This window comes from Camponotus vicinus, unplaced genomic scaffold (genome assembly GCF_025532165.1).
Source record: "Camponotus vicinus isolate PSW18456_S1 unplaced genomic scaffold, iyCamVici1.0 SCAF_3, whole genome shotgun sequence".
Taxonomy (NCBI): domain Eukaryota; kingdom Metazoa; phylum Arthropoda; class Insecta; order Hymenoptera; family Formicidae; genus Camponotus; species Camponotus vicinus.
This window is the reverse complement of record NW_028141967.1, coordinates 6,576,857-6,648,945: the sequence shown is the minus strand read 5'-3', so window position 1 is coordinate 6,648,945 and position 72,089 is coordinate 6,576,857. Positions and strand designations below refer to the sequence as shown.

Below are 72,089 nucleotides of genomic sequence, written 5' to 3'. Positions count from 1 at the left end.
CTACTTGATGACCTATTTTTGTTGAGAATTGTCTGAGTTATGAGCTTTAGAATTTACGGTGCCGATTTAGATTTAAAAGGTATGGATGGATGAATGTTTAGAAATATTGTAATCAAGTCTCTTCTTGGCAATAGCTGAAGAAAGTAAAGAATTAACTAACTACATACATTTTAATATTACGCACCGTTTACTGCGTTCAAATAATTTTGGTCTTTTTTTTACTCTATTGATAAAAATTATCTTTTATTACTTTCTATATTCTCTTAATAGTTCGATTTTAAGTTAGTTTTTCTTTCTCTAATTTAATTTTTTATGCTTGTTTCTCATAATTATTTTCTTTCTCTACATTTATACTTTCAGAGTACTTGCTAATTCAGTCTTTACTTCATCCAATGTTTTCTCTAGATACTGATTGCTATATTTTCTTTTCTTATATATATAATTCGACGATAATGTTTGTATATCGTCTTTATTCTTTAACGAATTTATTTGTTTCAATTTATCTGATTTCTAAGACTTTTAGAGCTATTGATTTCATTTTTCTTCATTAAATACTGGAAATTAAAAACAAATATTTAATCTTTGCGAAATTAATATTTCTTATCGAGCAAAGTAATTGTTACGTTCGATGGACTCCACGATTCTTTTCTTTCTTCGAAACGATATCGTGGAAGAAAAAAATCAGGGATCGACTTGCATTTGAAACACAAAGCGATCCTTCTTAAGAATAATGATAGCGTATAAAAAAACGCAACCTAACCCGCGGAAATATATAATACATACACACACATAATTATAAGCGCTAACATGTATTTTTCATTCTTTCTTTATCTTTTTAAATATATTGTATTTTTAATTTAATATATAATTTAATTATTTAACCCTTCCGTTCTCTTCCCTAAATCCTGAGATCGCACTAGGTCCCATCCCACGTAACAAGGATTAAATTCCTTTACCGAAAAGGGACCATCGAACGAATAGGCTTAAAACCGTAGTGTTAAAGAGACCTTCGGTCGCTGACCTGTGTCAGGCTCTTCACATTCGTTCGACCCGATCCATACACACGCCCGAATAAAGTGTGTCACGGGATAAATAAGTTACGTTCTTCTATACGGCCCATCCATTCCAGGGTCTGGACGTAACACAATCTAATGTAACTTAAATATTACAATAACAAAAAAATATCTTATTGCAAAATATTTTATTTGGATCATTTTCATCATCTTCTTCAAGAATTTCATGTACAATATTTTCTTTGTTATCTATAGCATCAGAAAATCAAAGTGAATTAAAAGGATTCACTAAATCACATATTGATGTCTCACCCATCACTTCTTTTACACGCTTCAGCAAAAGATTTTGCCTTAAATTTGCTATTTCTCCATATTATAAATGTAATAATAATTTAAAACGTTATTTTATTTATATTTTTATATTACTACTCCTATATTATTATTATAAATTATATATTTAATTATAAATTATATATTATAATTATATTATAGTAATAATATAATATAGTAATAATATATTAAGATTGACAGAGGCACTTTTAGAAAAAATGTTTGATACAATAGTTTCTTATTTTTTGATGTTCCGATCCGGATGGCATATTTCCGGTCGGAATCAAAAGTTGAAAATATCACCATTTGATAGAGTGTACCCGATTTACTTAAAAATTGTTCGCAATTTTTAATAAAAGCCATTTATTTTCATTTTGAAAGGGGTGTACGGGTGGTCTGGGACACCCTGTATTTTAACTTTCTATGCAAAGCGAAGTCCAGCCTACACCACCCCTGAGTCAACACAAAACGAGGTTTATTATTGTACGGTTCCACATGGGTTTCCAACACGAAACGAGGTCTACCCCATACCACCCCTGAGTCAGCGCGAAACAAAGTCTATTATTGTACAGTTCCACATGGGTTTGCAACTTTCTATGCAAAGAGGTCCACCCCACGCGACTCCTGAGTCAGTGTAAAATGAGATCTATAATTCTTCACTCAGGAGGGTGATCTTGATAACATATGTCAAGAAGCTCATTGGAGGTGAGTCCCCTAATATCAACCTTTACCCTTTGTGCTTTTTCGTTCTGTCAGGAAATATAACGGTCAAAATAAGTAATAAATATTAATAATAACAACAGAAATGCAGTTACATGAGAAAGAAAATTATTATTAATACAAAATAATATACAAATAAATCTATATAATATACAGTTGTCTTAGACTTACGGAATCAACCGTTTATGGCATGTTCTTGAAATTATTTAAAGACAAAAATCCTAATGCTAAAATGTTGAGGAAGATAGTAATTTAGCACGAAAGATTAAAGATTTCCAATCGCATTGTGTTTTTCCGCTCTCAAAGACTACATAGCGCATCGAGGGGTCCGCACAGCGGGATCTTTAATTTTTTGTAGTGTCGAAACTGTTTTTTTTAACATTTTCATCTCCAAATGATCTTAGTACTCTGCCATTAACGACTGATTTGGTAAGTCCAGGACACCCTGTATGATATAAATAATAATAAAAATATAAATATAAATAATTTAATAATTAATAGTAATAATTAATAGTAATAATTTATTATTTTTTGTGTTATTTGTGTTATTTTAATATTGTTTATTTATGTATATGTATTCCTTTTCCTCTCAACATCGTTTTTCATTTATTTATTTATTTTTCTAGAAATCATTTTTTTGAAGTGCAAAACTAAAAATTATATTGTAAAAATTTGAGATTTAGAGATTTATAGTAAAATAAATCTATATGTTCTATATACATTTTTGTACATAATATAATTTATATAATGATACAAAAAATATATTTTATTAGAGTAATAAGAAATAGGAAAAGAAAAGTATTTTCTTTTGCAGATTTCTTAAAATTTTAATTGTATTTTTAATAATTGTATAATGATTTTATATTACTTTATATTTAATCTTTTTTATTAAGATTTTAAGTGAATTAATTCATAAGCCTTTGTAGATTATATTGAAGAAAAATCAAAATTACTTTTTGGATATAAAATTGAATATTTTAGTGTTAGATTTGGACATTAATTTCATTAGCCGAGAAAAAATCATTCTTTATTTAAATAAGTGTACGATAATCTACTTAATACAACAATCATTTAATAAATAATAAATTTGTGTTTTAAAAAAATTCTCTCTATAATTAAATTATTCCGTGATAATGTATATGTAATACATTTATATTGTCGTGTATACATATATAATATACGTATATATACGTATGCGAGATGAGTTAAAAGTATGTTTTAAAAATTTGTGATCGTATTTCTGGACAAAAAAGAAGAACAAATATTCATATGAACATATGGTAGCAAATATTTCGTTCGAAATATGGATCGAAATGGAGATAAATCAATAATATCAGTAATGATTTATTTGAACTTTACAATTTTATTGTTCTTTGCAAAAGATACTCTACATATCCTCATTTTCAATACATGTCTGAGCACGACATGACTGGCGCATTCGTTCAAAAACAACAGGATTTTCATGGGCTGTCTTGCAAGCATTTTGGACACGTGGTTCATAGGTCCTCTTTATTGTTAACTGGCGTTTGATAAATGACATTCTTCAAATAACCCCACAGATAAAAATAGTAAAGTCAGGTCCGATGATTTATGTCCATTCGATAACGGAGCATTTGCGTCCATATGTTCATGAAAATTTATTCTTCTTTTTTATCCAAGAACACGCTCACAAATTTTTAAAATACTTTTACTTTTGACTCACCTTGTACGTATATCGTCGTATAGTATACTATATCATCAAGTAAAATATTTCGACAACAAATTAATAATAACATAGTTTATTCCTTGCAATATGTAATGTGCTAATGTTTGTGTGCTTCGGCTCTGTTATCATATGCGCGATGACAGGAAAGTAATAGTACTAAAAAGTAATAGACGTTACCTTATATCCTTTTTTTTTTAACGCAATCGTGACCATAGGAAAATTATTTGCTACGATAATATGATTAATAAGAAATTGATTTTTATAATTATTATGTAACATATATATGCGACGATAGATCTCCAAGCGCCTATTTCACGTAATTTATTCATTTAATCAAATAAGAAGTACAGAAATCATAAGAAGTAACAGAAATCCAAAATAGTATAGGTAAAAATACATAAAAGGTACATATCATCGAACGCAATACTGGGTGACGGAACTTTGATGGCAAGGATATAAAATATATATAATGTATTAATGTGTGTGTGTGTGTGATATGTATATAATATATATGTAATATATATTAATAACCTACACATATTACACATATATAAACATTTAATATATTTTGTAAGTGTAAGGAAACTTTTCCTGTATCATTAGGTGCTTTCCATTTACATCAAAACTCAGATAAATCTCACTTCTGTCTTTCTTCAACATTCATATTAAAGAAAAACAGAAGTGAGATTTATCTGAGTTTTGATGTAAATGGAAAGCACCTATTAATCGCATACATACGAAGGTAATGTTCTACATACATATAAGGCTGAATAGCGCCGAAACTATCTTTTTCAAAAGTTGTGCCCATTAAGACTCTTGATTAGAATATCTTAAATTAAAACATATCAAAAATCTAGCCAATTCGATAGATAGCCATTTTCCATTAAATTAATCAGATGTCCTTTATAATGTAAATAACCAAATGTTATTTATATAACTATATGCAACTTATTTTATAATGTATATTAGAAAATTAAAAGTATTAAAATACAGAATGTTAAAATGTTTTATAATGAAAAATATTTTGATTTTTTCCGTAAGATTAAAAAAGAAATCTTTTTATAAACAGAAATTGTTAGTTGTATAGAGGAAAAGTCCTATAAATATAAAATTTTAACATGCCTGACAAATTTTAAAAAGTTTCTTAGGAGAAGACAAGAGAGATACTGAAAACGAAAATATTTGGAAAAAGAGAAAAGTAAAAACTAACAAAGTTTGTAAGAGCTCAATTAAATAATCTCTTTACGACTAGACTTTAAAATAATCGTTTTAGTCCCAGGTAAAGAAAGTTTATTGTACGTTTATACCTTATATCCTCCTAATATGTTTAGACATAGAGAAGAATAGATCAACGGAAAAAATTTTCCAAAGATTTTCGAAAATCAGGTAGAGAAAGTATGAAGATAAAAGCTGCAATTTCTAAATCTATGTAAATGTGTATTATTGTCGGGAACAAAAATTCACAAGTCATTAGTCCGAACAATAAAAGAGGAATTTTCTTATGCTAAAAATTTAAGTTCTGATTATAATATATGATCAATTATTATAATATAAAATTAATAGGATAAAGTAAATAAAATAAAATCTTTCAAAATCTGTAAATAAACAATGTATGTTTGTATTTAAAAGAGATCAAATTTTATCTCTATTGAAATAAATGAATGATGAGAAGATCGAAAATATAATTCGAAATGTTCGAATATATATTATTAAATTAAAATTGAAAATTTAAATCGTAAAGTTTATGCAAAATTAAATTGATGAACATAAAATAAATAAATACTAACATTCGTCTCCGACATTCATCTCACATATTTAGCGATTATATATGATTTATTTCTAAGTTATTTTAATTTTCCTTAAATGAATAAATATAATAAAATATCAAAAAATAGTAAAATGAAAAGAAAAAAAAAATTCCGATAAGAAAAATATGATAAAGATTTGATAAGGAATTGATAAGAATTTGATAAGAATTTGATTGAATTTGATAAGGATTTGATAAGAAATTTTGATAAGGAAAAAAGAAATTCCGATAAGAAAAATATGATAAAGATTTACGAGAAATCTAGAGGTATAAGATTTGTTTACATTATCGAAAAAAAAACGTAAAAAGAGAAGAATATTATTCAATTGAGCTCACTATTTATAGAAACGACACACGTGAACGCGGTATAAATAAAAAATGGCAACAAATGCCAGTTTGCAATCATTGCGTGAGGAACTTTCCCGTAAATATCTGTAAAAATTAAAATGTCTACTAATAATGCACGATTAAGTTTTTGAAATATAAATTTCTGATGAATAGCGCAACCACATGCAGCAAATAATAATTCTCGAGGCAGAGTGTATATTAAATCAAATCGTGTGTATGTATCTGTGTTGTATAAAGCTCAACATCAAAATATAATGGCTATACTGCTATGTTAATAGATATAATTCTTTTTTTTTATTATATAAAATAAGATGTTATTGTCTATATCCTCGATTTTGGTTTACATTCTCCTTTGACAAATTATGTAAAAAAAATATAATAAATCTGAAATTTACTGAAGGTTTCCCGTAAATCAAAAAGCATTTTTTAAAAATGGGAATTTTAGGAATTTTTATACACACAAAATTTTTATTTAATTCAAATTATGATTTACAGAGAGCTCAACGCTGGGCTTGACACTAATGGTATAGCTTTTACTATCTTCTTCGAGATATCGCAGTGCATGTATAATTGATAGTCAAAAAGCTGAAAAATTCCACTAAAATAGCATTGGAACAAAGTTATAAAGCCATAAATCTTAAGAACAATAAAGAGACAAATGGTCTAGGAATTTTTTTTTGAAAGAATTTGTCATTTGTTAAAATTTGTCCTATTGGCTAGTTTCTTTGACCAATCAGAACAGATGGATCTGTGTCCCTTTTATCCAGATTGACAAACACTTTGAATCATTTCTAGACGAAATACAAGTTTAGTCACATCACAGAAAGTGCACGGACGCATTGCAACCAGTACTAGAAGCTACAGTAAATTTTGTGCGCTTACATTTGTGTGTGATTAGTTCATCAGCATATAATCGAAATTAATATAATTGAATATTAATACGAAACCATTAAATAATCGGTTGCGATCATTTTTTTCAATGGCTACAATAATAGATTTGCCGGTAGAAGTGATCACTATCATATTGGAAAACAAGAATATCAGCGTTGAGGATATATTGAGTTTTGAATCCACGTGTAATAGATTACAGCAAATAACATTCAGCACGAAATTTTGGGAAAAAAAATTTTATCAAAGGTACTTTTTCTATTTAGTTTTTTTTTATATATTTTTTTATTTAAGTTTTCTTTCATATGCGGTTGATTGTTGTTGCTTAACGAAGCTCAATCTCCGCTAAAACAATAATGAAATAATAAAAGAATTATTATGTTATTATCTTATTAATTCATATTGCGTCTGTTGCTTCATAGCATATTGAGCTTCTGACGTTACAATTTAATACAATCGTAATAAAGAAAATTCAAAATCTGTTAAAGTTGAAATCTTAATTCGTCTTAAGACTCGACAAGTTATAATAAGTTTCATCAATGAATTTTTAAAAAAAGCTATGCGCTATTTAATAAAGACAGATTTGCTTTATTTCGCGGCTCATTGTTATCGTAATAATATCTTTTCTGAATTTTGTTATTAAATTATTAGCATAAGAATTATCTTGTATTTATTATTGTTTTTACTAAATAGAAATATGTAGTTATTTTACATTACTCAATGTTAGAAATATGTAATTATTTTACATAAATTGTTTTAAATTGTTTTAAATTATTAAAAATGAGGAATTGGAAAAATTATTGTTGATGTATAATAGAATTTTTATGTTTAAAAATTATTTTAATTTTATAATTGCAAAAAATTTTATTTTATATAATAAACATAATAAACCATTAGATTAAAGTTGTTGCGATTTTTCATATTATATTTTTAAAATTTGGAATATGGTTATGTATAAGTGTATATATTTATAGTAGTTTATATTTTTCATATTTTATTTTTAAAATTTGCAATATGGTTATGTATAAGTGTATATATTTATAGTAGTTTATATTCTCAAATAAATATTTGTTCCATGGTTTATATAATATTATTTTTAAGTTTTATAAATAATTTTATCTTCTAAATTTATGATATAAACGTACTTTTTCCACTAAGCTAAATATTTTCTTTCGTTCAAACCTTATATTTTCTACAATTTTATAAAACATTACATTTTCAATCAATTATATAAATATATGTGTATATAATATATATATATATATATATATATATATATATATATTATATACACATATATTTATATATATATATAATTAAGAAAATTATGTGTTTTAGAAAGTACATTGATTATAATTTATTGTTGTTTAATATAATTTTTAAGAATTTTCTGTCTTAATTTTAGGTTTTCTTCTTCGAAAAAAAATTATGAAAAGAATACAAAGAAACTAAAAAATATTTTTAATCATGCAGAAACTAGTACAGAATGTATTAAAAGGCTAGAGTACTATGTATCTCTAATGCCTTATAACAATTTATGTGATATTCAAGAAGGATTTATTCGTTTCCTCTGCTTTATATCGAAATATTCTATGATTTGTTGTTTTGTTCTGGACGATATAAGCAGAATTATGTCTACACCACGGTAGAATTTAATGAATTAAATTACAATTAACATTATAAATTAAAGTAATTATTGTACAAGTAAATTTTTTTCAGGCACGATTCCAATTTGACAACCAAATATAACTTCGGTCTAATTTTTCAATGGATAAGACAATATCGTTTAATAAATGAGCAAAATGAATTTATAAATTTATCGAAAGAAAAATTACTTTTAGAAAGGCAAATTGCCATTATAATTCAATATTTTCTACCATGTGTGTCTTACTCAGACATTGATGCGTGGTTAGATAATATTACACAAGAAGTATTATGCCGTCTTAAAAATAAACATCCTACACATTCTGTATTCTCGATATCTTCTGAGGAATTTATTTTCTGGAGATATAACAATATTGATGACAATTTCTGGAATCCAAGAGAAGGAAGGCAAATAATATGTATCCTGGAAGAATATATATTTTCTGAATTAGAGTTTCAGAAATTATTTGAATTATTCACAACATTAGATGTCGACTCGAAGTATATAAATTATGTAAGTTAATTTATATTATATTAAATTGTAATAATACTTTGTTATGCACTACGGAAGCATATCTGTCACATGTTTTATATCTTATAAATATTCAATATAATTTTTCTAATAAAATATGATATAGATTTTAAAGCATTACCGAGAATGTATATTACCTATTGTACATCACAGCGTAGCCAGAAGACTTGGTATACGCTGCTTTTTGTATAGGCGATTTGGTTCTGACGATTCTGCAAAATATATTCTGGAAATTCTATGGGGTCCAAAATAGTTAGTACAATTTGTAGTTTGAGAGCTAACCTAAAGTCTGATGTTATGTGTCTATGGTGTGTGTGTGTGTGTGTGTGTGTGTGTGTGTGTGTGTGTGTGTGTGTATGTATGTGTGCGTGCGTGTGTGCGCATGCGCGTGCATGTTTTTATATGTATTTGTGCATATGTACATATAATTATTTTTCTATTATTTTCAGTAATACGGAAAAACAAAGGATAGATTGTCTTTATATGAAAGAATCTAATCTACAATACCCTGCAAACATTGGTAGAGACGAACATCTCATTCATTATATCGATCTTTTACAGAATCCAGTACATGATATATTAGTAAGCAATCCTTTATATGTAATTTTTAAATTAAATTTAACAGGATATAGCTAATAAAAATAACAATCAATTATAAGTCTTATAAACAATACGTTGATCAATTAGTCAATTTATTCTAAAAGCAATAAATGATACATAATTTGTTTTATTTTGAGTTTGTAATTGAAATTTTTTTCATATGTCTATTTTTTTAAATTAAAGGAGGTGCTTGAAACTTTCAATTACAAACTATCGGATTTGAGTGATCTGAACGATCATTTTAATATATTTTACTCTTGGAAACTCAATAATATGAGGAAGGTCTTATTACAAAATTTATATACGTTAAATATTGAACAAACGGATGAGTACAGTATTATTGCACGCTCAATAAAGGTAGTGTATTTTACACACACATATATATATATACACACATATATATATATATATATACACACATATATATATATATAGGAATCAATTGGTGTAAAGAAAACACAAAATTGTTTCGAAAAAAAAAATGTAATTTGCAATTAACAATTACATTTTTTTTCTTAAAAATAACTATGTGTTTTCTTTACACCAATCGATTCCTCTCATTATTTTGTACATAAAAGTATTAAGGTAAGATAATCGAAAAATGAATATTTTACTCGATATTTTATGGTTTATGTAAAATTAAGAAATTATTTCAAGCCTTATAACTCGAAAAGTACTTGATGAAAAAATACTTTATTATAGTGTTTTGGAAAGCTCTCGACATAAGCTATAAGAATATGCAATAAAAAATAGGTGGTTCCATTTAAGAAATTAAAGGTGTCCTTGACCTCACCTTAACGATGTCATCCAAGGTCAAACCAATGACACCATCTTATGTTCCCCTCAAAACCATACAATTTTTGTCGAAAACGTTTTTCTCTAAAATGCTTAGTTTTTGATAGAAAAGGGGTGTACGGGTGGTCTAGGACACCCTGTATATATATATATATATATATATATATATATATATATATATATATATATATATAGGGTGAGCCATTTTAATTAACGCACGCAATTATTTCGGAAACAAAGCATTTTAGAGAAAAATGTTTCAGACAAAAGTTTTATGGTTTCGAGGGGGCCATAAGATGGTATCATTGGTTTGACCTTGAAGAGTTATTTGAAGGTCACATGAAGATCACCTTCAATTTCTTAAATGGAACCTACTATTTGTCATTGCATATTCTTGTAGCTTATCTCGAGAGCTTTCCAAAACACTATAATTAAGTACCTTTTCGTTAAGTACTTTTTGAGTTATAAGGCTTGAAATAATTTCTTAATTTTACATAAACCGTAAAATATCTTGTAAAATATTCATTTTTCGATTATTTTACCTTAATACTTTTACGTACAAAATAATGAGAGGAATCAACTGGTGTAAAGAAAACACATAGTTGTTTTGAAGAAAAAATATATAATTTGCAATTAACAATTCCATATTTTTTCTTAAAAAACAACTATGTGTTTTCTTTACACCAATCGATTCCTCTCATTATTTTGTACATAAAAGTATTAAGGTAAGATAATCGAAAAATGAATATTTTACTCGATATTTTATGGTTTATGTAAAATTAAGAAATTATTTCAAGCCTTATAACTCGAAAAGTACTTGATGAAAAAATACTTTATTATAGTGTTTTGGAAAGCTCTCGACATAAGCTATAAGAATATGCAATAAAAAATAGGTGGTTCCATTTAAGAAATTAAAGGTGTCCTTGACCTCACCTTAACGATGCCATCCAAGGTCAAACCAATGACACCATCTTATGTTCCCCTCAAAACCATACAATTTTTGTCGAAAACGTTTTTCTCTAAAATGCTTAGTTTTTGATAGAAAAGGGGTGTACGGGTGGTCTAGGACACCCTGTATATATATATATATATACAGGGTGAGCCATTTTAATTAACGCACGCAATTATTTCGGAAACAAAGCATTTTAGAGAAAAATGTTTCAGACAAAAGTTTTATGGTTTCGAGGGGGCCATAAGATGGTATCATTGGTTTGACCTTGAAGAGTTATTTGAAGGTCACATGAAGATCACCTTCAATTTCTTAAATGGAACCTACTATTTGTCATTGCATATTCTTGTAGCTTATCTCGAGAGCTTTCCAAAACACTATAATTAAGTACCTTTTCGTTAAGTACTTTTTGAGTTATGAGGCTTGAAATAATTTCTTAATTTTACATAAACCGTAAAATATCTTGTAAAATATTCATTTTTCGATTATCTTACCTTAATACTTTTACGTACAAAATAATGAGAGGAATCAACTGGTGTAAAGAAAACACATAGTTGTTTTGAAGAAAAAATATATAATTTGCAATTAACAATTCCATATTTTTTCTTAAAAACAACTATGTGTTTTCTTTACACCAATTGATTCCTCTCATTATTTTGTACATAAAAGTATTAAGGTAAGATAATCGAAAAATGAATATTTTACAAGATATTTTACGGTTTATGTAAAATTAAGAAATTATTTCAAGCCTCATAACTCAAAAAGTACTTAACGAAAAGGTACTTAATTATAGTGTTTTGGAAAGCTCTCGAGATAAGCTACAAGAATATGCAATGACAAATAGTAGGTTCCATTTAAGAAATTGAAGGTGACCTTCATGTGACCTTCAAATAACTCTTTAAGGTCAAACCAATGATACCATCTTATGGCCCCCTCGAAACCATAAAACTTTTGTCTGAAACATTTTTCTCTAAAATGCTTTGTTTCCGAAATAATTGCGTGCGTTAATTAAAATGGCTCACCCTGTATATATATATATATATATATATATATATATATATATATATATATATAAATATAATATACTTATATTTATTATAGGTATAGATTACACACACACACACAGAGTGTTATATGTATGTACAGGATAGGGAATTTAAAGACTTAAAGCTATTATCTCTAAGTACACATTATAATAAAAAATGTTTCAGACAAAAGTTATTTGACTCGTAAGGGGATATAAGATGGTGGAATTGGTTTGACCTTGAGTGAACCTGCCAAGATTACATAGGTCACCTTCAATTTCTTAAACAGAATTCCCTATTTTTCATTGCATATTCTTGTAACTTATCTCAAAAGCTTTCCATAACACTATAATAAAATATCTTTTCATTGAATACTTTTCGAGTTATGAGGCTTAAAATAACTTCTTAATTTTACACAAACTAAAATATCCCGTAAAATATTCATTTTTCGATTATCTAAATTTCAATACTTTTATGCTCAAAATAATGAGAGGAATCAATTGGTATAAAAAACACACAGTTGTTTTTAAGAAAAAAATATGTAATTTGCAATTGACAGTTACATGAAAGTATTGAGGTAAGATAATCGAAAAATGAATATTTTACGAGATATTTTATAATTTATGGAAAATTAAGTAATTATCTTAAGCTTCATAATTCGAAAAGAACTCAATCAAAAAATATTTTATTATAGTGTTTTAAAAAGCTCCGAGATAAGCTACATGAAAGTGTAATAGAAAATGAGGGTTTCTATTCAAGAAATTAAAGGTGACCTTTATGTGTCTTTCAAACGACTATCCAAGATCAAACCAATGGTATCATTTTATGTCTCCCTTCGAGTCAAATAACTTTTGTCTGAAACATTTTTTACTATAATGTATATTTTCAGAGATAGCTTATAACACTTTAAATGCCCCCCTCCCGTGTATATGTGTGTGTGTGTGTGTGTATAAAAATAAAATTAATTATATAATTATCTATATAATTTAAAGCATTACAATAATTACTTTGTAAATTATTTGACAAAATATCAGTTAAATAAATTAGTTATTACTACTTTTGTTATGTACACATACAGGATAGAATCAAAATCGTGAGAAAAAAACGACCAGAAAGAAGAAATAAAAAAATTAAATTTGCAATTGGTATCGTTGTACGTATTCATAGACATTTAGCGGAACGGTTGGGTTTTTTGCTTAGAGAAATTGATTCTCATACTGGCGTGATAATTGGTTGGCATTATACATGCAAAGCTTCGTTTCTAAAAAAAAATTTTGACTCTTTTGCCCCACATCTGAGCGAATGTGGCCATAGAGATAATAATAGGGAGCACTATTGTATATGTAGATGTGAAAAGAACTATTATAATATACACAAAAGAATTCAATTTGAACCGCATTATATAATTCTCGCCGGAAATAACATGTTATATTATTTGCCACAAGGTATAAAAATATTAGTATTAGTAACATTATAAATTATATATCTTCTATGAGTTTTCATCTACGCAATAAAATATATCTTTTTTTTTATTTCAGATACTCTATCAATATGTTCACCTAGATGGATCGATAACGTTGAAATAGGACGATATTTTTCTAAATTCGAAGGTACTCATTACGTACCAAATGAAAGCCTGGCAAAAGAATATCCAACTGATATGGCTGCTATTCATGAAATACTTCCCAGTGTCCCTCAGCAGTGTGCATAATAAATTTTATAATTTGTGTAACATAAATATATTAAAATTATGTAGAAATAATATTTTAGCTTTTCTCTACGAAGATTTTGTGACATTCTAAACATTATAAGATTAAAAATACAATGTTAATATTATATTATAAAAACAGTATATTGAGAATATATATATATATATATAGAATTGTGTGTCGAAATTATGTACCAATAAATGCTTATAATCCATCATAACTATTCAAACTCTTTTATTGGTGAATTGGCTTGAGTTTTCACAACATCGAATAATTTCCAATTAAACTCTCATTATGTGCAACGTGTTATACAATTCTATAAATTTTATGGACCTTATGTTATATCAAATTAAGTCTATGTGTATTTTACGCATCTCGTAAATTTTCATCCGACCGATCAATCATAAGTCAAATGAAACGCATCGTTATAGCATCATTAATAGAGATGTTTTATATAATGAAAGTGTATTTTGCGTAAATGTTTACTTTAGGTTACACAGCACAAAAAATTTTATTTTGACATATATTGTAGAGAATATATTGTAGAGAATACATTCTCCTAAGTAATACACCGTTTGAATTTTGCGGCGGTCTCTCTTCATTTCTAAGATATACGATTTTGAAATTTCATACTCATTTGTATCATCTTTTCATCATATCCTATTTATGTGTTTATATTTTTTTAACATTATGGCAGAATTAATCTTCTACACGATCTATAAGATAAATATAAATTAATAAAGTATAAAAATATTGCACTTTTTATTTTACCTAAACTTTTTTAATAAGTTTTAATACGTTTTTTGTTATTATAATGTGTTTTTTAATAAACTAATATTGAAAAAAAAAAGAAGTGTTGTTGCTTCTCTGCGCTTCAACTACCGCGCGTTGGTTCTTATGCCATTTTCTTTTTAATCTTTTAATAAGTGTTTGTATATACCCACATAGCAAAAGTTGATCATAGGTACGACCACCGGATATACTTCAAAAACCTTTAATTATCCGAAGGATATCTGTGTAAAACCATAAGACATACTGAAGATATATTGAGTCTATCTGAATGTCCGCTTTCATGTTATCCTTAGAAAATCCAAAAATAGATATCCCTGGAATGACAACTTACATAACAAAATTAAATCCCAACAATATCTACTGAAGGTTTAAAATGTCTTTCTCATTGTCTGATCCAGAGGAAATCATTAAATATACGAATCTATTTTAAATGTCTATTTAAAATATTTCGAACGAAATACTTTTTTTTAAAAAATATTTTATGCAAAAACAATATAGTTTAAAAAAAGCAATAAAACAGTAATCTTAAATAATGTCGCCAAAATAAAATCAATGACATTACAATTTTTTAAAATGGAAATTTATATACTTGATAGCGCTATCTATAAAAATAATACTGCTTTATTGCTTCTTTAAAACTGAATTATTTTTATCTGAAACTCTGAAGATGATCAATGGATCATTTTTTTATTATTTATTTGCCGGACATTTTTTTTATTCGTCCGATTTATAAAATCAATTTAATATCTGAAGTTCCTTCATTGAGGTTGCGGCGGACATTAAATTGAAGCAAGATACTTTTAATCATATTTGTCGCCTCTTGCAAGTATTATATAATTCTCATGATTAAATTTAAATACGAGAGAGAAGCGTCGCGTAGCGATAAATGAACAAACTAATGATCATATATGTATATGACAATCAGAAATATATTCTCAGGAAATTCTACGGATGATTTTTTATCGTTTGTATCGTTTAGATCAGTGCTGGGATTTACTTGCAACTTTCGGCCAGATTTCTTAGCTTACGCCTACTATTCCCCTCCTACCGCTCGCGCCTTAGCGCCGCCGGTCGCTCGTAACTAAGGAGCGCTCAGGAACGTGGGCGTCACAAATGTAATGTGACAATCTATCTGCGTGTGTGTACACATACATTTGTGATATTTTTTAATTGTATTAAATTGTATTAAATTCTATATAAATTTAAATTGGTTACCTTTTTTTATTTACCTTTAATTTACCTTTTTTTGCGTTTTTCTTCGACTTGCGAGTTCGACCGCCATTTTTAAGTTTCATATTCGTGTTCAGGAGGTAAAAATACGTAGGAATTGGTTATTCTTACCCATTATTTCATATAGGTGGGTTTTCCGAAGATTTACCTTATTTTTGTATTTATTATTTTTATCCTTTTCCAGCCTATATCTCCAAAGCTATTTGAGTCCGACCCTTATATATATATACGAAATTACTCGGGAAGATCTCCCCTATAACATATTTAAAAATAAAGCAAATCGGAGAGGGGGCCCCCCCTCTGATTTTATGCATAAATACTTTAATAACTTTTGAATAAAGACCGCCGGCTAAAACCTTCAGAATATTAATTAGAGATATGACCTTGACAACATATGTCAATGACACATTTGTGCGAGGGTGGGCCCTTTTTATGCATAATTACCGTTTTTTCTTATCTCTTATAACTTTACAATCTATTACTTCGATAGAATTTCTGAATAATGCATCTGCATTTACGTTGGTTTTCCCCACTTTATATATGATATCGTAATCGTATTCTGCTAATTTTAATCTCCAGCGAAGTATTCGCATATTCGCGTCTTGTGCATTTTGAAACCACATTAAAGGTTTGTGATCTGTGACTAAGATAAATTTCTTCTCATATAAGTATGGTCGAAAATTAACGCAATATACTATTGTTAAAGCTTCCTTTTCGTATGTGTCATATTTTAATTCGTTATCTGTTAAGGTTTGTGAGACGGCTACCGTCGATCTTTATTTATTTCTCCTTGAGACAGTATTCCTTCAACAGCTATTCCTGAAGCGTCAGTAGTTAATATAAATGGTTCAGAAAAATCTGGATATTGCAATACTGGTTCTTCGCATAATTTTTGTTTAAGAGTTTCAAAGATTCTTCCTGAGCAGTTGTCAATTCAAAGCGAGTGTCGTTTTTTAATAAAATTATCAATGATTTTGCCAATTTAGAGAAATTCGGTATAAATCGTCTATAATATCCGGTGAATCCCAAAAATTGTTTAATATTTTTCGGCGTCTTTGGTCTTGAAAAGTGTTGTACTGTTTCTAATTTTTTCGGATCCGGTCCTCCATCTTTGCCGATTACATGTCCCAAATATGTTACTTCAGATTCTAAGAACTCATTTTGTCTGGTTGTAATTTCAAATTAGCTTCGCGGAGTCGTTCTACTAATACATTATATTTCCTTTCATGCTCCTGTAGAGAAGACGCATAGATAACGATATCATCCATATATACGAATAATTCTTCGCCTTGTATTCCTGTTAGCACTAAATCCATTAAACGTTGCCAAGTGGCAGGAACATTTTTTAATCCAAAGGGCATTCGATCAAATTCGTAGTGTCCGAAAGGAGTGGTAAAAGTAGTTTTATGACTATTGGCAAGATCCATTTTTATTTGATGAAATCCGGATACGAGATCACATACGGAAAAATATTACGCTCCCCCTAGTTGATCTAATATATCGACAATATTAGGTAGTGAGTAAGCGTCTCCAATAGTTTCTTTATTTAAAGCTCGAAAATCGAGAACTATTCTCCAGCGTTTGTTTCCTTTAGAATCGTCTTTCTTAGGCACGATCCATATGGGAGTATTGTAAGGCGACTGCGAATGTTTTACTATGCCTCCCTGTAGGAGGTCCTCTACCTGCTTGTTTATTTCTTCTTTATATACGTACTTGTGGAAATCTATATTGTCGGGTATTTATCGGGTGATCATCTGTGGTCGTTATGTTGCAGTACGTATACCAAGCAATTGTGCGAATCGGAGACTGCGACGTCAGTCTTATGTTTAAATTTTCGCTTTCGCATAAATTTATCTATTATTTATTAAGATTTGTTAAATAAAGAGATGTGGAAAGTTTCGAAGATCGATTATTATTGTGATTAAATTTTCGGAAATTTTTAATGTTTAAATTATATTTTTGAGCCTCTCGGAGGAGGTTTTGTTATTGTAATATAAGAGGTTTCTAAATCATTATTGTCATTATTTTCTGCAAATAATCCAACCTTGGAAAATGTAACATTTAGAGAGGATAAAGGACTTCTCTCCTTTTTAGAATAAGATTATGTCGACTTGCGTAGTAAGATTTGGTAACTTCCCTTCTCGCAATCGATGGAATTTTTTGTCGAGGTTTGGAAACCTCCCTCCGAAATTCCAGAATTATTTTCTTTTAAAGAGGTTTGATAATTACCCTTTCCTATAAGAATATATAGATTAATAAAATTTCCAGGAAAAGTTTGGTAGCTTCCCCCTTCAATGACGATTGGATTATTAAAATTTTTGAAAGAGATTTGGTAACTTTCCTCTTCAAGGATTATTGGATTATTGGAATTTTTATTTGAATAATTTTTATTTCCTCTCTTGGTTTTGATTTGAATTTTGTTTCGATCATTCTTTCTTCTTTTTATTTTTTTCAAATGTTTCATCTTCGTCTTCTTTTTGGATTTCCTTAAGAATAATATTATTATTGATTTCAGAAGCATTTTCATCTTCATTTATAACATTAACTTGAGTTTTGCCAATGTCTCCTGTGATTTCGTTGATCCTCCTTGTCGAATATTTCAATGTTCGAATCATGATCGTTAAGCAATTCGTCTAATGGTTATAAATGTAGTGTTGGTACACGAACTTCCACTTCTTCATCTAAAGTGCTTATGATATTCAAATAAGCTTTTCCGGAAGCGTTTTCTACTATTGTATCTCCTAGATAAATTCCATACTCCACCTTTAACTTCAGTATGTATCCTATTTTTATTTCGGGGTTTCCTGTTCTTACGTAAAATAATGACTCGGTTCTCGATGACATTACAATGTTTTCGGAAGAACAGAAAGGCATATTAATTCCAGAAGATCCTCAAAAACATTCAAATGTCCCTGTGCATAATCTATTTTTGAAGAGGTTCGCTTGAAGAAATTCTTTCGTTTCCTACTATTCCGGATTGTGGAACTGAAAAATTATCAGATACGATGTGAAACATACAGGTATTCCGAAAAGAGTTAATGTAATTTCTCCGAGTGTATAAGCAGAGTAGTTGTTTATATCATTCACTGAGAAAAAAGTGTGTGATATTTGCAACTATAATTGCATAGTACAATAATTTATAGTTGAGATTCTTATTTTTATAGTTATTATTGCTATGACATTAATAAAAGTAACCTAATATGCATAGTTCTAGCAAATAATATAAAAATTTAACCTTAAATTATGATAATTTGAAATATGAATATAGTAAAATATCAAGTTACAAATGGTAAATTAAACAAACATTTTTTATAATAATCACAATTATAATTATAGTAAATATGACGATAATGTTTATATAATTTCTACTATTTACTGATGATATTAATTACTAATAACTAAAAAATAAGTAAAAAAAGGATAACTAAAAATATTTGTTTTTTATGACCATATTAATAGTTTGTATGACTATATTTCTAACTATAAATTTACTAAAGATGTTATGAAATCTACAAAGAAAATATAATAGACGTGTTGCGAACATATTTAATCACGGCAGATCCTTGGTTGCCGTGCGCCGCGCTACGAGAAAACCGTCACAAACATGTTCGTGCGCGCCTGCCGCGCATATAGCGAGTACGCGTCTTAAAGATTTAGTCGCTATCGTGTCGTTACTATGTAATATCGCGGGATCTCTATTTTGTCTACGCTCAAACTGTATATACACAGTGCCCAGGGACGCCGCGGAAAAATTCAGAGTTAACATCGACAGTCTACTATTTTGCGACATTGTCCATTGTCTGTTACACTTGGTTCGACACTCGGCACGTGAACGCATCGCAACGTCCACGTGCACGTACATACACGTTCGTACAAGTCTAAAACGTGTTAGAAATCCGCTATTATCAGACAAAGAGGAGATTACGTGAAAAGATATTATCTGATCGTGAATGTGAAGTGTTTAAAATAGTTAGTAAAGAAATTATAACAAAAATTCGTCGTTTGGAAAAAGTAAGTACTTCTAATAACAAAGAGAATAAGCTTGATAATAATGTATATGTAATAGCATACAATATTCTTTTTTAATTACAGAAAATGTGTTATCTATTTAATATAACGTAATATAAAATAACAATGGAAAAGTCTTTTAATGAATAATTCTTACCATTATCGGTATCTAATACGTATATTCCAAATACATTCCGAAGATTTTTGAGATGTCTTCGAAATATCTTATGGATCTCGTTTAAAATCTTAAAAAATAAAAATTTAATATCTTTAAAATTACAATCATGTCAAATTTTATTGAAGAAAAGTTGGAAGCGTGGGGTCTTGAGGAATATATTGAGAAATTTAAAGGTTATTATTTTATTTTTATTAATATACGACTGTGATAATTATGTCTATATTTTATTTAGATGAGCAAATTGATAAGGAGGCATTCTTATACATGCCTGAATCTATGATTAAGGAATTGATACCTACAATCGGAAAACGTTTTTCCTTTTTACAAAATCGGAAACAATTACTTGAAAGTGAAGATAAAAGTTCATATTTGGTAAGCTGATATATATATATATATACTTAATTTTTGTTGGAATTAGTAAAAAATTATTTTCTTTGTGTTATATACAATTTCTTCTATTTTTTTTTACATCTAATCATTTTTTTAATGTACAAAAGTGTTTTTTTATCTTATTTTAAAACAATGAGAGAGACAAGTATTAATGTTATTTTAATTTTTATAATTAAGATTGATCGTATTATTAAAGTTAATATTATTATTATTATTATTAAAGATTATAGTTTCTTTAATATTATAAAGTTATGTACAATCTCTAAGTAAATCTCTTGTATTAAAAATAATAAGAAATTTTTGTTTGTATTTATTTTATCGAATCAATTAGAATTTTCTAAAAATTAATATTATATCGAATTTGTTATATATTACATAATTAATTAAAAATTTTTTGTACTTTTATAATTAGTAAACAAGACAAATTGTTTCCAAATATTATATTTTGAAACACTATAATAATTTTATTAAGTTTTCTAACATTTTAAATTAAATTTAATTGGACAGTCTATAAATATATATTATGAGTTTTATATTTTATAATTAAATATTTTATTTAATTTATTAAAATATTTATTTATGAATATTATTTGATTTAGGAATATTCACAATCAGATAAATTCGACAAAAGTGAATCTGAGGATACATGTAGTGCAGCAAGTAGTTCTTCGATAAACTCATTTCAAGATCATGGAAAGGTAACTTTTATATATTTTTTTATTTTTATATTAGATAATATTTTATATTTTTGCAACATTCTTTTTATTGTTATGTGCTTTTACTAGTAGTATTGTAGTTTTAATAGTAGTTAGATTTATATAAAAAAATGATAGTTTTTTATTATTTGTGAATTTAAGAATTTAAGAAACTGAATCATAACACATAAATTATGTAGCATTCTTTTTTTATATTAACAAAACATATTTGAAAATCTTAATAAAATGAATAAAAGTATGTATGTATATTTTTTCTATAAATATTTATTTTTATCTATGAAAGTTATAATGAATTTTTCTCTAATATGTAATATATATTAAATATCATTAAACATAAAAATGTTAAGCAATTTTAAGAACTTTTATTTATATTTTGTTTTTCTTTTAGATTCTAAGAATTTTACTTTCTAAATCAGGCTGCGGTAAAAAAATTTTGGAACAAACACGATTGACTTCATCAGACCGCAGTAAACTCTGTCATTTGATTATTGACAAACTTCTTAACGAATCTAATAAGTATGTTATTTATATCTTACAAAAATTTTATATATAGTACTTTATATAGTACTTTCTTTCATTTTATTTATTACTTTATTTTAATATTATAGAATAACTTCTGATCAATTTCAAAAATGGTCTGTAGCAATAGTCAGTGTTTTCAAATATGAAAAAACATCAACGTACTATGTACCATCTAATGCAAAATTCAGACGTCTTGCAAACGGTAAACTTTGGGATAAATATAATAATTTAAAAAAATACATAAAAAGAGAAAAAGTAAAAGCAAATGAGGACAAAAGCATTGAAAATACTGATTATCAAGAAGTATTGCTCAAATTGCGGGCAATTCAACCTGATGATATTAATCTCGAAAATCTTTGGAAAGAAACATACCTCAAAAAATATATATAATTTTCCTAAAAAAAAATCAAAACTAAATATGAAATCAATAATTAATTAGCCAAGTACATTGAAGCAATTGATAATTTAAAATATTTGTCACAAATTCAATCTTGCATTTATGTATTATAGATTTTGGACAAAATGAAAATGATTTTCAAAATAAATTCCATACTTTGTATGATATATAAAAATACATTGTTATGTGTGATCCAAATAAATATTTGTACAATATATGAAATAGCATTAATATATTGCGAGTTTTATATTGCAGATTACAAACTCATAAAGCTATTTGTGGGTGATCTCGGGATATAAGAAATTAACGTTTTTCAGTTATATAGCTCCGAATTTATTTTAATCTATAATTTTGAGCGTCTTGTATACTAGTGTGAAGTCTCGTGTGTACTGTGTAGGCGCGATGTGAACTTTCGAAAAGCGGGATACAGAATGAATCCTGGAAAACCAGGACTCAGCATGCATGATCCGGGAGAAAGTTTTTACAATCGGAAGGATTCTCGGAGTGACCGTTGTGTAGGAAAAGCCGTGTGCTTGCCATATGTTAATCGGCGATGTAAGGGATCGATGGAAGGCTGCGTAACATGCAAGGGTTGTAAAATTTTACAAAAGTGAAAGCGGATGTCGGATGCATGCATGCCGGGATTAGAATTTATATAGTATACGTGAGTATATGTACGTGTGTGTGTAACAAGGGCGGAGTAGGAGACAATCGTCCCTACAGTACCCCCCTGCTAGTGTTTAACGATAAAAACAAAAAATTATGAAAATCCTCCTTGTAGCCGGTCCGGGAAGCGGACACGTCTACCAGACTTGGTTGTGTGCTTGGTTGAGCTCTCTTGTGTTGCTGTTTGCTGTGTGTTCGGTGGGTCTGTGATTGCTGCGTCCTTCTCGGTGGGGCCTGGAGCGTCCTCGTCGTTGTTGCCTTCCTGAGAAGCGACTGGGTCATCGGCCATGATGTACGCTGGTTTAAGGCGGTCGATGGAAACCGTAACATCACGGCCGTTCATGCGAACAACGAACGTCTTTTCTGCTCGTTTAATCACTTTGTACGGGCCATCATATGGTTGTTGCAGAGGCTGTTTGAGGCCATCATGCCGTACAAAGACTTCTTCCGAGGTAGCGAGGTCCTTGAAAACAAACGTCTTACCCGTGCCGTGGCGAGATGCGTTCGATGGCCTCAATTCCCGCAGGTGTTGGCGTAGCTCCTTGACGAAGTCTGTCACGTTGTCTGCTGCGTCATCGCGGTGAAGAGAGACTAAGAACTCGCCCGGCAGGCGTAGTGACTGCCCGTAGACCATGTCGGCTGCCGTGGCTTGCAGGTCTTCTTTCCAGGCTGAGCGGATGCCCAGCAAGACGGTCGGAAGGCTCTGTGTCCATCGATGTTGCTGCTGGCACGTGATCGCTGCCTTTAGTTGACGGTGAAGGCGTTCGACCATGCCGTTGGCTGAGGGATGGTATGCAGTTGTCCTCAAGTGAGTCGTACCTAACAAACGATTCAACTGCTTGAAAAGGTATGACTCAAATTGTCTACCTTGATCTGTAGTTATTCTCAACGGCGTGCCAAATCGAGATATCCACCCATCGTAGAGAGCACGTGCGACGGTTGAAGCTTCTTGGTCGTGCAGGGGAACAGCTTCTGGCCAGCGAGAGTATCGGTCTACCATAGTCAGGCAGTACCGGTATCCCTCCGACGGTGGCATGATTATGATGTCTATATGTATATGTTCGAACCTGGCGGAAGGTGATGCGAATGTGCCGACAGGTGAGGAGACATGGCGAGAGATCTTCGCGCGTTGGCACTGGACGCAGCTGCGGGCCCACTGTCTGCAATCAGATTTAACTGACGGCCATACGTAACGCTGGGTTACGAGCTTGACCGTCGCGTTGATTCCCGGGTGAGACAGCTGGTGCAGCGAGTCGAATGCGGCTTTCCTAAACTCTTTGGTAACGAAGGGCCGCGCTGTTTGCGTTGATACGTCGCAAAATGCTGCAACGTCGGTGTCAGGGATGCGTACCTTCTTCATTAGGAGGGGAGAGTCTTCCTCTAGGTATCGCTGGAGCTCTTCATCTTCATGTTGGGCTGCTGCCAAGGCTTCGAAATCGAGCGTGCGCTCAACTTCCTCTACGCGCGACAGAGCGTCTGCTACCACGTTGTCCTCCCCGGAAACGTGGCGGATATCGGTGGTGAACTGTCCGATGAAGTCCAGATGTCTGAATTGGCGAGGTGAACATTGAGCCGTTCTCGTGTGAAAGGCATAGACGAGAGGTTTATGGTCCGTGTAGACTGTGAACGACCGTCCCTCCATGGAATGCCTAAAGTGCTTGATTGCCAGATAGATAGCAAGTAATTCACGATCGTAGGCTCCGTATTTTGCTTCCGCAGGACTTAGTTTTTTGGAAAAGAATTCAAGGGGTTGCCAGGCGTCTCCGACCCATTGCTGGAGTGCTGCTCCGACTGCGTAGTCTGACGCGTCGCTGAAGATCGCGAGTGACGCACTGGGCTCGGGATGAGCCAGCAAGGTTGCTTGGGCTAAACATTCCTTGCTTGATTCAAATGCTTCTATAGCTGTTGACGTCCAGTTTACTGGCGCCTTCCCTCTTACATTGCCTTGCAACAGGTCGTTCAGCGGTGCTTGAGTCTCTGCAGCCTTGGGTAAGAATCTTCTATAAAAATTCAGCATACCCAAGAACTGGCGTAATCTCTTCACGGTGTCAGGGCGTGGATAGGCCCGTATGGCGTCGATCTTTTCCGGTAGCGGACGAGTTCCTGCGCCGGAAACGAGGTAGCCGAGAAATTTAACCTCGGGCTGTCCAAACACGCACTTTGCTGGGTTGATGATGACACCATACTTCCTCAGCCGCTCAAACAGAATTGTCAGGTGTCTCAGATGCTCTTCCTCTGATGTTGACGCAATGAGGATGTCGTCGATATATGCATAGCAGAACTCTAGACCTTGCAGCACTTCGTCGATAAAGCGCTGGAAGGTCTGCGCTGCATTACGCAAACCGAAGGTCATGAATTCGAACTCGAAGAGTCCGAAAGGCGTTGTAATGGCTGTCTTCGGAATGTGCTCCTCCGCGACTGGGATCTGATTGAAAGCTCGCACCAGATCGATGGTGGAAAAGATGTTTTTCCCACGAAGTGACTGGGAGAAATCCTGGATATGTCTCACTGGATATCGGTCCGGACAGGTTCTCGCGTTAAGGGCGCGATAATCTCCGCCAGTCATCTCCCTTCTTCGGCACCATGTGCAAGGGCGATGCCCAGGAGCTCTGCGACGGGCGAGCGATTCCCAAACGCAACATGGTCTCGAATTCCTTCTTTGCCGCCTCCAACTTTTCCGTTGAAAGGCGGCGTGGCTTCTGTGCGACGGGTGGCCCTGGTGTGGTAATGATGTAGTGCCTCATCGAGTGACTCACTGCCTTGGGGGCTCCGTCCGGTCGTGTCACCTCCGGGAATTGATGGAGGAATTCATGGTACTGTGATGAGCCTGAAATAGTCCTAATACTCGGAATGTCGCACTCAATCACCTTTCCACGAGAGGTGAGTTGAGTGGACACGTCCAACAGCCGCTGGTTACTCATGTCCACCAAGAGCCCATAGTGCACGAGAAAGTCCGCGCCGATGATCGGCTTGGACACAGCGGCAACGACGAACCTCCAGGTGAATTGTCGCCGCAGTCCAAAGTCCAGTGGCAGCGTTATCGTTCCGAACGTAGCGATGATTGTACCGTTCGCCGCAGAGAGCTCGTAGCTCGATTTTGCACGGGGTCCCGGCAGCAGCGAGCGCGGAAACACACACACATCGGCTCCGGTGTCAATTAAAAAATGTCTCTTCGTCGATCGGTCAAAGAGGCGGCGCGATGTCGCGGGGCTGATGTCGTCGGCCGCCATTAGCGACTGCCCTGCTCGTTTCCCGAAGAACTAGTATCGTATCTGCACGGTTTCTCGCAATTTCTTGCCTGCTCGCCATATTGCCAGTGGTACCAGCATGTATCGCTAGCTGCACTAGGACGGCGGCTCCGCGATTGCGAACGCGAGCGCGGCCGGGAGCGCGAGCGCGACCTTCCGCAGGTTTCGCAGGCTCCGCCAGTAGGTTGGCGCTGCCCTTGGGTATTAATTTCGATCGCTGCGAGTTTCTGCACCGCCTCAATCATTACGCGAGTCAAGCCATCATACTGAACTTGGGCAGGCGGAGGTGGCGGTGGTGTGGTGGCTGTCGTCTCAGCGATGATCCCTGCCGGGCCGTATAAGTCCGCGATCGAATCCGCGATCTCGGCTCTCTTCTCGAGCGTGAGGTCACGATGCGCCGCGAGGAGTGCTTGGACATTTCTAGGCAGGCGGCTCAGCCAAAGCGTCTGCAGGATGTCCTCTGGAAACTCCGTTCCGGCGAGGCCGCGAAGATGTCGGAGAAACTGCGACGGCTTGCGGTCTCCGAGAGGCTCGTTCTCTAACAGGCGACGCGTGTTTTGCTCGCGCGATGAGCCAAGGCGCTTGATTAACTCGGTCTTTAAAAACTCGTATGATCGTTCTCCTCTAGGCCGGTTAAGTATATCGCGGACCTCCAGAACGTACCTTTGATCGAGGGCGGTGAGAACATGGCCATATTTGGTGTTGTCCTGAGTTATTCCTGCAGCATCGAAACCGCCCTCCAGCATCAGGAACCACAACTCCGGATCCGTAGGTATAAAGGGTGGCACTTTAATTGATACTCGATCGACTGATGATGCACCCGGAGGGTCCTCCGTTTCGCGGTTAACGACACTACTGCCATTGTTGTACGCCATACCGATGATCTCGAGGAAAAGAGAAAATAATACAAAAAAAAAACGAATAATAATCGGAGCGTCAAGCACTATGACGCACTACACAGATCACTCACGGTTCGCGAAAGATCACGTCGGGGTCACCAATTTGTGGGTGATCTCGGGATATAAGAAATTAACGTTTTTCAGTTATATAGCTCCGAATTTATTTTAATCTATAATTTTGAGCGTCTTGTATACTAGTGTGAAGTCTCGTGTGTACTGTGTGTAGGCGCGATGTGAACTTTCGAAAAGCGGGATACAGAATGAATCCTGGAAAACCAGGACTCAGCATGCATGATCCGGGAGAAAGTTTTTACAATCGGAAGGATTCTCGGAGTGACCGTTGTGTAGGAAAAGCCGTGTGCTTGCCATATGTTAATCGGCGATGTAAGGGATCGATGGAAGGCTGCGTAACATGCAAGGGTTGTAAAATTTTACAAAAGTGAAAGCGGATGTCGGATGCATGCATGCCGGGATTAGAATTTATATAGTATACGTGAGTATATGTACGTGTGTGTGTAACAAGGGCGGAGTAGGAGACAATCGTCCCTACATATTTAATACTTACCCCATACAGCACAGAACATTGCAGTAATATTGCGGCAATATTGCAATGTTGCTGCAATGTTACAACAATATTAATAATATTGTTGCAATATTCGGTGCTGTATGGGTATTGCAATAACATCGATTGCATTAATCGCCAATTTTAAATTTAAAAGAGAAAAACTAATCGACTTGTTTTAAGATCATAAGTTTTATTAAGTAGACCTGGAACTAAAGGATTTAAGAAATTAATAAAATTACAAAAATTTGACCCGAGTCGTATTATAATTTACACATTTTTATTTTTTTATTATTAGGAAATATTTAATTTTGAAATTAATCATAAGCTTTGCCAAGTAAATTCGGAACTAAAAAAATTAAGACCAAAACAACTTAGAAAAACTTGGCGTGCTCGGGTCACATTATAATACACATATTTACAAATTTACAAATATACATAATTTTACAAAGTTTGCGAATTATATACATGTAATTAATTTCAATTATAGAAATATGTGAATTATACGACCCGAGCACGCCAAGTTTTTCTAAGTTGTTTTGGTCTTAATTTTTTTAGTTCCGAATTTACTTGGCAAAGCTTATGATTAATTTCAAAATTAAATATTTCCTAATAATAAAAAAATAAAAATGTGTAAATTATAATACGACTTGGGTCAAATTTTTGTAATTTTATTAATTTCTTAAATCCTTTAGTTCCAGGTTCTACTTAATAAAACTTATGATCTTAAAACAAGTCGATTAGTTTTTCTCTTTTAAATTTAAAATTGGCGATTAATGCAATCGATGTTATTGCAATACCCATACAGCACCGAATATTGCAGTAATATTATTAATATTGTTGTAACATTGCAGCAACATTGCAATATTGCCGCAATATTACTGCAATGTTCTGTGCTGTATGGGGTAAGTATTAAATAGCTTTATGAGTTTGTAATCTGCAATATAAAACCCGCAATATATTAATGCTATTTCATATATTGTACAAATATTTATTTGGATCACACATAACAATGTATTTTTATATATCATACAAAGTATGGAATTTATTTTGAAAATCATTTTCATTTTGTCCAGAATCTATAATACATAAATGCAAGATTGAATTTGTGACAAATATTTTAAATTATCAATTGCTTCAATGTACTTGGCTAATTAATTATTGATTTCATATTTAGTTTTGATTTTTTTTTAGAAAAATTATATATATTTTTTGAGGGAAAATTTTTATAAATTATTTTTAGGGATATTTTTTCATTAAACGTTTTGTTGTATATAAGGTAGAATATTTTTTATGTACTTGGCGTATTTTTTTTACCTTTGTAAGGTTTTTTTTGGAGGGATTTCACACCATTTTGTTAAAATTTATTTATATCTTTTCTGCAATTTATAAATTATTTTTAGGGATATTTTTTCATTAAACATTTTGTTGCATACAAGGTAGAATATTTTTTATGTACTTGGCGTATTTTTTTTACCTTTGTAAGGTTTTTTTTGGAGGGTATATGTATATATATATATACATATATACATATACATATACATATATATATATATATATATATATATATACACATATGTATGTGTGTGTGTATGTAGAAATTTACATATTTGACTGCGCAACCATAATTATAGTTACATAGACATTTATTACATTTGCCTGCGTAGATACAAATATAATTACACAGAAATATTTCCTACATGTATAATTATATATATATAAATTATATATATATATATATATATATATATATATATATATATATATATAATTATACATGTAGGGAATATTTCTGCGTAACTATATTTGTGTCTACGCAGGCAAATGTAATAAATGTCTATGTAACTATAATTATGGTCGTGCAGTCAAACATGTAAATTTCTACATACACACACACACACATATATATATATATATATATAATTATAAATTACATAATTATATTCCACAAAATGATAACTGTCTATTCTCTTTATTAAGATTAATATATAATATGTCAAAATATATTATGTCTAAATAATGAAAAAAATTTTACAATATTTTTATCCTTTGATGAATTTTTCACAATCCACTTAATTGTTGTTAAGTGTCTCATACACACAAGTCTGTGTTTTTATTATATAATAAATGTACTTGGCGTCGCGACGCTACCGCGCCGCTTGATAATAACCTTTTCTTCCTTGTTCCGCACTATAGTTTTATTTATTTACTTATTTATTTATTATTATTATTTTTATTTTTATCATTTTTATTTATTTATTATTAATCTGTGTTTAATAACCTGATTGCTTAACGTGTCACTTCTCTTCCTTGTTACACTATTCCGCACTATACTTTAAAAATTTATCTTTCATATGTCCGTACACACACATATATATACATATCACACGTATGTATGCACATGCACACATATGATTTTGTCTCTTAAAGCATTGTACATATCGATGCATAATCGTATACGCAGCGGTATGAACGCCGCTTGAGGGACAAACTCGCTTTGCTTGTGTGCGTGCGAGCATACGTACGTGAGACTGAAGAAAATCCGGGAGAACGTAAAATATCACAATTTTGACATGCGATCATCATTTCTCGGGATTGATTGCACCGATTTTATTCAAACTGGTCGCAATCGAAAGCTTGTATCCACATTATATCATAAAAGTGCCGTTAGATTTTTTCTTAAGGTCTTAGTTTCTGAAATATCTTAATCGAAAGTTTATATGATGTGAAATTCCGGATAAGCTACTTGATAGCGCCGCAGTGACTCTCAATGCTCGGATCCTGTTTTTTATGTACTTGGCGTCACGACGCTACCGCGCCGCTTGATAAAGCAAGGAATAGAGGAACTTCAATTAATGCTTATTATGAAGAATATCCTATCTTAAAAACTTCTTTTGGTGCAATACTGATAATTACTCAAACATTGTAATATTCTATAATTTATTCATAAATATCTTTCTGAGCTATTATCTAATTAACAATATTTTTTATTGTCAATTATTGCAGTTGCAAATTGATTTTAAAATAGTAACGGGAATAGATGCGCACATTTTTCCAAATAAGTGGTCTCAAATTGCCCCATATGTATTAGATCTTGGTACAAAGAAAGAAGCTTGCCCATCGTTGTGTGAGCTGCATAATGGTATGTGTGTGTATATATATATATATATGTGTGTGTGTGTGTGTGTGTGTGTGTGTGTGTGTGTGTGGGTGGGTGGGTGGGTGGGTGTGTGTGTTTATTTTTATATATATGTACATATTTTTCTGTTATAAAATAATTATTTTGCAGCTAAATATTATATTCGAATTTGCGATAACATTTTATATTCTTTTATTTTATTAGCCTTTTTTAAAATTATTGTTTAAATTTTTAAATTTATTTTATTACTTACACACATATATGTATATGTATGTATGTATCTATATGTGTGTGTGTGTGTGTGTGTGTGTAAAACTATGAAAATAAATATTTTTAAAAATATTTAAAATATTTAAAATATTAAAAAAAATAGTAATATATGTATAAAAAAATAATATAAAATAAAATAATATAAATAATATAAAATAATTAAAAAAATATTTATATAAAAAATAAAATATTTCAAATATTTAAATATTTTTTTAAAACTATATATATATATTATAATTTCAGATATACCCCTTGAAACATTAAGTCTTTTTGTACTACCTTATTTATTTTCCTCATGTAATGTAAAAACAGGCAACAAAAAAAAGTGAAAGCCTTCGAAAACAGAGATAGCGGAAAGCTTTATTTGTCGCATTCCTGTAAGCAAATTTTTATGTATTTTTAGAAAATCTTATCATTATTTCTAAAAAATAATTTCAATATTTAATATTATTTTATTTTCTTTAGAATATAGCAGAATTGGAACCTAAGCTAGAAAAACGAAAGGAAAAACTGGAAGCGTTTGGATTACCACTACAACCAATGGTAGTTGAGATTGGATCAATTATAAATTTGACCTCTTTTTACGTTGTTGTAAATAACGTAAAATACGAGTCAACGAGTTTAATTAATGCAGTGAACTTGTGTTTCCAAATATTTTTTGCACTGGATGCAAAGTATCCAGTTGACTCGGAAATGCTGTGGTATTTTTTACAATACCATGTATATAATATTAAAGACGCAAAATACACTCGAAATTTTGTGTCTGTAGACACTATTTGGCACGATCTGTAAGAATTAATGGCTGCTTCGAGTGAGTGAAAAGCATAAGTAATTTCCTCTATTCTTTGCTTTATTTTATAAAAATTTATATAACTTACTTTCATATATTTAATATCTATATAATAATATTTATATTTTTTAACGTCAATACATACAATTTTAATAATGATAAAGTGCCAATTCTGTTCTAATATTTATTCTAAAAAATATATAAAACCGCATATGCAATTTGAGCATCATACACACTTGAATTTTATTAAATATGTTTGTCAATTTAAAAATTGTAATCGTTCCTACTCAGACAAGAAAACACTTAATAAGCATAAAATACGTTGCAAACATTTTGAAGAAGCAATGTTAGAGTCTAAAATATCTGAAAAATCAACAGTACATGTAGAAGAAATAGAAAATGATTTTAAAGATGAAATTAAAATCGAATCTGAAATTCGAATCCAAAAGTCAAGTTTGAATGAAACAAGTTTCGAAATGACAAACATTTCTAACAACGAGATTGAATCTGAAAACAATACAGTTTTTGATAAAGACTCAAACATTGAATCTTCAAAAAATGAACTTTGTATATTAGCACTGAAAATGATTTCTTCGCTACACTCCGATGCAACATTATCTCGTATTCAAATTGATCGGATTACGCGTACGTTTCATTTATTTTTAAATACAAACTATGTAAATGATATAAAAAAATCTTTTATGGAAACAAATTTGAATCATGTAATAGAAAAATTCGATATATTTCAAAATATTTTTGGTGATCTTGATACTGAATACAAGCGGAATAAACTAAATTTGGATATTATATTAAACCTGAACGAATATTCTTTGGAACTATAGATGTAAGAAATAAAAATGTATTAAATATTGAAAATGTGTACGGACAATTAACATCGTTAAAAAAAGTATTAAAATTATTTTTCGAAATAGATGATATATTTGAAAAAACTTACGAGCATATCGACACATTGATGAAAGATGATAGTGACGAAATTTGCAATATAATACAGACTCATTTCTGGAAATCAAAAATTTCAAATAATACATCGATAACAATTCCTTTATTCTTATATGAAGACGCTTTCGAAATAGCAAATCCTCTTGGATCACATGCTGGTATATATAAATTATGTGGAATGTACATTTCAATATCATGTTTACCACCAGACTTGTATTCAAAATTAGATAACATTTTTCTTGCTCAATTATATCATTCAGATGATTCGAAATTGTTTCCAAAAGAAAAAATTTATTCATATTTAATTAAGGAATTAAAGATTTTAGGAACAGAAAGTATTCAGTTAACAATAGGATCTAAAAATATTCAGGCATATTTTAAACTTGCATTAATTATCGGTGATAATTTAGGATTACATGGCATTTTAGGATTCGTCGAAAGTTTCTCTGCGAATAAATGTTGTCGATTTTGTAAAGTATCAAAAGATACATCTCGGAAGTTGTGTTGCGAAGATGTCAATATATTGCGTAATAAAGTAAATTATTCGAAGGATATAGCAATTAACAACGTAACAATTTCGGGTATAAAAGAAAATTGTGCATTTAATGTTCTATCAAGTTTTCATGCAACTGAAAATTATAGTATTGATATTATGCACGATTTATTAGAAGGCGTATGTATATATGAAAGAAGTTTTATTTTGTATTATTGTATCTTGGAACAAAAATATTTTACTTTAGATACTTTGAACTGGAGGATACAGTTTTTCAGTTTTGATCCGATGTTAAATCGTCCTCCTACAATTTCTAATTTACAATTACAAAAAAAATTTATAAAAATGTCTGCTTCTGAAATGCTAAATTTCGTATTAAATGTTGGTTTATTATTAGGTGATCTTATAACTGATTCTAATGACAAACATTGGGAACTTTACATATTATTGCGAAAAATTATTTCTATTACACTTCAATACAGTATTAACGAATCAACAGCAGATTTGCTTGAAAACTTGATTAACGAACATCATATGTTATACATAAATTTATTTGGAGAAACTTTAAAACCTAAGCATCATTTAATGTTGCATTATCCTCGCGTTATGAAAATTGTAGGACCGCTCCGTTGTTTATGGTCAATGAGATTTGAAGCGAAACATCGCCCGTTAAAACAATATGCCCGTGCAATAAGTAGTAGAAGAAACATATGCTACAGTATTGCAATTAAACAGCAAATAATGTTAAGCAATTTATTAATAAAACTGCAGTCGGGTAATTTACCGTATATTACATATAAAAAAGGAAATTCATTAGTTTGTCATGAAAAAATATTAAAAAATTATAGAAATTTTACTCAAGTTAAAAGCGTCCGTTTTGGAAATATAATGATTAAAAGAGAATCAATTATCTTAGTAAGAATTAACGACGACAACTTCCCTTTATTTGGTGAAATTGCAGATATTTTTAAAACCAAATCAAATGTATCTTTATTAACATCATCATGTTTCAGTGCTACTATCAAATATATGTTTGCAACGTACTATGATAATCATTACCAAGCTTATGTCATAAACATTTCGGACAAGTATGATGCTATAAATTTTGACAGCGTACAATTTTTTAAAGTATATACTTTAGTTAGAAAAGCAGATGATAACTCTTATATTAGTTATTAAATTTAAATGATTTACATTTTAAAAGATTTGTTTTTAAATGAATATATTTTATATGTTACAGTTATACTTTTCAATAATTAATATAACGTTGATATAATTAACATATTTATAATAGTTTATTTTTAAGTATTGTGCAGTTTAAGTTCAATTAATTTTTGATTTATTATATGTAGTAGTTTATTATACAATTGATTATATAATTTGTTTTATAATTTTAATCTAATAATGATGTAACAGTAGTATCTTTATGTTTAACAAATTTATACTTCACAAAGTGTATAATTCTACATTATTTTTAGTTACAGTTTTAATTTATTTCTAAAATACACTGTCACATGAAAAAAAGGATTATAGTGAAAAATACATATAAAAAAAATTATATGTACAATATTTTTGTATGTCATCAACCAAAAATAAAGATTTAAAAAATATTTATTTATATTTAAATTCGTCTCCATATTATTTCTATAATACAATAACAAAAGGCCTTAAAGGAAACTTTTTTTATAGTTGGATAAACTTTACGAACTGAAACTTATGGAACCACATAAGCATTGTAGCCTTAACTATATACATATATGCAATATTAAGTAGGATTTTACTATGACGTATAGTCTTTTAATAATTAAAATATGGTCATTATTATCATATTTATAGTATGACTTACTATATACAAATCGCAATTTATAGTATATAAAACCATATTATGTATAATATTGTACTATATATATATAGTACAATATTGTACTATATATACAGGGTGACCCATTTTAACTTAGGCAGCCAAATAACTCGAAAAATAAGCAAGATAGAGAAAAATGTTTTAGACAAAAGTTGTATGGTTTCGAGGGGGCCATAAGATGGTATCATTGGTTTGACCTTGAAGAGTCATTTGAAGGTCACGTGAAGGTCACTTCAATTTTTTTAAATGGAACATCCTATATATTTTTGTACATTCTTGTAGCTCATCTCGAGAGCTTTCCAAAACACTATAATTAAGTACATTTTCGTTAAGTACTTTTTGAGTTATGAGGCTTGAAATAATTTCTTAATTTTACATAAACCGTAAAATATCTTGTAAAATATTCATTTTTCGATTACCTTATCTTAATAGTTTTATGTACAAAATAATGAGAGGAATCAATTGGTGTAAAGAAAACACATAGTTGTTTCGAAGAAAAAATATGTAATTTGCAATTAACAATTCCATATTTTTTCTTAAAAACAACTATGTGTTTTCTTTACACCAATTGATTCCTCTCATTATTTTGTACATAAAAGTATTAAGGTAAGATAATCGAAAAATGAATATTTTACAAGATATTTTACGGTTTATGTAAAATTAAGAAATTATTTCAAGCATCATAACTCAAAAAGTACTTAACGGAAAGGTACTTAATTATAGTGTTTTGGAAAGCTCTCGAAATAAGCTACAAGAATGTACAAAAATATATAGGGTATTCCATTTAAAAAAATTGAAGTGACCTTCACGTGACCTTCAAATGACTCTTCAAGGTCAAACCAATGATACCATCTTATGGCCCCCTCGAAACCATACAATTTTTGTCTAAAACATTTTTCTCTATCTTGCTTATTTTTCGAGTTATTTGGCTGCCTAAGTTAAAATGGGTCACCCTGTATAGTATAATATTAAGTAGGACATTTTACTATGACGTATGGTTTCTTAATCATTCAATTATGGTCATTATTATCATATTACCTAGTATGAATTACTATATACAAACCACAAATTATAGTATATAAAACCATATGTATGTTTGTTTTAACGTATGTAAAGTTATATCAACAATAATTTAAAGTTAAGTCTGCTATAATTTGACAATGTTACAATAACTATAAAAATATAGTTGTCCCCTAAACTCACTAAGAATTATAGTTAAATTATGATAATTGCAACCATTTTTTTTTCTCAGTGTTTAATTTTGAAATATTACCGAAATTTACATTAATATCTTTAGGTACGAATTTGTCTTTAATTATATTTAATCCGGATTCCGTATCTAGCATGAAAGTTATATGAGCAGATGTCTTGCTGAGATTGACCTGAACAGTAAGCACGTGACTGTGACAGGTCGTATATCTGGCTTTTGTCGGTTTATTTGGTTTCCTGCAGGGTGGACGGGTGTGAAGCCCGCTCGGACCCTGTCACACATCCGACGTTGAAGGTCCATTGTAGTTTCCTTAATCCTTTTCTTATCGATGATAATTACTTGTAATTTGTAGTTAGCTATTTTCAAGAAAATGGCCTTGTTCTTTACAATATCGACAGAAAGTGTTGGTTCCAGGTATTGGATTTGTTCTAGAACGGCAATCTTTAGCGACATGTCCGATTTTATTGCAAATTTAGCAAGTAACATTGGTTTTATTTATTAAATTGTGTTGTTCATTTTGTTTCTTCCAACAATTATTAGTTAAGTGACTAGCTTTATTCACACCATTGACAAATTACAAAAGTTTTAATTTGATTATTGTTGCTATTTTGACGACACAATTTTGCGTCGTGTCCATTCTTCACTGATAAAAAAATCGATGATAAAATTGACTATAATTGCATGGTAAAAAAATTATAGTTAGGATACTCATTATTATAGTAAATTTTACTATAATACTGGTAATATAAACTATATATGCATGGTACCGAGAAACAATGAAACTTTTTACTATAATTTATAATAATTTCAAATATCATATAAGTAAAAAATGAAAGAAAGGAATGATACATATAATTTTACTATTCATATAGTCATTGTAACATTAATAATGGTAAATATTACTATATTATCTTTCGTTTAGATATTAATATAGTAGTAATAAATGAAAAAAATTATAATAACAGCTATATCTAAATAGTACGTGGAACCTGATGAATAGTACATTTAACAACATAAAACTTATTATTTGGAATGATTGTATGTGGCACATGTTTCTTCGCTTGCCGTTACGCGGCGCACTACTCTTAACTTTTCTCGTATTCAATATTTAGCATAAAATGTATATAAAGGATTAGTATTAAACACGTAAGATCTAAAGTATATTTTTTTCCTGTTAGCAGTAGTGCAAGAAAGAGGATGCTACTCATACGCAGGTTTCTCGGAGTGTATGCATGTGAGCATCCTCTTTCTGACATATCACTGTTTATCAGTTTAATTTCAGACAAACTGAATTTAAAATAATTTATTTAATAATCCGGATTCCTTGTTAGGATTCAGAATATTAAATAGATTATTTGAAATTATAGACGGAAAAAAACTTTTAAACGACTTGGTGCTGCGTATATTAAAAATCTGTAATATACGTAACATGTATAGATTTTCAGTACTGATAGTGAATTTCGGAACACTATACGTATACCATAACCATATGGTAACATGAAATGGATATTATGATTTTACGAACTATATTTTCATGTTATATCAACTATATTTTTTATAGTAAAATGCACTATTATACAGGATGATTCTAAATAACTTTATGCTTTTGCAAAAACATAATCTTGACCGAATTCTAAGACGATTTTTCCTTTGGCAAAATTTCATCCGAAGCTTAGTTTTTGAATTATTAAAGGAAGTAGTTAACGTATGACGTGTCGAATACAAGAGGCAGGCAAGGGTAGCGCGATTCACTGTCAGACGCGGGTGCTTACGCGGGGCGCCTGCTGCGATCAGCTGGTCGCTATACACATACAGACACACATGCGAACACATACATTCTCTGTCTGTCTGTCTGTCTGTCTGTCTGTCTGTCTGTCTGTCTGTCAGTCTGTCTGTCTGTCTGTCTGTCTGTCTCTCTCTCTCTCTCTCTCTCATTCATTCACTCACCTGTAATTTTTTTTTTTTTTTTTTTTACGAGAGAGGGGAAAATGCATTTTATGCATACCCACCGGTCGATCCAGTGAGTTATGTGGGACTCGAGTACCAAGTCGAATTACCAACTCGGTACTCCCTACCCACTAAAAACCCCTCTCTTTTCACGAATTTCCTTTGACACACTGTCCCTCTGACTTCCCGAGATCTGTTTTCACATAACGTCAAAAAATAGTTATTATTACCTTGTTCGATGACTTTTGATGTATTGCTGTAATTGCTTGAAGGAGAAATGAATTTTCCGATAGATCGTACGTTCTCAAATTTAACGTAGATATCACGTTGCAAAAGACAAGAAATCCACACTAAATTATTAACTGAAAGTTTTTCTTCTTTCATGAACTGTATTCTTTTATAAACTTTAACGTAATCACATTTATTTACTCACTCGATGAGACGAGAAATTTACTAATGACTCTCACTAATCACTATTAATCACTGTCGAATAATAACTGTTGGCGATTAAAAATCACTCGATGAAAGAAACACGCGCGGACACGTTACTACACGACGCGACGACGCGACAATGCGACGATAATTATTCGGCGACTGCAAACAGTTCTTTGTCATGGTAGGTTGCGGTAGGTTAAAGTACTACTGGCGCTATCGAACGCGATCATGTTTTCGATTGAAGAATGCGGTAAACATAATAAACATTTAACATATTAATATTATTATTATCATGAATGTGTGTGATATCCATACATCGTATATCTATTTAAAAATTAATTAGATTAAGTGTTTTTAAAATATTTATTACTTTTACTATTATCTTAAATAAATATTTAATATTAATATTTTATATGATAAATATTTTATATGAAGAAAAAATATATATCATAAAATTACACAAAGTTAAACGCTCCCCAAAATTAACAAATTAAAATGAATAATAAGAGGCAATAAGGAGCCAACGCGGTTGTAGGGCGTGAAAAAAAAAATTTTTCCTCCAGACAGTCAATTGAAACGATCTTTCTTCTTTATTTCATACGTTTCGGCCTCATTTCGAGCCATCTTCAGTGATTCTAATACAATCAAAAAATGCCAATTAAGACAGTAAAAAGGATGCGGTGTCAATACAAAAGAGAAAAAAAAGCATAATCACATACATACAATAGTCTATAGGAGTGAACGCTATCCCATCCAAGTCGATCCACCCGAAAAAGACCGATGCAAGCAGCACTCTCAACGGTAAAAAGCGCGAGGAGCGATGCACTGACAAAGTAAACATAACAGAGTCATATATTTGCAATAAAAATTGATTGACAACAGTCAAGGGCTACTCACTCGGACAACGAGAAGACCGACAGAGACGAAACGAACATCCAGCACAAAAATATATAATTTGCAATTGTTCAGTTCCTTATTTTAATCTTTATGATAAGTCGATTATCACGCATGCAGCGCCATCCGTACGCGATTACGATACTCAAGAGCCGATCGCAAGGAACTACTTTCTAATATGGCTGCGATTGATCAACCACAAAATTCACGTTGTCCATAAGATTATACCGAAGATCTCAAATACAGTGTTCAAGTTTTTACCAAAGAGTTCAATCGAGAATAGTTCTTTCTCCATTACCTCCTTCTCCATTATCGGCCTAAACATTGGTCCTTCGAGCCGGATTCATTGCAGGAAGGAAAGACGTACAAAGAACAAAGGAGGAAGTTCATACGAGAGCACGAAGATCGGTAATCATACAAGGACATTGTAATCGGCGCAGCCAAGAGAGAATATTACCAAGTCAGCAGTACGTAATTACGCACGGCGCTCTCTTTCTCGCGTTCAAGCGAGATACGGCCGTCCTTCTCCTACGGACTACGCACGGCGCTTTCTTTCTCGCACTCAAGCGAGATACAGCCGTCCTTCTCCTACGGATTACACGGCGCTCTCTTTCTCGCGCTCAAGCGAGATACGGCCGTCCTTCTCCTACGGATTACACGGCGCTCTCTTTCTCGCGCTCAAGCGAGATACGGCCGTCCTTCTCCTACGGACTACGCACGGCGCTTTCTTTCTCGCACTCAAGCGAGATACAGCCATCCTTCTCCTCCGGACCACACACGGCACACGGCGCTCTCTCTTTCGCTCAGGCGAACCATAGACGTCCTTTTCTTAGGGTGAAAGAAACAGTACGACCAACCCAATGACAGGAAGTACAAAATTACGTGGTCAGAGTTACAAAGACTATATTGTAATAAGGTTAAGGTAAACCTTATATTAAATAAATATTACGTTAAGTTAGCATAGCAATCAGCTAAATACGATAACAAGTTCAGTCATTAGACATTGATATTAATCTGTGTTAATTACGTCCGATGAGCAAAATGGAACAAAAGGCTCAATTAATTAGACAGCGTGGTAGAGTTAGAGCGAGACTCACTAATTTTAAAACTTTTGTAGCGAAACTTGAGGATGAACCTGAAAAACGAGTAGAATTAGCCAGTCGAATAGAAAAGGCAGAACAGTTATGGATAGAATTCGATACAATTCAAAACAAGATTGAAGATATAGATGAATCCGATGAACAAGAAATAGAACGAACAAATTTTGAGGATTCTTATCACAAGATAATTACCGATGCGCGAAGACTATCCATGACTGATCAACCAGCCGTTTTTCCGACCGCTCGCGTCGACGCACAACCAGTAATACAAGGTGAACAATTTGCGATTCGCCCAATCGTCAAATTGCCCAATATCGATTTGCCTAAATTTGATGGAAATTATGAACGATGGATACCTTTTCGGGATTTGTTTGAATCTCTTATCGCTTCAAACCACGCGTTACCTAATGTACAAAAACTACACTACTTGAGATCTGCTTTGACAGGTGAAGCTGCAAAGGTAATCAATTCGTTAGAAATTACAAATGATAATTACGCGGTAGCGTGGAATTTATTAAAGCAAAGATTTGAAAATAAACGATTGATCGTACAGTATCTTATTCAAATGTTACTTGATATTCCAGCTATCACTAGAGAATCATATGCAGATCTCAGGCAATTAGTTGATAATATTACACAATATACACAGTCGCTAACAAAACTCGGTCAACCGGTAGAGAGTTGGAGCACAATGATTATACATATTATCTTACCAAAAATAGATAAAGGATCTCGTAGAGAATGGGAGTCAAAACGATCTGCAATAGAAGCGTTTCCTACGTTGACCGAATTTATTGATTATCTTATTAATCGTAGTGCCTTTTTAGAAGCGGTAAATCGAGCAAATCAGAATTCGCAAGGTATGACTGCAAATACCTATCGAAAAGATGTTAAATTGCCTCCAGGCCATCACAAAAGTGTGACGCAAGCATATGTAACAAGCGATTCATCGTGTCCAATATGTTCCGAGAGTCATAGTCTGCGAGAATGTCAGGTATTTCTTAAAATGTCGGTAAACGAAAGAATTTTAGAAATAAAAAAGAAACGTTTATGCATAAAATGTTTTAAGGCATTTCATGGGCGGAACTGTAGAGTGTCTAATTGTAAAACTTGTAACGGCTACCATAATACTCTTCTACATAAGAGCAATTCTAACCACGAGACGTTAAACAAGCTCGAAGTGCAACCGATTAATAGTACCAAGCAAGTAGCACAACTTGCTGTTGATCCGGAAACAAACGAATCATCCACTGTTCTTAATCATTGCAGTATTAGGGAGACTAGCCAAGTTCTTCTCGCTACAGCTATTATTCACATTCGCGATTGTTACGGAAAAACACATGAATGTCGCGCACTTCTCGACAATGGATCGCAATCCAATTTTATGACAAAAGAATTAAGCGAACAGTTAAATTTAAAACAAGAAACTATTAATACTAAGATTATAGGCATTAGCAACATTCCGATCAACACTGTGCAAAGAGTTCGTGCAATGATTCAATCGCGAATAAATTCATTTCAGTGTGAAACGTCTTTTTTAGTAATCAATCAAATATCAGAGTGCCTGCCCATGATCGAAATCAACCAAAATCAATTGGATATACCATCCAATATAACTTTAGCAGACCCAAGTTATGGCATTCCAGGGAAGATAGATGTACTATTGGGTGCCTCCATTTTTTGGGAACTCTTGTGCACCAGGCAAATACAACGAATGAAGAATTCCCCTGTTTTTCAAGAAACACTCCTGGGTTGGATAATTTCAGGCTCAGTACATGCTAATAATATGAAGCAACACGAGAAATCGTACTGTGGAATGTCAACTGACAACGCGCTGCAGCAACAATTAGAAAAATTCTGGGAGATTGAAGAAGTGGAAATGCCAGTACATTATTCAAATGAAGAGATACAATGTGAAGAATATTTTGTTTCTACTCACAGTAGGAACAAAGACGGTCGCTTTGTAGTACAACTACCGCTAAAGGAAAATATAGAAAAATTGGGAGAATCCTTCGACATAGCAGAAAAACGATTAAAGGCATTAGAGAGGAAATTAGAAAGGCAACCAGAATTAAAGGAACACTATCATGAGTTCATAGTGGAGTATTTAAAATTAGGTCACATGACCGAAATGCAATCCGATGAAAGACATGCCAAACTAGCATATTACATTCCTCATCACGCAGTAGTAAAAGAAGAGAGTACAACTACAAAGGTAAGAGTTGTTTTTGATGCATCATGCAAGACATCGTCCGGAAAATCCTTAAATGATATACTCATGGTAGGACCAACGATCCAAGAAAATTTAATGGATATCATTATTCGATTCCGGCAATATAAATATGCAATGACCGCTGATATAGTCAAAATGTACAGGCAAGTTATGCTGAAGCAAGAAGATCGCAAATTACAACGTATTTTGTGGAGATGGGATAGAAAAAAACCTATACAAATATTTGAGCTTAACACCATTACTTATGGAATGGCTAGCTCATCATTTTTAGCGATTAGATGCTTACAAGAAGCAGCTCAACAGATGGAATATAAGTTTAAAGATGCCAGCGACGTAATAAGAAGAGATTTTTACGTAGATGATCTATTAACAGGAGCGGATACAGTGAAAGCACTTATACAACTGAAACAAGAAATTACATGCATACTGGATTCCAGCAAATTTGAATTAAGAAAATGGATATCAAACGTACCGGAAATCGGTGATCAAATGGGCAACAGAGAAAAGGAAGTCACAATGAGTGAATCAATTAAGATACTCGGGCTATGGTGGAACCCTACAGCCGATAATTTTCAGTATCGTATTAAAATAAATAATAATGAAACCAAGATTACGAAACGCAACATATTAGCCAGGGTAACACAGGTATATGATCCACTCGGACTAGTAGGCCCCATAGTAGTGCAAATTAAAATTCTTATACAGCGACTTTGGCAATCAAAATGTAACTGGGATGAAGAAGTTACAAATGATATAAAGAATATGTGGATACAATGGAAATCTCAGATTTCAAGCGTAGAAGAGCTGCTAATTCCAAGAAGGATAATCTGTGATAACCCAGTAGAAATAGAATTGCACGGATTCTGCGACGCTTCGGAATCAGCATATGGCGCCTGTATATATCTTCGTAGCACTAACTCAAGATCAGAATATACTGTGAGATTATTATGTGCCAAATCAAGGGTGGCGCCCATCAAAAAGATATCATTACCAAGATTGGAGCTATGCGGAGCAGTGCTATTAGCTAAATTAGGTAGAAACGTGCTGCAGAGGTTAACAGTACAAATACATAAAGTTTATTACTGGAGCGATTCAACTATAGTATTATCCTGGATAGCAAGAGAACCTGCACAATGGAAAACATTTGTAGCAAACAGGGTGGCTGAAATACAGCGGGAGACAAAAGAAGCACTATGGTATCACGTCAAGTCGGAAGACAACCCTGCTGATCTCCTATCTAGAGGAGTAAATCCTGACAAGTTAAAAGATAAGAAAATGTGGTGGGAAGGCCCACAAGTTCTACATCAAAATTCAGATTTTGTGCCATTCAGTGACGAAAACATTCAAGGAGACGTGATAGAAAGGCGTACAACAAGCCTGTTTGTTCATAACGGAGAAAGGGACGCCTATTTAGAGATTATCGAAAAATTTTCATCACTATCGCGAGCACAGCGAGTGATTGCTTACTGTCTACGTTTTAAAAACAATGGAATAAAAAGGTCATCACAAAAAACGAAGTCGATAACAGTAGAAGAAAAACAACAAGCCATGAAAGCACTCGTCAAAGGATGCCAAATTCATAGTTTTCCACAGGAATGGCATAATCTTCGTAATAAAACAAAATTGCATTCAAAGAGCAGACTACTGACATTGCACCCATTTTTGGATGACGATGGTATTATTCGTGTGGGCGGAAGGTTGTGCAATGCGTCAATAGAATATTCACAAAAACATCCCATCATTTTACCTAATAAGCATCACCTCACTACCCTGATAATTAGAGACACACATTATAGGAATTTACATGCCGGAGCACAAGCTGTTTTAACGATAATACATAACACTTATTGGCCGATCTCGGGCAAAGAAGCAATACGTCGAGTATTAAGATCCTGTATAGTATGCTTTCGCGCAAAACCGATAACTGCAAAGCAATTGATGGGTAATTTGCCGGCAGTAAGAGTTACTCAACAATCACGCGCTTTTTTATATGCAGGAGTGGATTACGCAGGTCCATTCACAATAAAGATATCGCGAAACAAAACGAGCAAAGCTTATTTATCTATTTTTATTTGTTTGGTGACAAAAGCGGTGCACTTCGAACTAGTATCTGACTTAACTACAGCGTCATTTCTTAACGCAATGAAACGTTTTTTTGCCCGAAGAGGTAAATGCATAACCATATATTCGGATAATGGTACTACTTTTGTAGGTGCTAACAATCAACTTTCAGAACTCAAAAATTACTTAGTAAAAGTATCGACTCAAAATCAAATTAATGAATATTTAGCAGAACAATTCATTAATTGGAAATTCATCCCTCCATATTCACCCCATATGGGAGGATTGTGGGAAGCAGCCGTGAAATCGGCAAAAACTCACATGCGAAAAATTATCGGAGCAACAGCATTGAGTTTTGAAGAGCTATACACAATATTAACATTAATCGAAGCTTGTTTAAACTCAAGACCTATTACACCATTATCTAATGATCCGAAAGATCTGCAGCCTTTGACCCCTGGTCACTTTCTAATAGGAGAAGCCATGACTGCAATTCCGGAACAAAATCTCGTTGATGTATCGATGAATCGCTTGACGCGTTACCAATTAATTACTCAAATGAAACAGCATTTTTGGAATAGATGGTCCAAAGAATATATCGCGCAGTTACAACAGCGAGTTAAGTGGAAGCAAGCGAATCCCGTAAATATAAAACCAGGAACTATGGTAATTTTAAAAAACGAAAACACCCCTCCAATGACATGGCCATTAGGACGAGTTATAGAAGTACATCCAGGAGGAGATGGAATCACTAGAGTAGTTACACTCAAAACTAGCCGCGGAATATGTAAGCGAGCAATAACTAAAATATGCATTCTACCAATTGAAGACAATAATTCAGTTTAAGTTTAAGATAAGTTTAAGTTTAACCAATTCGTTAGGTAATGTTCTTCATAAGTTTTTATTTATATGTACCTATCGGCGAATATACGCTTATCTCTTTGATTATTTGTATTGAAAGGTTTATACCTGTCAAGGGGGGCAGGATGTTCAGTTCCTTATATTAATCTTTATGATAAGTCGATTATCACGCATGCAGCGCCATCCGTACGCGATTACGATACTCAAGAGCCGATCGCAAGGAACTACTTTCTAATATGGCTGCGATTGATCAACCACAAAATTCACGTTGTCCATAAGATTATACCGAAGATCTCAAATACAGTGTTCAAGTTTTTACCAAAGAGTTCAATCGAGAATAGTTCTTTCTCCATTACCTCCTTCTCCATTATCGGCCTAAACAGCAATTAACAATTCCATATTTTTTCTTAAAAACAACTATGTGTTTTCTTTACACCAATTGATTCCTCTCATTATTTTGTACATAAAAGTATTAAGATAAGATAATCGAAAAATGAATATTTTACAAGATATTTTTTACGGTTTATGTAAAATTAAGAAATTATTTTAAGTCTCATAACTCAAAAAGTACTTAACGAAAAGGTACTTAATTATAGTGTTTTGGAAAGCTCTCGAGATAAGCTACAAGAATATGCAATGACAAATAGTAGGTTCCATTTAAGAAATTGAAGGTGACCTTCATGTGACCTTCAAATAACTCTTCAAGGTCAAACCAATTATACCATCTTATGGCCCCCTCGAAACCATAAAACTTTTGTCTGAAACATTTTTCTCTAAAATGCTTTGTTTCCGAAATAATTGCGTGCGTTAATTAAAATGGCTCACCCTGTATATCTTAAAAATTTCTGTCTGAATTTTAGATGTTCTACTGCTGTGAAAAAATATAATACAAAGAAGCCGAAGAAAGTTTTTTATCATTTAAATTTTAAAAAACAAATAGAAACAGGAATACAGTATATCAAAAAACTACAGTATTATGTATTGTTGATGACCGACAATAATTTATTGGAAACTAACAAAAAAGAATTGGAATGTCTTCTACATTCTATAGTTGAAGATTCTATGTCTTATTATTTTGTTTTAGATGACCTAAATAAAATTATTTCCGCACAATCATTATCATGGTAAAATTCAATAAACTAAATTGTTATTAACCTTATAAATCAGGCCTGGCCACGCAGAGAGGAGAACGTGCCACCTCTCCGCGCGGCTGCCTCTTCCCTCCTCACCTCTCTGGCCACTCGATACAGGGTTCGAGGGGCTAGAGAGGAAAGACGGGAAGAGACAACGGCGCGGAGAGGTGGCACGTTCTCCTCCGCTCGTGGTCCGTGGGCGTCCACGAGGCCAGGCCTGTTATAAATTAATGTATAATTAATATATAAATTTTTTTCAGTCCACTCGGTTTCAATTTGACAACTAAATATAATTTAGAGCTAATTTTCATTTGTCTAAAACAATATCGTTATCTATACAAGCAAATACAAATTCTAAATAAACCGAATAAAAAGCAGCTTTTAGAACGAAAAATTACTATAGTTGCTCAATATTTTCTACCACATATAAGTTATTCGATTATAAATAAATGGTTAGATGATATTGCGCAAGAAGTACTGGGCCGCCTTAAAAATATATATCCTAAACATTCAATATTCTCGAGCCCGTTGGAACAGTTTTCTTTTTGGAGAGATAACAATATTGATGACAATTTCTGGAATCCAACAGAAACCAAACAAATTATGTGTGTACTTAAAGAATATATATTTTCTATTTTAGACATCCGAAAATTATATCAATTATTGATAATATCAGATTCTGAAATCAAGTATTTAAATATAAGTTTTATTTAGATTATTTAAAAATACAATAATAATTTGTCATGCTATGCGCAAGAACTATTATAATTTTTATATTTTTTAAATATTTAATTTTTTTAACATAATTTATTATATAGATTTCAGATTTATTTCAAAGATATGTATTAACTGCTACATATTACATCGTAGCCAGAAGACTCGGCATATACTGCACTCTGATGGTAATAATGAAAAGACTGATAGACTACAAATATAAGAATATTCAAATCATATGGAAACCGAAGTGAGTATAATTTTGGCTTCTTCAAACTTTTTGGATTTATACAGTATGTTCGGTAATATTTATTTCACTCATCTCTGCTGACAGAACGTATTAAATCAGAGAAAAATTCTTTACTATTTTGTGATTTTTTATAATAATTAATTAGACATTAATTTAAAAAGATCAGCCGATTATTATGATATTGTGATGGCGTAGGATTTCTGATATTATTTGAATTATATAATATCTGAGGAATTTATCTTAATCGATTATAAATACAAATAATAAAATTATAATAGTTTTATATAAGAAAAAATTATATGTAATTGTACGTATACCTGTATACGCATTCAAAGAATCATATAGTATTTTACGTTTTTTACGTTAATGCAAATTTACATTGGTATAAAAATGTAAATGTGCCAGTCGCTTATATACATTATCTTTTTTAAAAAATAGCAAACATTATAATAATATTAGTATAATTTATTTTATAAGAATTATTAAGATTTTATAAAAACCTATATTTTATTGATAAATACTATTAATTTTTCGTAATTATGTATTAATATATATGGAACGATGAAATGGCACTATATAACGAAACAACATACGATATAAATAAAAAATTGTTTGATTTATTAAAAAATATGCTATGCAATTATATATTTTATAATTATTATTATTTTGAAAAAATTTTATTGTCAGATCTTTCATAATTCTTTGAAATGCACTTTGTGTTGAAATAAGACTTCTGCACAACATTCTTAATCAATCAATTGCAAATATTCGAGAAATCATGAGCATTAATTATAATAAAAACAAAAACAAATAAGGGTTAACTATAAGGGTATGATAATAACTTAAATTGGTACAAGAAAAAGGCTTAGGACTGTGGCGTCGGGTGACAGTACGGAATGACAAATAAAAAAAATAATTCTAAGACAGAATTTCGTATATTAATAAGCAAATTTAATAAGGAAAACCGTTTTTAACCGTTCTTAAAGTCCATCTAACCTTTTTTGTTAGGCTACAGCGTTTACCTTTGTAATATTTTATTGAAAAGGATCTGTAGAAAATCGAAACGTGCGTTTGTCTATTTACTATTTGAAATTTTTCTCTAACAGACATTTTGTCCTTATTAAAGGAGGAGGGTCAATAAGGCCTGTTTTCGGCCCCCTCCAAAATGGGTGAAATCACTTCCTTAGACCCTTGGAAGTAATATTTAGTCGATTCCAACCAAAACGGAAATATTTGGAGCTCTACCGGCATACATATGTGTATATAGATATATAATTGAATATACTCAATATGAAGGATAAAAAAACTTCAAAGTCTGATTCAAAGTACATAAATACATATATGGACACACTACGGTACTGCTACCTCCCCCCACTTCCTAATAATGGAACCCGCTTGATTGTATGGTTCCCGCAGAAACCCACGTGGTCCCAAGTAAATGCATCACGATATCATAGTGACGCGTACCCGGATTATTTGTTAGACACAGCCACTTGGTCGGAGACCGATGAATCAGAAGAAGGAGAAGAAGAAGAAGAAGAGCAATAAATCCAGCACCCCCAAAAAGTGAGAGGTAAGGGGACTCACTCTAATCAAGCACTCCAAAAAGTGAGATGCAAGGGGATTCACGTAAATCCAGCACTTCACTCTACATGGCTTCCTAAGGGAAGATTACGTTTACGATTTTACTGTTCTCATGTGGAGAATCAACAAGAACAAATAATATGATTTCAATCTCGGAGCTCCTTAAGAAACATTTCTAAAAATCTATCATCTTTATATATATACGCTATTGTGGTACCATCCGTTTTGTCATGGAAAGTACATGTATCTTCCCCAAAAATCCTAAACAAATCGTTATTCATATTAAAGGCTCTCTCTATGATACATTTTCACTCGTTGATTTTACTACACATATACTACCTACGTGCTTATACATGTCAGGGGGCGGAAGAGGAGAGAGAGTAGCACCGTAGTATGTTCATATATTGTGTGTATTTATATACTTTGAATCAGACTTTGAAGTCTTTTCATCCTTTATATTGAGTATATTCAGTTATATATCTATATACACATATACAAGGTGATTCTAAATAACTTTATGTTTTTGCAAAAACATAATCTTGACCGAATTCTAAGACGATTTTTCCTTTGGCAAAATTTCGTGCAAAGTATAGTTTTTGAATTATTAAGAGAAATATTTCACTTATTACGGGTCGGATACAAGAAGCAGGCAAGGGCGGCGCAACTAACCGTCAGACGCAGGCGCTCATGCGGGGCGCCTTCGGCGATCAGCTGGTCGCTATACTGTGCACGGACATACATAGTTGTTTTTAAGAAAAAATATGGAATTGTTAATTACAAATTACATATTTTTTCTTCGAAACAATTGTGTTTTCTTTACACCAATTGATTCCTCTCATTATTTTGTACGTAAAAGTATTAAGGTAAGATAATCGAAAAATGAATATTTCACAAGATATTTTACAGTTTATGTAAAATTAAGAAATTATTTCAAGTCTCATAACTCAAAAAGTACTTAACGAAAAGGTATTTAATTATAGTGTTTTGGAAAGCTCTCGAGATAAGCTATAAGAATATGCAATGATAAATAGTAGGTTCCATTTAAGAAATTGAAGCTGACCTTTATGTGACCTTCAAATAACTCTTCAAGGTCAAACCAATGGTACCATCTTATGGCCCCCTCGAAACCATACAACTTTTGTCTGAAACATTTTTGTTTGCTGGGCTTAGTTTTTGAGATATTTTACTGTCCAAGTTAAAATGGGACACCCTGTATATTATATATATATATATATATATATATATATATATATATATATATATATATATATATATATATATAAACGTACGGTATATATACATGAATGTTTGTTTTTATTATTTTCAGTAATACAAAAAATTGGCATAGTGCAGAATATTTTTATATGAAAAATCCATTCGAGCGTGAGGAATCTAATTTAGTTTATCCGTCAAATATTATCAGAGGAAGATTTCTCAACACAAATGAAAATCCAACGGATATGACCATCGATGACATTAATGACGTCAATGACTTCAGGGACATTGATCACCATCAATGGCAGAGCGATGTAATTTTTTATATCAATTTTAATGATAGTTAATAAAAATAACATTGAATTTTCTAAGTCTGAATAATTAAGTCAATGAGTCAATAAATTTTATAATTAATGAATGAAAGTAATAATCGTTATTTTTATTTTTTTCTCCAATCAAAATTTTATTTATTATATATATATTTTTTAGATAATAGAGGAGTTGATTGAGGGATTAAGATGAAATAAGAGATAATCATAATATAAATTATAGATGGAAGTGGGATATGTTATCCGAAATCCTATTTAATGATTTAGAATGTGATGATTTAGAATATGTGATGCTTACTATAAAAAAATTACACAGATAATAGAGGTATGTTATTATAATATATAATGTACTTTAATATTCATATATTAATGTATGACTAAATTATATTAATTATAATTATTTCAAATTTTTAAATCAGTATATTATTTTAAAAACCGTTTGACAAGATGTTATTTGAATATTGCTATTATATTTTCACAGATTAGATCTAATGTTGTAGAAAAAGAACAATTAAATAGAAAAGAAAATATTAAATTTGCTGTAGGAATGATTGTAACACATATAAAGCCAAGTTTGTATCCACTTTTTAAAAAACATCACCATGGTGTGATAATTGGTTGGCATTGTAAACACACTTGGATAGGTGAAACGAGGGAAAGGCACGCATCACATTTACATACATGCGCAGATTATAAAAATGAGAATATTGTCGATCAGCCGTATTACATAATTCTCTCCGAAAATAATAGAATATGTTATTGGCAACAAGGTATGAAGATTTGTAGCATTTTTATGAATAATATGTAGTCTATGAGTATAATCTTTCATTTTTACAATGTGTATTTCTTCTGTTTTAGATCTTATATCGATAATGTTGAAATAGGGCGATACTTTTCGACGTACACCCAAATGTATCGATAATGTTGAAATAGGGCGATACTTTTCGAAATTCGAAGGCACTCATTATGTACCAAATAAAAGCTTGGCAAAAAAGTATCCAACTGATATCGCTATTATTCACGAAATACTTTCCAGTCAATAGTGTGCATTATAAAATTTAAATAATAAATTATTCGCGTATATTAAAATTATGCATAAATTTTTTAACAACTTTGTATAGATATATTGTGATACTCTAGATATTATAGGATTAAAAGTACGTATGATAATACATATTATGAAAACTAAAATAGTTTAAGAATATATATATGTCTGTGCTAATAATGTTTGTGATTTATCTTTAGTCCAACTAGGCGAAACTTCTGAAAAATATCACGCTCCGATTTAAGGATAAATAGGTCGCTTTTAGATAAAAAAGAAGTATACGAGAAGAATTTTTGACAAAATTTAACTTAAATCAGAGCATGATGATTATCGGAAAAACAATCGATATTATTACAAATAAAGTTTCTGTTTAATATCTAAAACAGATACAGTTTCAAAAATATATAATGTCTTATTTCATTAATAATATCGAAATGAACATAGATCTCCTCCCTTATATACAATAAATATAATATCTCTCTCTCATCCTAACAATTATATATAATCTTGAAATTTGCAATACACACACATATACATACATATGTGTATACATACATATATGTACATATGTATATGTATATATAAAAATGTATATGTGTAAAAGGAAGATTGAAAAAATTCTGAAACTAAAATTATATTATTTCGGTATCTATACAATTGCTACATATATGGTCCACTTGACATCAGTACCCAGGTAGCAAACACATGTCACTTTGACGTTCCAAACTAGTCATTTTAGGTCATATGTCGGCAAAATTTATTACATGACTTTATATTGACATCTTGATATAACATTATTTTGACGTCATATTTCAGTCATGAACTGACGATTATTTTATTATTAATGTGATTAGTTAGTACATCGATCCCATAAAAAAATCTTTTAAAATTTTTTATACAGGGTGAGCCATTTTAAGTTATTCACCCCAATAACTTTTTTATTTTTGAATGTACAACAAAATGTTTCAAATAAATGTTGCTTGACTTCGAGGGGGACAGAAGATGGTGGCAAAAATTTGACCTTGGATAGTCATTTGAAGGTCACATAAAGGTCACCTTCAATTTCTTAAATGGAACCTACTATTTTTCATTGCATATTCTTGTAGCTTATCTCGAGAGTTTTCCAAAATACTATAATTAAGTACCTTTTCGTTAAGTACTTTTTGAGTTATGAGGCTTGAAATAATTTCTTAATTTTACGTAAATCATAAAATATCTTGTAAAATATTCATTTTTCGATTATCTTATCTTAATACTTTTACGTACAAAATAATGAGAGGAATCAATTGGTGTATAGAAAACATACAGTTGTTTTTAAGAAAAAATATGTAATTTGCAATTAACAATTACATTTCTTTTTTCGAAACAATTGTGTTTTCTTACACCAATTGATTCCTCTCATTATTTTGTACGTAAAAGTATTAAGGTAAGATAATCGAAAAATGAATATTTTACAAGATATTTTATGATTTACGTAAAATTAAGAAATTATTTCAAGCCTCATAACTCAAAAAGTACTTAACGAAAAGGTACTTAATTATAGCGTTTTGGAAAGCTCTCGAGATAAGCTACAAGAATATGCAATGAAAAATAGTAGGTTCCATTTAAGAAATTGAAGGTGACCTTTATGTGATCTTCAAATGACTATCCAAGGTCAAATTTTTGCCACCATCTTCTGTCCCCCTCGAAGTCAAACAACTTTTATTTGAAACATTTTGTTGTACATTCAAAAATAAAAAGTTATTGGGGTGGGTAACTTAAAATGGTTCATCCTGTATAACATGACTTTCGCGATCAGACTTTAACAATTTTTCTTTCGAGGCATGCGTTTATCTGTGCACGATTCATGTTGCTTAACCACTCAAGTGTTCATTATTAAATTAGTGTACCGTGAAAATATTAGCTCAATCGAGTGTAATTAAAGTGCCAAAAAATATACACATTTTTTTTATAATACACCCACACGGAAAAATTTATCTAATAGATATCTAATAAATGTTTAAATGTCTATATGAGGTCCATATCCTCTATAAATAACTAGTAGATGTATATATAACATCCACATATCTATATCCACTAAGTAGCTATCAGAAATATCCACTGGATGTAAACATGTTATCCACGTATCTACATTCATACACAAAAAATATGGGCCACTAAATTTTAGCACAATTTTTTAACATCTTTCAATAACAATAAATCAGCGAAAAATCATCGTATTAAGATAAAACAAAACTCAAATTAAAGCCTGAACATTTCTTTTAAAAAGCAAAAACAAATTTGAGTTACAAAAAATATTTTACAAAATATATTTTAAAATGGGCGTTGAATACAGACTTTGAGAAATGAGGAACAAATTTTGTTTTTAACTGGTACAAAAATTTTACAAAAATTTTTGTTTCCTGGTACAAAAATGTATGGGTTTTTAAACTCATTTATTTCCTAATAAATTCATATTTTAATTAATTTTCTACGATCTTTTTGATAAAGTTATATCATTTTAAGGAAAGATTTGAATCTGACCGTTTATCTGTATGAAACATCTTGGATCGAGTTACACTTTAATTTCTTTTTTGAAAAAGTTTTCCATGATAATTTGTTTCTGAATTGCAGATTTTATAAGGATAGTTTCATTTTGTAACATTTTTTTCAAAACGGTGTAATTTTATCAAAAAAGGTAGGAAATTTATTAAAATATAGATTTGTTAAGAAATAAATAATCTTAAAAACATTTTTGCACCAGGGAGCCGATTTTCCTGAGCAATGCAACGATTTAAAAAAAAATTTGTTTTCTATTTCTCAAAGTCTATCAGCATTTGTCATTTTGTAAAACATTTTTTGTAACTCAAATTTAGTTTTTTTAATTTTTAGAAAGATTGTTTAATTTGAGCTTTATTTTATATTAATACGGTGATTTTTTGTTGATTTGTTGTCATTAAAAGATGTTAAAATATTTTGCTAAAATTTAGTAGTCCGTTTTTTTGAGTGTGAGTGTATATCCACCAAGTAGCTACCAAAGATATCCAATGGATATTCATATATTTCCATGAGTTTCACACTTTGCCGCTAGGTGGCGAAAAAGAAAATGCCTAACCCGAAAGTGGGATTCATCTAAGACAGTAACAGTATGTAAGGCCGCGACACTGGTCCCGCGAGTCATGGCTTATCGGTCAAAGAGCGCATTAGCTCGAAGACTGTTATAGCCGTATCTCTTCTTTTGTAAGAGGAGCGCCAGAGCTCCAAAAATTAACCGCAGACTGTTAATTATTTTAGATGGCGAATTCCGCCATATGTGTATCATAGAAGATAGAATAAATATCCATGCAAAAAATAAATATCAATACGTAATAGTAAATGTATCTATATTAATAATAAATGTATCTATATAAATATTCACTGAATGTTGTACAAATATCTACAGGATATTGATTTACATATCCTGTAGATATCTATGAAACTTCGAATTGCGGACATTTGGATACCTATAGCATCTCTAATGAGTGTTTTTCGTATATTCATGGATATCTTTAGTGCCCATGAAGGATATTTAGTGGATTTCTAATACCAATTATTTTCCGTATGGACAGTTGATTGGCAAAATATATTTTTATAAAATGCAGGCAACGAAAGACATTATTTGTTAAAATTTTATATGATATTAGATGTATGTTTTTATTTACGTTTAAATAAAATAATAATAACAAATATAAAACTTGTGACCTATTTTCTGACCATATTTGCGTTTTCCAACGTTTTCGAATAAAGCAGTTTAATCGATCCGAGATTTTTCTGAAGAATAGAATAGCTGTAATTGTGTTCAATGATGCTCTTGAATCGGTTAATCTGTTTTATTTGACAACACTATTAAATACATTATGCTAAGAAAAAGACGTCAAAATATGGTACATTTTATGACGTCAAAATGCGGTACATGTTATGACGTATAAAGAATATGTGACATTAGACCGTCATAAAAACGTCAACTCGTGACGTCAAGAATAGTCAGTGAATGACCAATTTGAAACGTCAAAATGACGTGTGCTTGCTACCTGGGTAGTAGCGTAAACCGAATCTTCTGGCTACGTTATGATACATAACAGTTAATAGATATCTTCGAAAATATGCTATCTGTATCGTGTAGGAATTTATATCATAAATTATATTAGAAAAATTATGTATTAAACATTTATCAGATATAAAAAAACATAGTTATAATAAATTATTATAAATGTACAATAAAACATAATCTAAAATAACTTATAAGACTTATATATTTGTTATTTTTGGAGATGAGATCAAAATTACCTGCTATGACAGTAACTAAGATCTTTCGGCTAGGATTCAGGACAGATCGAGACTTTTGATTCCCGACGATTTCCAGCTATTTCCAAAGTCAAAACGATCCAACAATTTATGCGACATGTGACAAGTAAATAAAATTCTATTTCACTTGTTACTCATTTATTTAAGCAATTTTAGTTCAAAATTTAAAAATTACTAATTAACCGAAAGATTGCACATCCATTAGTAAAAAATAAAAAGGAAGAATCGATAAAAAAATAAATAAAACTTTTAATAATAAATTTTATTAATAAAAAATATTAAAATATTAAAATATTAAAATTAATTTAATTTGATAACATATAGTAAAATAGATTTAAAATAGGGCCGAAAATATATGTGTATATATCCGAAATATATGTTACGAATATGAAAATAGTGTAGGGAAGATCGGAGACAAAAGTAATATTTTTTGTATTATAAGTCACTAATTAATTATCGTTAGAGATATAACAAAAAAGATTATATGTTAAAAAACTCCATTTATTGTTCTATTATACCTATGTTTCAATCTCAAATGATAGATATTTAAAGAGCTACTATAGCTTTTCACAAGTACGTTGATTGTTTTATCCTGGGGGCCTGGGACGAAAGTAACATAGTCTGGGGATAAAAGTACTAGTTCTTATTTTCGGGAAAATAAAATAAATATGACTTTTTTCAATTTAAGGGAACTTTTATTATAATCTTTTATTAAGCAAGATAACTTTTATTATAAAGGGCCTAGGGGGATAAGCATGTAAAAGTTGCCCCCGCTCGTATCAAGTCGAGATTGGCATCATAGATTGGCATCTATGTGTCTAAAAAATCCTGTAAATATCAACCTTAAAATTGCATTTTTGTAGGAGTTATGGAGAGGGAAAGCAAAATCAAAAAAGTGATTTTTCTCGAAAACGACTGAACCGATTTTGATGAAAAAAATATATGTTATGAACATCAACAAGACTATTTTAAGAATAAATTAAAAAAAAAAATTCTGACCAAAAATACGAGTAAAAAAAATTTTTGAATTTTTCAAAATTTTTTTTGAGGTTATGTTTTAGAGATACACCTCCAATTTTTTTTTTTTTTAAATCTTAAAATGTCTGCTTTAACATCTATTTTTTCCAAATTTTTCGTAGAGGTACTTCATGGCGAAAAATGATGAAAATCATGCATGCGGCGCGGTACCACGCTTTCACAGCACACTCTCGCTCCAGGCGCGTATATCGAATGTTCTAGTCTGGTTAGTATGCTGGATTCTTGAATTATTTTACGACAAAGTTAGTAGAAATGACAGAAAGAGATTTGAAAATCATATTCACCGGTTCATACCAACTCGGTCAAGCCATATCATATTTGGCAGAAATGGTTGACAAAGATGGTAAACTAAAAATTGAGTATGTTAAAGATCAGTCAAATGTACTCAAATTGAAAGTTCCATCTCGTCATATTTGTCGAACAGCATATCGATGCTTCTTAAGATATAAACCTAACAGTGTTGGTGTTTCTGGTTTGACACATTACACATGTGAATGTGCCAATGGCAAACGGTCTGTTGGTTGTTGCTCCCATATTGCTGCAGTGGTGTATTATTTATCTCATGCTAGGTATTTATCAAAAATTTTCAAACCGGCCGAAATACTCAGCGAAGTATTCAAGAAATACAATTACATTCCAGTAATTGAGAGTGAAGATTAAAAAAATAATAATCTCAACTCCTATAAAAAGTACCCGGTTTTCTGAGAGGCGAGGGGACTCACACTAACAAAGCACTCCGATAAGGAGTTCAAAACCGTACTGCATCCTTTTCATAGTGAATTCTGGACACTTATTTTTATAGACTAACTGCAGATCTGACGAACTGACGATCCTTATTTAAATACTTTATATACATAAAATGTTAACATTCTTTTTAACCGTTTTTCACGAAATAGATTTTCAATTATTTCATCTGATCTGATGAATCACGTAGGTATCGTTACAGAAATCATAATTTCACTAAAACTTAACTTTTTCGAAAGGCGCTTAAAATAAACGTACAAGTAAAAATAAAATCTAAATTTTTACTAACTTTGTCGTAAAATAATTCAAGAATCCAGCATACTAACCAGACTAGAACATTCGATATACGCGCCTGGAGCAAGAGTGTTCTGTGAAAGCGTGGTACCGCGCCGCATGCATGATTTTCATCATTTTTCGCCATGAAGTACCTCTACGAAAAATTTGGAAAAAATAGATGTTAAAGCAGACATTTTAAGATTAAAAAAAAAAAAAAATTGGAGGTGTATCTCAAAAACATAACCTCAAAAAAAATTTTGAAAAATTCAAAAATTTTTTTTACTCGTATTTTTGGTCAGAATTTTTTTTTTAATTTATTCTTAAAATAGTCTTGTTGATGTTCATAACATATATTTTTTTCATCAAAATCGGTTCAGTCGTTTTCGAGAAAAATCACTTTTTTGATTTTGCTTTCTCTCTCCATAACTCCTACAAAAATGCAATTTTAAGGTTGATATTTACAGGATTTTTTAGACACAGATGCCAATCTATGATGCCAATCTCGACTTGATACGGGCGGGGGCAACTTTTACATGCTTATCCCCCTAGGCCCTTTGTAAAACTGGAAAAAGACACCAGGCTCGAATCGTCTTGGCCTTGCCATATGTTGTCAAGGTCACTGTCCTGAGTAACATTCAAAAGATTTTAGCCGTCGCTCGTTGTTTATTAAAAAGTTATTAAAAGTTATTAAAAGCGTATATACAACATGCGATTATACGAATCCCCACGCAATGTTGGTTTGACTTCTAAGAAGGTCAAGGTTATTTTAACTTTCTATGTAAAGCGAGGTCCACCCCACACCACCTCTGAGTCAGCGCGAAACAAGGGATTTCGCGCTGACTCAGAGGTAGTGTGGAGTGGACCTCGCTTTGCATGGAAAGTTGTAAACCCATGTGGAACCATACAATAATAGATCTCGTTTCGCATAAAAAGTTGCAAACCTGTGTGGAACTGTACAATAATAGATCTCGTTTCGCGCTGATTCAGGGGTGGTGTGGGGTGGACCTCGCTTCACATGGAAAGTTGTAAACCCACGTGGAACCATACAATAATAGACCTCGTTTCGCACTGACTCAGGGGTGGTGTGGGGTGGACCTCGCTTTGCATAGAAAGTTAAAATAATCTTGACCTTCTTAGAAGTCAAATCAACATTGCTTAGGAATTCATATAGACACATTGCATGTAATTCCTGGAAATTCTTTTGTTAATAACTTTTTAATAAACAATGAGCGACGGCTAAAATCTTTTGGATGTTACTTAGGGCAGTGACCTTGACAACATATGTCAAGGTCAAGATAATCAAGGCGAGCTCCCTTCATTGAAATATTTACCAGTATTATTTAGGCAACATTAAAGTCGATGTAAAAATACACTCTACTTTGCTAAAATTTCTTTTCTGACTGCACTGATAGTAGAAAGATATAAAACACATTTAGATTATTTTAATCTAACTATTTTCATTTTAATTTAACTATTTTAATCAATTTTATGACATAATTTGTTTGTTTTATGACAGAATTGTATGTTTCTCATATCTAATATTCTCTAGTAACTCTAATATATTTTTATATTTAGAAGATTCTTTCAAACTTATTTTACTCTATTTTACTATTTTATTATTATAAATTACATGAAGTCTCCCTATTTCATCTTATTTATTATAAAATTTATTATTTATTATTAAAAAAATTATTTACTCTAGAAAAAACCTTACAAAGGTAAAAAAATACGCCAAGTACATAAAAAATATTCTTCCTTGTATGCATCTTTAATAAAAAAATTCCTTAAAAATAATTTACAATTTTCCTTCAAAAAATCATTTTTCTAAAAAACAAAACCTCAACAAATAATTTTTATAAAAAAATATTAAAAAATAAAATATCAAAACTAAATATGAAATCAGTAATTACTATTAGCCAAGTACTTACAAGCAATTTCTAAATTTGATATAATATTTGCCATGAAATATCAATTTTATACTGTAAAAGTATTATACATAAATTCTCCCTAAGAAATTAAAACGCATTTTATATTTATTCAGAGAGAATTGATTTTTGAAGTATTTAATGAGAATTAGGATTCTTTTAATTCTTAAAATATTTTTTATATAATTGTTTGTATATAATTTAAAAAAAAAGTTTTACTCAAGTTTTAAATCGCACAGTCTTTAAATCAAAGTAAATTATGAAAATTTGGCCCTATCACTTTCTTCAGAATTATGATACAGCTTCAATACGCGTCGGAGAATCAGAATTTTATATGTCTCTAGAAATATTGTTCGCTATAATGCTCGGAAGAATAGATTCAGTTTTATTTGTAAAATTATTATTCTCTAATGATTTCATCATTATTTTTCGCAGAAAGTAGGGAATCATGTGTAGACGTTGCTAACAGTGATCTACCTACAAACGAACTTAAATGAGTTGTTACAAATTGTCAGCTCTCATTAGGCGAGATTTATTTTTTAATAAAATATGTTTAATATCGTTCATTTTGGACTCTACAGCTGATAAACTTTCATTTATTTTCCCATAGCAGAAGATAGAAATCATTATACCTGAATATAATGGAAAATATGGGAGAAACGTTCTTAATTTGTCACTAAATTGAGGAATATAATATGGATTTGCCATATCACATTTTATTATGATTTCTTTAAGCGTTTTGCGACATTCTTGAACGAGATTGTTTGACCATGACCCGACATTACAATCTTTTATTTCAATGTCTAATTCTTTATTTTTTACATCCTTATCATTTTTATCATCTTTATTTTTTTCACTTTCTAGTAACACATCTTCGATGCCTTTTATGTGATGTGTTATGATAATACGAGTAGATTCTGCTGGCAAATTATTTCCATCGTTATCCTTTCCAATTTCTTCACTAAGGAATATTATAAGGATACATCTTGCTAATTCACCGAATTGAGCAAAATTTGTCTGCTTTGTTAATAAGGCTATGGCTCGTATATAAAATTTTTTTACTGCAGGATTTAATTTCGAGAAGAATTTTCATCTAGATACCATATGCATGTAGTGACCAATATCGAGACGTATAAAGCACTTTGGCTTTTCTACAGTATCTTGTTTTAAAATTAAAGTAAAACAAATTGTTAAATAATGTTTTACATTTAAATATTGGCCAAATGCTTTTGCAATAGCATTGAGTAACGCCATATCCAAATCGCATATGACTGATCGCGGAATTGGAAAATCTGGTTTTCAAATTGATCCTATACGCAAAAATTCACTTAGCCAATGTTGTATTGCATTTACATTTTGTACTGTGCTCAACATCTGAAAGACTGGCATTTTATAATTGGAAGTATTCGTGACAGCCTGATATAAATATATGTAGGATAATAGCTCCTCATTTTGTAATTTAAATTTTTTTATTAAACCATTCACAATTATCTTAAAATATATCTCATAATATATCTCAATTTATTGAACCAATCACATCAATGTAGAGTATGTCATGATATTCTAAATAAATAATTATTTGTCCCGATGTCCAATAATATATGAAAAATAGATCATATCCTATACAATGGATAGAACCTTCATAGTTATTATATATGAAAAATAGATCATATCCTATACAATGGATAGAACCTTCATAGTTATTATATTTGATATTTTGAAGATTGGTATATGCGTACGATCCTTTTACTTGCAAGTTTAAATCCTATCTCTCTTGTTTAGCTTTTCTCAAAGTGGAGGCTTTATACAAATGTGGTTCGGAATCGTACAAATTTATTAATTTCGTAACCTTTTGTCTTCGTCATGTTGTTTTTGATAATGTACTTACCGCGAGAAATTGCGATATCTCCTCTTTTTTCTCCATTCAGTGGACGTTTTGCTTGATGTTTGCATTAAAATTTCTTACACGACATTCCATTCGAACATCTGTATTATCTTTAGGTTTATTAATAATTTTACCAATTAAGTTAGATTTGCAATCTGGACAGTTTGTATATGTTGCATAAATGCCCGTTTGAGATATCTTGCATCGTTTAAACATAAATGCGCATGGTAATTTCGTAATTTTATATATTAATTCAAAAATTATGTTTGTCCATTATGTTTATGACGACGCAACGCAAATTATATAATTTCTTTGTACTCTGTTACTAGATTTATAAATTATTGATTCGCAATCTATATTATGCTATGCTTTTAAAGGAATAATGAGATCAAATTCTAAATCTTTTTCCGTAGATGACAAGTTAAACGATTCCTCATCATTATTATAGATAGATGTATCGATTATGGTATGGTTCGTAGGTACATCCAAATTATGATAACTGAAAAGTTTATCGTATCTGTTTTGTAATAGAATGATATAAATATATTTCGGGGATATTTCTTCTTCTAACAAAGAACTTAGTTCTTTATACAGGGTATATCTGAAATGATGCACTAAACTTTAGGAGCGTATTCTAGAGGTCAAAATAAGACTTTTTTCTCTTATGAACATAGGTCCAAATGAACCCCCCTCCGAGCTAAAATTCGAAAATGTGTGAAATTGACCAAACACCTGCAACGCAAATTTATTTATCTCTCAAGAGAGGGTGATAGGTAACGTCAAAACCTTTTTTTTTCTGAAATACAGCCAATTTTTAATTTTTTCCCCAAACTTTAGGGGCCTCTAGCTCGAAAAGAGGTTCATTTGCAGATTCATGTTCATAGGAAAAAAGTCTTATTTTGACTTCTAGAATACGCTCCTAAAGTTTAGTGCATCATTTCAGATACACCCTGTATATAACGGATTTTGGAGTAACTATTTTTCCGTTTTCATCCAAAATATTCCTATATTTTGGACATAATAAAAGTTTTTCTCGCATATCCACCGGTGCCATACTTGAAGTTATAAAATTGAGAAAACAGAATATAAAAAAAAAATACCTGAAAAAAATTTACTGTACAATAATTACATTAATTTATTAGGAGTATAACTAAGTTCCCGCAGCTTATAATTAGATGCAAACGTAGGTAAAGTTAGACATTTATCAATAAAATTGAGTGCGCAAAGATTCATTTTTTGTGAGAGATATTTTTTGAATTGATTTAAAATAGAACAAGATAAATTTCGACATGTACTTCTTCACTACTTTGATTTAAATAAAACTGCAGCTGAAGCTCATCGATTGATTTCTGAAACAGTCACGGTTGACCGCTACCAACAACAATTATATCGATTGAACGATGAATTGATGCAAAAAAGGCCAGTAATCGACGTAAAGTGATTTTTTTGCATGACAACGTGCGAGAACTCATGTTGCGAGAATCGTAAAAGAAACACTATTGCAGCTCAAATGCGAAGTTCTCCCGCACCGAGCCTATTCTCCAGACTTGGCCCCATCAGATTACCACTTTTTCGCGATCAATGCAACACGCGCTTATCGATACACACTTCTCCAATTACGAAGTCTAAAAATGGATCGGTCAATGGATTGCTTCAAGAAACAAGTCGCTCTATCGTCGCGGAATCCAACGTTTGCAAAAAAGATGAGAAAAAGTCATAGAAAACAATGGATTATATTTTGGTTAATATATTAATTCATTTTCTTATTGAGAAATAAATGCATTTTTCAAGTAAGAAAACGGCGGGAACTTAGTTATACACCTAATATAATGCTAATGGCAATTTAATTCATTAAATTCTACCATGATGTAGAAATAATTCTGTTTAGATCGTCCAAGACAAAACAATAAATCATATAGAAATATTCTATGATTTATTGTTTTGTTTTGGACGATCTAAAAAGAAATTTCTACACCATGATAGAATTTAATGAATTAAATTGGTACTAGAGTACTCTAGCTTTTCCAAAGATAGGGATGTATGTGGGAAGAGGGGTCAAGCGTGTTTATATATCATTCGGTCAACGGCAGAATCTGTGGCAACGGTATCGACGCATATCTTGTGAAGAGACTATTCACACACTCTTTAGCCCAACAAATATTATAATTGCTAGAAAACAATATTTGTGGATTAAGAAAATTATGTGAAGTGCAAGTGGCTGAATCAGGAATCGAACCCGAGTCTTTCGCTTTCCGGGCAACTGCTCTAAACCACTGAGCTATCCAGACCTCACGCTTAATGCTATTTAACACAATGATATGCGACTCTAGAGCGATGTGTGAGTCTCGCTCAATAGATGCAATGTCGATTGCCACGGAGAATCCCTGAAAGGTCGCTCGCTGGCCAAATAAGTACCGGTAAAGGTATTCGCGTGCACTTTCACTTTAGAACCTTCCTTCTTTTGAAAGATAAATTATGAGTTTTAGGACACTCTGTATAAAAAAAATTTGATAAGAATCAAAATTAATGCAACCACTTGCTGTGCGCATAATTGTATCGTTGAAGAGTTAATTTAAGAGCAATATATGGGAGATCAATAATATTTATTTGCAAATTATTTATATTTGCAATTCATATTTAGTAATCTCGGGAATGTTCGAAACTCATAACTTATGATAATTACTTTGTGAAAAGAAGTCTTTCACATATTCCAATGAAATTATATAGTAATATTATTCAACAAATTTTGCGAGAACCAATTATCGTATTTATAGCAGAATATTTTCTGCTTATGTAAGTTGTGCACATTGTTATGTTCTTACCTATGTAAATCAGTTCAAAATAGCCTTTTCATACTATTATCATAATTTATTAATTATAAGTTAGAGAAGAAAAAATATGTAACTGTTAATTGCAAATTATATTTATTTTTCTTAAAAATAACTGTTTTCTTTACACCAATTGATTCCTTTCATATACATTTTGTAAAAGTATTGAGATAAGATCATCGGAAAATGAATATTTTACAAAATATTTTATAATTTATGTAAAATTATGTTAACTTTAAAGTTTAAAGTATTTCGTAAGCAACATATATATTCAATATATTTCCATATTCAATTTATTTTACCCTTATAACTTTTTACAAGAAATGTTGTGAGAAATCGATTTATATAGACAAATTAAAGTGATTCTATTAAGAAAAATAGAAATGATCTTGGAAAAATCTCATGATCTTCATCTAAGATCAAACTAACTAGTATTATCTTATGTCTCTCTCGAATCACAAAATTTTTAAGGACAAAATTTTTAATTTGTAAGAAACATTTTTGATGGAAATCTTGATTTTCGAGAAATATTAATACATAATTTAAAATGAGACACCTTGTATGTTTTTTTAGACATATACATCACATACATACATAAACAATCATATGTACACCTGTTATATAAATTTACTAACAATAATATATAGTAACATAAAATATTATATTATTTTCAAACTTGTCTTTAAATATTGCAATTGACAATAATAATAATAATAACATGAAGACATGGAAATATCTACGTTAGTAGATATGGGCCACTATGGTGCGTCAAAACAAACCTCCACCACTCGGCCCCTGGCGCCGTGGGCGTGGCCAGGTGAAGTGGAGGGAGGCGTTCTGATTGGTGGAAACAATGCCCCACCTCCCGAAGTCTCGATTTTGATTGGCTTGCACCATAGTGGCCCAGAGTTTGATTGGCTTGCACCATAGTGGTCCAGAGTTTGATTGGCTCGCACCATAGTGGCCCAGAGCTGCGATTGGTCGACGCCGGCTGTGTCGCCGATTTATCAAATTTTTATTTCCCTACCTCCGCGGTACTAGACTCGAAGAAGCAATCCTCCTCCCACTCCAGCCCTGGCCCACCTGTATAGGGTTCCGAGTCAAATTCCCGTTACCTAGCCCTTAGTCGCTCTCGCTACGTCTTGGCAGAACGAACCCCCCCCACCTACCGACTTTCGGAAGGTAGCCGGCGGTATATGTCTCGAGGAAACAATCCTTACCTCCCCACTCCGTCTCGGGGCCCGCTATGGAATATCGAAACAAGCCCCCTCCGCTCGAACGGTTCATGACGCACTTTATCGGAAAAAGAGACAAAGCATCTCAGTAGGAGACAATAATTATTATAATTATTATAATTAGACTACATTGCACTACAGAGGTAAAAAGATGAACATGCGGATGATTGAACGCGAGACGGGGGTGTTATAAAGGAAGAAGGGAAAAGTTAAAAGTATTAAACACGAATTAAGATAAAAAATTTTCACATTTATTAATATACCCGCATACAATTCGTAGTACTTCGCAAAAATTTTTTTTATATCTTCTTACAATTAAACACGCTATTAATTAACATTATATTTTTCATGTTTTTTTTCGCGAAGAAAAATTTTATGAAATAATTCTACGATTAAATGATCGTTATATTTGCAATTTTCGGAAAAAAGACTAAGAAATCCATCGAGATCGTAACCGCTGCACATATAATATAAAAATACACAACTGTAGAGTCCGCAGGTTTGAGAGAAAAGCCCTTGTAGTTGTTCGGTATTCCATCGATAAATATTGGAATTTCGCCGGAGACGTAGGAAAAAACCCGGATACAAGGGCGGTATTCCGTAGCTATCGAAGTATGTCCCTGTACCGTCTTCGTCGAGGAAGAAAGCGATCCAGTGTTCTCCAGGGCGATTATGATTGTCCGTATTAGCGACGATGGCCGTCGACCTCGTCCACGCCATCGGCAATCTGTCGGCAGGATAGACTCCCACATGTTTGACATCTAGCTGACGCAATGCTTGCAGAATTTCGCGAGAGTCCATTTGTTTGCAGCGAAGACGAGCGAACAAGCGGTATTATTTGAATAATTTCTTTTGGTGGCTTGTTTTCGGGTTGTACAGCTAACGGATTTTCTGTTTGCGCGGGGCGGTTAATAGCCGCACGTTCGATTTTTTGCAGATTTTTCTTCTCTATTTTATTATTTGATTGTGCTTTAATATTTTCATTTTCATCGTCGTCGTCGTCGTCGCTTACTATCAAAATATCGGGAGAACTGCAAGTCGTTTGAGTAATGCTGTCTCCGTCGCTGCTGAAATTATTTTGCGCAACAATCCAGCTTTTTAATTTGTAAGCGTTGCGTAATGCACAATGAAAGATTCCGAATTTTCGAAATCCGTGATGTCCGCACTCTTCTTCTACCGTCAGATTTTTGAATGCCGGTGAGATGCCTTCCAAATTATATATATTTCTAGAAAGTAGATTCCTCAAATAACTCGCTTTCTCGTTTCCTCTAACATAAATGTGACGCACGCATCTTGTAATTTGCCGCAGTTGCGATGTAAAATATTTCGGATTAGTTTCGCCATCGAACCATTCAATGCCGTGATGATTTCTCGTGAGCCAGTTGTTTTCTTGTCTTATTTTTTCAGGTAATTCGGCAAACGAATGCGTCGGTATCATAATCCAATGATCGACGATTGGAGCGTCAATCGCTACAACAGCAACCTCCTTAGGGATAAACTTTTTCTTCGCATCGCGGAAACCCTGAATATCGACGACTATATCCATCTTACGAAAAAAACTTATGTGATTCGACGCGAGGCTCTATGTAAAACAACGACGCCGAGCGTGTCTCCAACGAAACTGAATATTTTTCGAAACGTTGCGCACTGATGTCGGAGTTTTGAGCGAAGTAGAGGGGGAACAATTTTAAGCGTCTATAAAAAATTTACCCCGAAAAATCGACGATGACCTGACGAGACGAGTCGATTTCTATGACATTATCGAATTCGGCATAGATAATACAATTAATCGTCTCGGAAAGTGCTCTTACGAATCGCACTTCTAATCGTAAACTACCATGTTTGACGAGATTCCAATGTCCAGCGCAATTAGCGGATAGATCGGGAGTAAGATCAAAAGCGAATAAAGTATATCCTTTGAAATAGTCGTCTCTGCTTATAGAATTTCCCTCGTTCAAAAAATGAATACCTGTTCCCGAGAAAAGCGTTTGATAAGCTTCGATGTAAAGCGGTTCCTCCTCGGAGAAAGCTGGTTGCAAAGGCCTACTGGGGATTTGCGTGCCATCGACGTACAGCGAGAAGAAATTTATTCCGTAGTTCTTGAAATTAAACGGATTTAATTTTCTGTCACCGTTAAACGCTTTATTACTAACGAAACCGACTATTACTCGCTTCGGTAATTGACCGAGTATTACATTATCTAACGATTCACCCATAACGCCGCTATGAATCGTGAATGTTTTAACCTCGACTCTCGTGAGCGGATACTTGGCTGTAACTTTACTCATCATTCTAGCATGCGCGAGTAACAAACCCGAGCTTATTTTCGCCCTTCTAACGAGCAAGGTAGCGTCGAGAATGTGAATTTTCGATGTTCCGCTACTTTCCATGAGACAGAACGAATCTTTCGAACGAACGAATCTCAACCGTACTTCTACACCGTTAATTAAAAATTTGTCTTGATTGAAAACGTCGCAATGGAGATGTCCTACGAGATCTAACGCCTTTCCTCCGGAAATGTAACGAGCGCGTCTCGCGAGAGCGGGATTGCCGGGATTTGTTTCCAACAGATCGTCCATGTGTCCGGGTGCATCCATGTCCCATAGACAGGAAGTTAGATGGGAAGTTTTTGCGGGTGAAGAATAATTTAACAACGCCTTTATGTACGCTCGGTACGCGTAAGCGTTGTTTGGAGGCGACACGAGCTTTTGATTGAAATACACGTCGATTTGATTGAAGATAGAATGAAGCAAATGATTTACAGGGCCTACGGCTATTCTTTCGGCGCTTGTTCCTGAAGCCTGTCTCGCGGAATCGGCGTTTGTTTCTACACGTAGACGAAGACTCAGCATGGTGTGCGTGAGATCTAAATATTCTTCTCCGTGTCCGGGGATGACGAATTCTATTGGCGAGTCGTCCGAGAGAGAGGTCACGGGTTTGTAATGAATCCATTGCGAATTTTCGATGCTAGTTTGCGTAGGTGGTAGAGAGAAGAGATCTAGTTCGCTCTTTAAACACTCGCTCGAATGCGTGTGAAGAAAAGACATATTTTTTTATCGCAAATTGCTCGCTGTCGTCCGTCGCTCGCCACCGTCGTTAAATTAGAATGCTCCGAATATAACCGCTTAAGAAAATATATCGGATACGGTACGTTTTTTACCGATTTTACGTCGTTTCGCAGACGTCTTAAGTCTTTTTTTCACAACCGTACGACTTTTCTTCTTCTTTTTATTTCTCTGCGCTTTTATACTCGTTCTTTTTTTCCCAACCGCTTTGATTTTCTTACTCGTCCGTCGTCGCTTGCGAGCCGATGTTATTGCGGATCGTGCGATGTGATTATCAAGCCCGACAAAAGGGAACTGAGCTACATGCATTTTCGCATCAGACTTATATCCCGAACCCTTCATTAGACTACTTATTTTTTCTTTGGCTTTTCTCTTGAGTTTGTCTCGCGATTCTTCAAAACGGTGTTTGGCCGCTACCTTAAATGGCGTATTGTTTTCGACGTCTTCGATTACATTAACGCCAGCCCGTAAAGCTTCTTTTCCCACAGCTCGCGCGGCTTTACCTAAATATGGTAGTACGCGTCTGAATAATCCCCCGAGAAAACTGCCGATTCCGTGACCGCGCTGATAGGGCGATCCGACGAAAACTCGCGGGATTCCGCCGCCGCGTCCGCCTCCGTTCTGTAATTCGTCGCGATATACCGAGTAATAGTCCATTAATAATAATAATAATAATGAACGGTCAAATGCGTTTTTCTCTTTCGCGGATTCCGTGTATTTTATAATATCTAATCGATACACCTAAAATGCAAAGTTACCGTCAGCGTTCCGAATTCGAATGGTATGCTCTTCCCCAGCTGATCTCTTATATCTATTTCGATCGTACGGAAACTCGTTCGCCGCAGCGCGATGTATTGCGCGGGCGAAAAATGCTTTATCTGAGTGGATGCAAACGGATAATCGTTTCGTGCATCGTGCGCGACTATTCGAAGAAGAGGCGATTGTACATCGCCCGTAATATAAGGTTCGCAAATGTCGCAGTAGACGAAAAGTTTGTCTGGAATACCTCGCAACAAACTAGCTGGTATGTCGGCTATTATATAGTCGTCACCCGTGAGTACAAAAGGAAATTTTGGAAAAGCAATGCTCGAAGAAGGAGGAATGTCAGGATTGTAGTAGATCGGTAGTAGATCGTTCGAACTTCCACAGCGTGAATCAAAACCGAGCATACGACAAAGCTTGTCGGAAAAATGCACATGATGTTCCATATCGCATTTCCTCTCTTTGCAGGAAAGTCTCATAACAACTTTACCACCAGCTTTTAATTCCCAAACGACATGGGCTTTTACGGGTTTGCACGCGTCATTCATTGTCTCTATAATATCGCGTACGCTCGAATAAACGCCTGGTGATACTTCGACATCCACATGAGAAAACGCATCGATGCTCTTATTAATATCGATAAATTTTATTGTTCCTTCTCCAGGGCGTATATGTAAAAGCTACACGGAAACTGGATCTCCGTGAGCGCTACTTCCCAACGACCGCTTAAGTCTATACGCTGAGGTAATTCGGTGGTGAAACACGTTGTTTTATTTTCCGGAAAGTAGCGCATGCTCTCTACTCGGCACTACTATTACTCGGGAGGATTATGTGAAATTCTTCCCCTCTCATTTTGATATTAAACTCGAGGCTGATATCCAAGAATCGAATTTAGAAGGATATCCTCGCCAACTAACTAGTAATTGTTTATTGTCGCCCCGTCCCTTGGTTTTTATCACGTGGTCTACGATAAATTCTCCCTCTCGTAAGTCTTTAATAACATGCGTTAATTCCTGCTCGTAAAAAATCCCGTCTATAACCTCGCCCTGTAAATCGCTTAGTTTGTATACAGGAGGTCTTCTCCATTCGAGAACGCGATGAATTCGAAATATTTCTTCACTCCATCCCGCCTCGTATCCTTTCTCAAACGCTGCTTTTGCTCTACTAATGCGTACGAGCTCGCCCGCTCTGTATTTACACTTTTGTTTGCGCCCGCGATTTTTTCTTCCTTCAGCATCTTCGGCATTGATATTCCAACGTCGATTCATATTTTCTCGCGCGATACGCGCATTTTCCAACGTAACGATCGCTGGTTGCATTTTAATGCTAGAATGACGAGTATGATTGTAAGCGTGAACAATATCCTGCAAAATATCGATATAACGGCGAGTATTTTTATGTGTAAAATAGCGCCACATCCTCTCCTTAAGTGTTTTATTGAAACGTTCGACTATAGCTGCTTTGATATCGGGATTTCGCGCTACACGAAATCGGATGTTTTTTTCTTTTAAGAATTTTTGTACAGCGCTCGCGATAAATTCTTTACCTTTGTCGGTTTGTAGGTAAACGGGTAAACGTTTTTTGTTTCTCGAGAATATGTTTTGAAAGGCCTTTATCACGCACGCCGAAGTTTTATCGCGCAAAGGTTCTACCCAAGCAAATTTGCTAAGTACATCGATAACCACCAGTAGATAGGAATATCCGTCGTTATAACTCTTAAGATTACGAAGATCGATTAAATCAGCCTCCCATAAATCATCGATATTTGTCACGTTATAATGTAAACGCGGAAATTTTCGTCGTACTGGACG

At 32.1% G+C, this 72,089-nt stretch overlaps 7 protein-coding genes and 2 long non-coding RNA genes across 9 annotated transcripts; 6 read left to right on the top strand and 3 right to left on the bottom strand.

Annotated features, from left to right (window-relative positions):
• The first annotated feature begins 6,902 nt into the window (after positions 1-6,902).
• Positions 6,903-9,457, top strand: LOC145968364 (uncharacterized). The gene is made up of 4 exons (XM_083093759.1): positions 6,903-7,060; positions 8,310-8,456; positions 8,531-8,969; positions 9,437-9,457. Exons 1-4 carry the CDS (start codon positions 6,903-6,905, stop codon positions 9,437-9,439), a joined length of 747 nt encoding a protein of 248 aa, XP_082949885.1. The 3' UTR covers positions 9,440-9,457.
• A 3,983-nt stretch (positions 9,458-13,440) lies between these two features.
• On the top strand, positions 13,441-14,185 carry LOC145968492 (F-box only protein 21-like). The gene is made up of 2 exons (XM_083093992.1): positions 13,441-13,801; positions 13,895-14,185. Exons 1-2 carry the CDS (start codon positions 13,780-13,782, stop codon positions 14,065-14,067), a joined length of 195 nt encoding a protein of 64 aa, XP_082950118.1. The 5' UTR covers positions 13,441-13,779; the 3' UTR covers positions 14,068-14,185.
• A 6,336-nt stretch (positions 14,186-20,521) lies between these two features.
• Positions 20,522-22,313, top strand: LOC145967819 (uncharacterized). Its single transcript, XM_083092805.1, has 4 exons — positions 20,522-20,645; positions 21,263-21,361; positions 21,768-21,895; positions 21,988-22,313. The coding sequence occupies exons 1-4, from the start codon at positions 20,538-20,540 to the stop codon at positions 22,289-22,291; spliced, it is 639 nt and encodes a 212-aa protein (XP_082948931.1). The 5' UTR covers positions 20,522-20,537; the 3' UTR covers positions 22,292-22,313.
• A 3,188-nt stretch (positions 22,314-25,501) lies between these two features.
• Positions 25,502-26,194, bottom strand: LOC145968354 (uncharacterized). The gene has a single exon (XM_083093740.1). It carries the CDS (start codon positions 26,192-26,194, stop codon positions 25,502-25,504), a length of 693 nt encoding a protein of 230 aa, XP_082949866.1.
• On the bottom strand, positions 26,194-27,087 carry LOC145968353 (uncharacterized). The gene has a single exon (XM_083093738.1). The coding sequence runs from the start codon at positions 27,085-27,087 to the stop codon at positions 26,194-26,196; it is 894 nt and encodes a 297-aa protein (XP_082949864.1).
• A 3,599-nt stretch (positions 27,088-30,686) lies between these two features.
• On the top strand, positions 30,687-32,007 carry LOC145969448 (uncharacterized). The gene is made up of 3 exons (XR_014438098.1): positions 30,687-30,815; positions 31,326-31,459; positions 31,548-32,007. It is a non-coding gene; the product is annotated as an uncharacterized LOC145969448 (long non-coding RNA).
• A 7,762-nt stretch (positions 32,008-39,769) lies between these two features.
• Positions 39,770-47,035, top strand: LOC145968571 (uncharacterized). Its single transcript, XM_083094142.1, has 2 exons — positions 39,770-45,853; positions 46,788-47,035. The coding sequence occupies exons 1-2, from the start codon at positions 40,705-40,707 to the stop codon at positions 46,802-46,804; spliced, it is 5,166 nt and encodes a 1,721-aa protein (XP_082950268.1). The 5' UTR covers positions 39,770-40,704; the 3' UTR covers positions 46,805-47,035.
• Positions 47,036-47,233: 198 nt separating this feature from the next.
• LOC145969157 (uncharacterized) lies at positions 47,234-51,866 on the top strand. Its single transcript, XR_014437967.1, has 5 exons — positions 47,234-47,665; positions 47,879-48,024; positions 50,936-51,137; positions 51,313-51,477; positions 51,634-51,866. It is a non-coding gene; the product is annotated as an uncharacterized LOC145969157 (long non-coding RNA).
• Positions 51,867-68,157: 16,291 nt separating this feature from the next.
• On the bottom strand, positions 68,158-69,498 carry LOC145968352 (uncharacterized protein F54H12.2-like). The gene is made up of 2 exons (XM_083093737.1): positions 68,601-69,498; positions 68,158-68,420 (listed from the first exon to the last, which is right to left on the bottom strand). Exons 1-2 carry the CDS (start codon positions 69,496-69,498, stop codon positions 68,158-68,160), a joined length of 1,161 nt encoding a protein of 386 aa, XP_082949863.1.
• Positions 69,499-72,089: the final 2,591 nt, after the last annotated feature.

Excerpts from the sequence above, each read along its gene's own strand:
- LOC145968364 (XM_083093759.1), top strand. The coding sequence starts at position 6,903 with ATGGCTACAATAATAGATTTGCCGGTAGAAGTGATCACTATCATATTG. Across the intron at positions 7,061-8,309 it reads GAAAAAAAATTTTATCAAAG|GCTAGAGTACTATGTATCTC; the intron begins GTACTTTTTCTA and ends ATGTATTAAAAG. Across the intron at positions 8,457-8,530 it reads AGAATTATGTCTACACCACG|GCACGATTCCAATTTGACAA; the intron begins GTAGAATTTAAT and ends AATTTTTTTCAG.
- LOC145968492 (XM_083093992.1), top strand. The coding sequence starts at position 13,780 with ATGTTATATTATTTGCCACAAG. Across the intron at positions 13,802-13,894 it reads GTTATATTATTTGCCACAAG|ATACTCTATCAATATGTTCA; the intron begins GTATAAAAATAT and ends TTTTTATTTCAG.
- LOC145967819 (XM_083092805.1), top strand. The coding sequence starts at position 20,538 with ATGCCTGAATCTATGATTAAGGAATTGATACCTACAATCGGAAAACGT. Across the intron at positions 20,646-21,262 it reads AAGATAAAAGTTCATATTTG|GAATATTCACAATCAGATAA; the intron begins GTAAGCTGATAT and ends TATTTGATTTAG. Across the intron at positions 21,362-21,767 it reads CATTTCAAGATCATGGAAAG|ATTCTAAGAATTTTACTTTC; the intron begins GTAACTTTTATA and ends TTTTTCTTTTAG.
- LOC145968354 (XM_083093740.1), bottom strand. The coding sequence starts at position 26,194 with ATGGCGGCCGACGACATCAGCCCCGCGACATCGCGCCGCCTCTTTGAC.
- LOC145968353 (XM_083093738.1), bottom strand. The coding sequence starts at position 27,087 with ATGGCGTACAACAATGGCAGTAGTGTCGTTAACCGCGAAACGGAGGAC.
- LOC145968571 (XM_083094142.1), top strand. The coding sequence starts at position 40,705 with ATGAGCAAAATGGAACAAAAGGCTCAATTAATTAGACAGCGTGGTAGA.
- LOC145968352 (XM_083093737.1), bottom strand. The coding sequence starts at position 69,498 with ATGTCTTTTCTTCACACGCATTCGAGCGAGTGTTTAAAGAGCGAACTA. Across the intron at positions 68,421-68,600 it reads AGTAATAGTCGGTTTCGTTA|GTATTCATTTTTTGAACGAG; the intron begins GTAATAAAGCGT and ends TCTCGGGAACAG.